Raw genomic sequence first — 72,089 nt, forward strand, 5'->3', positions numbered from 1 at the left:
GCAAGTTCGACAGAATTAATGTCTGCGAGTGGGGACATTTAACTGTTGCAGCGGGGAGACCAGCGGATCATGGGGATATATTTTATTTAAATAATTAATAAATGAAAATGAACACACTGCCACATTTGGCTAATATATCTTCGGACAGAATGCTGCCCTCTGGTTTTACACTGAGTAGCATAATAACTTTGGATTTCAAGCATATGCTACTTAATGTAAAACCAACAGAGGGCAGCATTGTGTCCGAAGTTATAGTAAGTTATTTATGCTAAGTTAAATGTCCGTACCGGCGACTTTGTTGGTCGCTGGTACTGACATTTAACTGACACAGCGGGGAGACCACTGGTGTCCCTGCTGTGTCAGTTAAATATCCGTACCAGCGACTTTCTTGGTCGCTGGCACGGACTTTTAACTGTTGCAGCAGGGTCCCAGGTTGATTTTTTTTCTTCTGCCTAGCAACTAGTGGTAAGGGGCCGTGCGAGTGAGCCTATTGGTCGCTTGCACAGCCCTTTACCCTACGGATTTCTGCTCCCGTTATCCAACGATGATCGCAGGGGTTAACGGGAGCGGAAATCTGGAGTTAAAAAGGCCGTGCGAATGAGCCCTATTGGTCACCTGCAGGGTCTTCCTCTGGCATCAACCAATTGGTTGAAGCCAGAGGAAGACCCTGCACGTGACCAATAGGCTCACTCACACTGCCCTGTAACCCCTGACGACGAACCTGCGGATTTCCACTTCAGTCAACTCCCGCAATGCTGTGAAGAAAAGGTAAGTTAGATGGGGAAGGGACCGGGGAGAATAGTAGACGAAGGCGAAGATTCTTCGTGTGTGAGTCTTCGACTACGTTTTACCGGCACTGTCTTCTCTTCTTCATGTCTTCGGAACGAACACGAAAACGCACTCTTCGTGTTCGTTTTCATGTTCGTCCGAAGACGAACGCACAAGTCTAGCTCTAACACTTGTCCTCATAGAAACCTGCTTGAATGCAGGAAACTCAACTAGTGCATCTTTAAATAATGACAACTCAAGGTTTCTATGGGGACCGGTATTAGAGTCGTTTGGTTAATACATTTGGCGAGTCACTCCATATAACGCGCTTTTAAAGAGTTAATATTCCAAGAGTCTCAGGGTCGGCTCTTTTAGAAAGTTCCCGGGTATGGTATGGTTATTTACCACTAATTCATCACTGTATAGGAAATTGTATTTAAGGTACAGACTGCTTATCAAGTCATGGCAGATTTGATCCTGACAGGATATGCATTTGAATAAGAGAGACATTGTGCAGACTCAGCTTCTTCCTAACGACTCGATCACGTGACCTGCAGTCATATGACTGACTCAGCCCAGATCCTGTGCAGATGCAAAACAAGGCAAGTTTCTCCAGAGATCTGGTGAGTATTTGCGCAGGGGGATCCGAGTGTATACTTAGAGTGTGTGGAGTGGTATTACTCTCTAAGCTGCAGGCATATTTTCATGGAGGGATATGGTTATAGGGATATATATATATATATATATATTAGAATGAATGTTGATGATATAGTTTATATAGGTGTATTTTACTGTACAGAGTTAGCAGCTGCATTCTGTACCCCTGGTGGCTACATCTAGAGCTTGGAGGTGTTATGATCAGAAAAAGATGGGTGCTTTGCATTGAAAGGTTGAACCGTGGACTGCAAACTCTTTACAGCACTCATATAGTTAAGATTTTTTTTTGGTATTTAAAGGTTTTAGCTACTAATTCAGCTATAGTCAGATGTTGAAATCATTGGTGTGTTGGAAGTGTTGTATGTGCACTATGTTTCTATTCTTGCATAATTGGTTTTTTTTGTTGCTTGCTACATATACAATTGGTATGTCTTTGTAACCCTGCCTGTAATTTGGAAAATGATTTCCTACCTCTGGCACCCACAAGGTGAAAGGGTATTCCTACAGTTTCCTGTAGCTGGCTTCCTTTTCTAACTTCCTGTTAAAGCCATTCTAACGGGATGCGAGGTGGCTCGAGCTTTTTGAGGTTTAAGGGGTTCCATCTGTAATGCAGATGATGATGATGTGTAGAGAGCAATTTTTTTTTTTTTTTGGAAGCCCGAGGTGCGTGCTCCTTTGGGTGCCGCATTCTGTGCACAAGACAGCAGAAGCCAGACTACAATACCGAGTTCCCTCACGGAGAACTCGGACAAATTCCGACCCCCCCCCCATGGGAGGGTCGGATCTTGAGTCTCACCCCAAAGAGTGAGACTCCTTGCTGGTTTTGTGAAGAGAGGAAGGGGCCAGAAGGCTCCCAATCCTCCTCCAGCAAAGTCCAGGCTTCACTGCCTCTTAAAAAGAAAACAGTGTCCAAAACGTGAGTACAAAATCGTGTGCCATGTAGAGAGCAATACAATAGCCAAAAGTGTGTTTTAAAAAGATACATTATCATGATATAATTTATTGGGGAAACTCACCCAACTCACCCATCAGTCTTAGTATGAGAGAGGCTCTAGACCAGCGAACCAATGGTACGTGCCGGTTATTGATCTGCCAAGCTGTGTGATGTATGTGAGTGTATGCGTGCAAGTGAGTGTGAGTACATGCTTGTGTGTGGTTTTTTTTCCCTGGAAGGTGAAAACAACACTGCACTACACCAGGGACCAAGTTGGCACTTTGAGGTCTTCAACTTGGTTTAAAAACGTTCGCCATCACTGCTATAGACTGATGTGGGCCATAGGCAACTGTTTAATGGTATATGCAAGTCAACCCCTTAGTGGGAGAACTTAATCCTTTTTGTGTTGGGATTGCGAAGTATTGGTAAACCTGTCCTGTTTGTATACTGTACTGATGCTGATCCTGGCTTAATTAAATCTGAAAATCACGGTCTTATGTTTGTTTAACAGAGAAAATGAAGCTCATCATCCTAGATGATTATGACCAGGCCAGCGAGTGGGCAGCAAAGTACATAAGAAATCGCATTATACATTTTAACCCAAGTTCTGATAAATACTTTACATTGGGTCTACCAACAGGTAACTTATCTATTTTATACCCACTTGGGGTTTATTCTTTACTGATAGGATGGTAGATAAATGGATCAGTGGTAGATTTTAACATGGTAACACATGTGAGATGGGCATACAGCTATCCTGAATCTAAGATGAGACCATTAAGGTAGGAAGAATGGGCAGACAAGATGGGCCGAATGGTTCTTATCGGCCATCTATTCCTAGCAGTGCTTTCAGGAACCCTATAATGAAGCTACTGTATGATGTTTGGATGATGATATGAAGAGAAGCTTCATGTAAATGTCTTCTATTTGACATTTTGCCCCCTCTAGAATATAAAAATCTCATTGGCTGTCATGATCTAATATTTAAAGGTACTGTTCCATTCGTAGTCAAATGCCCAAACCTATTTTTCAGAATGTATTCTTTAATCATGGTCTCATTTGTAATTTTTACCAGGAATACAAAAACAGGCACAGAAGCTGATTTAAAAAAAAAAAAAGTTTAACAACTTAAATCAAGACCCTTTATTCTGTCGTAAAAAACAAAGCAGGTGACAGGGTTGAAGCCTTTTCTCATTCACCTACGTCTTTTGTAAGGCATGGTGCAAGTCTCTACACTGCCCCTGTGGGATAATGAATTATTGGAAGCGTCCGGTTTACTTTACGATGCTCATACGATGATGTTTATCGCTTGCATTTTGTTTCACACGTACAGGAAGCACACCGTTGGGATGTTATAAAAAACTGATCGAGTACCATAAGAATGGAGACCTCTCTTTCAAATACGTGAAAACATTCAATATGGATGAGTATGTGGGTACGTTTGAATAAGAGTATAGTATATTATATAAGACAGGCGTAATAGAAGATTGGCTACTGAAACTTTGGGGGATCTCGTATGGGGAGAAAAAAAACCAGACTTAAATCAGTCTTTTCATAATACATAGTCAATGCCGTGTCATATCTCACTACTACGTGAATAAACCCCTTTGAATTCTGAGTGTAATTCTTTGGGGGTCTATTCACTGAAGAAAAAGTTGACAGGATAGTTATAGTCACAATTCATTATTATGGGTCAACCCCAATGGGCTTCTGCATCAAAATCACTTTTGTTTTTATTTTGTTTATGTTTTTATTTTGGGTTTGGAAACCCTGTATAACTAAGCAGCTCCAGAAGTTGTGATCCCGGATTTATCCTTTTATTTCAGATGTGGCTCACATTTTAACCTTTTTGTTTTGAATAGGATAAGTTTTTTTTTTTTTTTTTAAATCCTTTTGGGTACAGTGGTACTATATAGTGGGATACAGGGATTCAGACAGGTAAGGTCCTTTAGAAGGAACTATGCAATAATCAAGAAAACAAGGTTTCTATTTACTTTTTGCATTGCACTAAATGAGAAAATCCTAAGAGAGAGAGAGTGAGACACTTTGTTAAGTTTGTCATTGTTTTTTACGGAGATCTGCTCATGTCCACGAAGGGCGTTTGTATATAGAGATTTGGCAGGTGTGGACTATTTTCTGTAATCCATTGTTTGTTGAGTTTGTTTGCCTGGTGCCAAATAACTGTTTGATTGCATAAAAAAAAAAGATATTGCATCACAATAAATCCATAGTTCATAGTACCAGTGTTCACTGTAGCCGAAGAATACATTAGTTTTTGTCTTGTAAGTTCATAGTACATCTTGCTCATGTTTTTCAGACTTATCTGGACTGTGGATAAATTACCATATCTTGTTTAATGTAGAACGTACAACATGAGGCAATTTTTATTTATTTATTTATATATAATTTTTTTATCGTAGTTTAAATGTTTTGCAGTGCATACAGGTTCTAATTTCTAAATGGGAAGGTAATGCTAGTTTTAGAGTCACTTTAGAGAACAAAATATACAAATCTAAGCAAGATTTGTGAGTTTCTATAATTTGCAATGTGCTGGAATGGCACTATGTACATCTGCATTGTAATAATTTCCATTTACTGTCCCAATAACACATTTTCAGTCCTAGTACTTAATCACTCCCGTTGTGTAAATTCAATAAAATAATATAAGCTGTCCAGGCTACATATTAAAAGTCAGAAAACGATGCTTGTACCAATATAGTGTTGGATATTTTATTTATAATTCTCTCTTACAGGTCTTCCCAGAGATCACCCGGAGAGCTACCATTCATTCATGTGGAACAACTTCTTCAAGCACATTGACATCTACCCGGAGAATGCACACATCTTGGATGGAAATGCTCCTAACCTCCAGGTTGAGTGCGAACTGTTTGAAAACAAAATTCGAGAGGCTGGGGGGATTGAACTGTTTGTTGGAGGTGAGTTAATATACTCTTGAACACATCGTTAGAAGTATGGAGGTATTTTTTTTTGTTTTGTTTTTTACTTTTTTATCATTTTTTTTTCTTTTGCTTGGTTCGTTATATCCTTGTCCATCAAGATGCCCCTGACGGTGATTAAAAGTTTAACTCGTCAGGTATAATGATGAAATATACCTTCTCCAAATGAAATATTTTTATATCTTTATTTTTTAATGACTAGATTTTGGTCTTCTACGCTTCTGGTAATAATTGCAGACTCCTATTGTTACAATTCCTATGCTCTCTTTTTTCCCACAAGGTATCGGGCCTGATGGTCACATAGCCTTTAATGAGCCAGGGTCGAGTTTAGTATCTAGAACCAGAGTGAAGACATTAGCCATGGACACTATATTGGCCAATGCACGCTTCTTTGATGGGGACCTCTCTAAAGTACCAACCATGGCACTGACAGTTGGTGTTGGAACAGTTATGGACTCAAAAGAGGTTTGCACATCCTTCTTCCAGCTTTCTCAATCTGACCTTGTCATCTAAACTTCATGTGTAATAATTCAGCCAAACATAAATTTCATTAGCAGAATTGATATCCATTTGACCATTTGAATCTTAACGTGTTTGCTAATGGAAAATGTGAACATTGATTAAAAAGAATGGCTTCTAATATATTGTAATACAAATTTCACAAAAGCTTTTACGTATTTTATTACTACTCAGTTTGATACTTGCCTGTGATTTTTATCAGCAATATAGAAAAATAACTACACTAATTTCTTATATTTTTACACAGTGAAACTGCAAGTTACCAAAAAAATTAGTCCTATTTTTTGTGGTCAAACAAGCAAATATGATACATAAACGTTTGGGAGCTCCGACATTTCTTCAGACTGACTGACTAAAGTCAATTGTGGTCAAAGCTTGCAACAAGTGTAGTTTGGAATTCCAAATGCAACACCTTTTATAATTGTAATGTGAACAGAGGGCAATTTTATATGTCTAAAATATTGCAGACTCGGCATAGAATGTTAGTAGCCTTGTACCTTCATGCAATGGCATGGAGCACCTCGGCTAAAGCAAAGGTAGTCTAGAATGCTAGGACCTGGCTACATACTGAAGGTGTTGGAGATCTTTACCTATGTGGCCCCTCATCTATGTCTTGATATATATCCATGAATTGTTAAATTAGAACTATATATAACTTTTTTATTGGTATTATTAATTATAATGTTCCATTTTTTATGATTCATATTTCCTATATTTCCCAAAGGCATGGATATGCCATTTAATACAGTTGCTCTTTAATTTGCCATAGTCCCTCAGTGAAGATTGCATTTATATTGGAAACATGGTTGGGACTGGATATGTAATGTGTATGCATTTTCTCACAATGCTGTCATGTAATCACCTCTGTGGGGTGATATTTAACGTGCCGTTGGTATTGAGTGCACTTTGCCATGTTTTGTTTTTGTTTATGGGTGCCACTTTATCTAAGACTGGGAGCATGATTTACTTATACAATGTCTTACATTTTTTTAGGTTATGATTCTCATTACTGGGGCTCATAAGGCATTTGCCCTGTACAAAGCCATTGAGGAGGGTGTAAACCACATGTGGACTGTGTCTGCCTTCCAGCAACACCCAAGTACTGTATTTGTCTGCGATGAGGATGCAACATTGGAGCTCAGAGTGAAAACTGTGAAATACTTTAAAGGTATGATGTGGCAAATGTACAGATGAACGGCCATGCTGGTTTTGGCATAGAGATTTTTGTAAATATATACTGAGATCAAGTACAAATTTAGAACTCTTATTGCTTGGTACGTTATGGCCAGATTGAAGTTTTGCCATCATTTATTAGCTATACCCAAAGTGTATTATCAGTGTCCTGTTAATGTGAGGCTAGGTGGAACCATGTGATGGCATCCCATGTGAGTGTCCCATCAAAGGGACACTAAAGGTTCCTAAGGAAAAATAACAAAGTGCGTATTTGAAAGCAAGCATGCCTTAAAAAACACAGCACTAAGTACAGTATGTCTAAATAACACTGTTAATCTATGCTATAAGTGAAACGTAACCGATAAAATGTCTGGCTGCTTGGTATTTCTTAGTGTTAGTTTAGGGTATATCGGTTACTCTAAAGCCAGCACCACTAGCAGGAGTGGGCTGGCACCTTCTTAGGGGACAGGTAAAGCCAAGCGGCCCCTTGTGTAGCTCACGTATGCACTGGCACACACGCTCCCACATACACGTTCATGCTAACACATACACGTTCATGCTAACACATACACGTTCATGCTAACACATACACGTTCATGCTAACACATACACTCTCACTCTGCATACATACTCCATCGTCACCTCTGTTACCCTCTTACTCACTCCTTCTTTTTCTGGCTGGCTGCATACTGTGCGAGCAGCCTCACCTTTACCGCGGGAGCATGTGACTGCTGCCTCCATGACTGTCCCGGCCTAGGTCAGACTTGCTCTTTGTAAAGAATTTTGCCCCTCTGCCCCTTGGGGCAGCCCACCCTTATCCACTAGCTCCCAAATGCTGTCTCTTTCTTGGAGGTTTGAGGGGTTTTTAGTAAATTATCATTATAAACAAAAAAACCTTTAGCCTCTCTTTAATAGGTGTATGTTGCTTATTTTAATCTGCATTAAGTTAATTAATTTAACTAAAAAAGTAGGATCTGGGTATCAATTGATTTTGTCTTTTTTATTTTTGCGTTTTTCTTTTTTGTAGGCCTGATGCACGTTCATAACAAACTGATTGATCCCCTGTACAGCATGAAGGAAAAAGGGACTGAAGCAGAAAAGACTCCTAAGAAGCCATACAGTGACTAAACTATATGAAAAATAATAGTGTCTCTTGTGCCAAAATGTGATCCATTTCTGAAGTAGCAGAATGGCATGTATTTAGACATGCTATACCAATCGTAGGGAGTACCTTACCTCTAGAATAAGTGATGTTTTAGGCTTCTGCTGCTGGACAGGTTAACCATGAAAACGCAACACTCGCTGTGGACATCTGTATTACATTTCAATCTAACAGAGTCATTCAAAAAAGTTTTTTTACAGAAAAATGTTAGTAAACTTCATATTTGAGGTGGCCCATAGTTACAAAAACAAAATGTGGCTCAACAACCTACCAATACTGACTATGGCAATACCAATACTGACATTTCGCCACCCTGCTCCTTGGCTTACATGAGATGCATTCGGCAAAAGTTTACACAACCACAAAGTTATACATTGGAGGAAAGAATAATTGGGGGTTTTTCTCTCTCTAATGTTAGAAGATTGCAACAAAGTTACCTCACCTAAACTGTTGGAAAGGCAAAGGTGCTTCCAGTGACGTTAATTTTCTATCCTACAATGCCTTTGATGTCTTCTACAATGTCTACTACCACCAGCATTTGTATAAAAAAGTAATAAATATGTAACGTATTTTGGGAGTCCCATATCTCTTTTAATACAGCAAAATAATTATTTTAGATAGTAGGTTACCTTGAAGTATTAAAGTAAAATAAAACAGACATCTTCAAAATGATCACAGAGCTGATCTGCTGGGTTGCACATGCATCGTACAATAGTCTTTTGCTTCTTTTCATTTAAGCTTGTAGGGTTTAATGTCTCTTTAAGACAGCCTTATGCAGCTCATTCTTGTGCCATCAAGGAAATTCTATCAAGTAAATAACCATTGTGGTATGAAGTATATTCTTTTTCCACATGAGGCAGAGTTGCAAGTGAGTAAGTATTTGGGTGTAATTTATTTTTTATGGCTATATTGCTTATTAAGGAGCTGAATCAGTGTATTATGACATAAAGCTGATCTCATCTGGAAATTAAGAGCAAGTTTAGATCTCAGTACAAGTGCATAATAGGCACAATACCCAAAACTAAACTTCTGGCATAATAATGTGTATTAATAGAATTACCCACAGGCAACCTAGAGTGCAGAACTCTCTGGGGGTATGGGGTGGGCAGTGAGCAGTATGGGGAGTAGGCATGTAATACCGCTTGGAAAAGGAGCAAAGTGACCATGAGATCCAAGGAAGAGACTCTGGGTCTAACCCGGAGAGTTCCCAAGTATGTCCAGCCACCCCTGCAGCTTACATGATATACCCTGGTGCTCTGCCTCTTAAGGACACACTGCATTGGGTAACAATACTACAAAGTTTGTGCCATCTGGGCAAAGATCTCCATAGTGTAGCTGGGCCAGTGACAACAGAGCACTGGGGAATCTCTGTATTCACAAATATTTATGTATGGAGAACCCCACATTTTATGGTGTTGTATTGAGTAATTGCACACCTTTATGTTTACAGATTTACCTTGAGTGACCCTGCTATTTAAAGGTGACTGTTTTCCTACAGTTGAAGAACGCATATTAAAGTACTTACAAAGTACTTAGCAATGCATTCTTGGTTGGTGAGACTGCAAGGGACGGTAAATTGTACCTAGAACTGACACAAGCACAACGGGCAGATATCTTCCATATTAGAATGACTCAATATAAAATCACATGACTAGTAATCCAAAGTCTAATCTTAGAAGAATGTTGCTGATACAGAACATTTTATGCTAACGCTGGACATATTCCACCTACAACTCCACACGATTGCACAGCTGTTCTGCAACCAATGCTTTTCACCTAACAGTAATCAAAGAAAAGCTATATTGTGTTGTATATTGTTTGTGCGCTTGTGTCGATCTCCACATTGCTGTGTACACACTGTGCATTTTTTGTCCCATTGTTAAGCTATTCTCTCCACTGCTGTATGATCCGTGTGCCGTTCTCTCTATGGTGTGTACACGCTGTGCCATTTCCCTCACAGTCTGCCCATTGCATTGTATTGTGTGCCATTCTCCCTGTTGCAGTGTACTCTGTATTCTGTCATTCTCGCCATTGCAGTATATAACTTATTGTGTGCCATTATTCCCATTGCAGTGTACACTGTAGTTTGTGCCTTTTTTATTATTATATTTTATTTATAGGGTGCTAACAGTCTAGGAAGTGATTCTCAAAGGGCATACAATCAAAGGGTCTGTAAATACAAGACTAAGACACGCATAAACATTAGGTAAAAAGGGCCTGGCAACCTTACAATCTAGAGGGAATGGGGTGAGGAGAAACATACGGTATAGAGAACGGGGAGAGACACTGCACTAGATGAATGAGTATGGAGAACGGGGAGAGACACTGCACTAGATGAATGAGTATGGAGAACGGGGAGAGACACTGCACTAGATGAATGAGTATGGAGAACGGGGAGAGACACTGCACTAGATGAGTGAGTATGGAGAATGGGGAGAGACACTTCACTAGATGAGTGAGGGAGTTGTATAAGTGACAGATACATTCTAGCTGAAAAGGTTGTATGCTTCTCTGAAGATTTTTCTTGAATATCATGAGTGTGAAAGCTGGGGGGTTAGGCGGGAGTGAGTTCTAGAGGTACGCGGTCTTGTAAGCGTACAAAGGAAGAGTTGATAAGGGAGGAGGAAAGTAAGAACATAAAGATCATGTAGGTGGAGTATTTTATTATCAATGCAGAAATGACACCAGCCTCTCCATTGCAGTGTGGACTGTATTGTCTGCCCTTATCCTCATTGCAGTGTATACACTAAATTGTGTGTCATCCCCCATTGCACACTGCATTGTGTGCCATACTTAATGGACTGTACACTGTATAGGGCCTTATCCACTCTATTGCAGTGTACACTGTATTGGGCCTTATCCACTCCATTCCAGTGTACACTGTATTCGGCCTTATCCACTCCATTGCAGTGTACACTGTATTGCATACCTCCCAACATTTCAAAATGCGAAAGAGGGACACTTTTTTTCGCCACTTAAAGCATGCTTTGTTTTTGTCAGCACAGTCATGCATATTAAAAATAACCAACACATTGAATTGAATTCCCATGAGGCTCAGCCAGACAAACTACTTATACACATGCACTGCCCTTACACACACACATATACACGTACACTGCCCTCACACACACATATACACGTACACTGCCCTTACACACACACACACACATGCATGTACACTGCCCGTACACACATACATGTACACTGCTCTTACACACACATGTACACTGCCCTCACACACACACATATACACTGCCCTTACACACACATATACATTAAACACACACATATACACTGCCCTTATACACACATATATTTTCATATACATACACTGTCCTTACACACCACCTAACAAATACCTATACTGCTCTTACACACACCGGCACATACACACACACAAGTTTACAAACACATACAGACTCAAACCGGGTCTGCAACCAGTTCAGTCGAGGAGCACAGCTCTGTCGCTCCTAGAGTTGTGAATGCAGGGGAGCTGGCAAGAGGCACCTGTCCCACTAACCAGTCCTAGGGTGCACTTGAAGACTGGGGAGTTCGAGTCATAGGTGAGGACAACAGTCCCATTCACCAGGGCAAGGAGACAGGGTCCGTAATCTGTGGGTAGCAGGCTTGCTTTCAGTCCTCTCCAGGGGCCCCAGTGACAGTTCCGTCACACACTCCATCACATATCTCCTTTTTGGGGGGGAGACTGGCAGCGGAGAAGACCCCAGACGGTTTGACTCCAAAGTCAGTCTGTAGATCTGGACCACCACTCCCAGCCACAAATTGGTACTCCCCAAAACAATTTTTCAACAAAAAACAGTACTCACCCAGCGGCACTCTGCTTCTCCCAAATAATGTAAGTGCAGCTGGGAAGAAGGGCCAAATGTGCCTTCTCTCTGGAGTCCTCTCAGCTGCTGGGGAGAAGGCAGAGAGGCTTGGGTCCCTTCCATATTTCCATATGGCTGCCCGGCACCTCTGGGGAACGCAGGTGGCGACTGTAGTCCAATCCACCTGCATAGTACAAAGTACTCCATCTGCTGGTGAGAGATATCGACCTGCTTCTCTCCCACTTCTGCTGGGCTTACAGGATCCATATAAATCACTGCCTCTAGGCAACATTGCACAATTACACATCCATGCTCACATACATACATATATACAAACACATATACATATATCCCACCTCCTGCCCGCCCCCGCTTACCTCTCATCCCTACCACAGCTTTCTCTCTGGCTGCTAGTGCACAGTGTGCGAGCAGCCTCGGTTGCACCTCGGGGTCACGTGACCTAATGCGACCCAATATGTTCTCGTCTCCCTGTGTCGGTTTAAAATAGTTTAGAAAGGGCCCTCCCGACCGCGCCGTCCCTGATCTGAATGGCCCTTTCTAAACTATTTTGAACCGGTACAAGGAGACAGGAATAAGGGGTCGCAAGAGTCATGCTGGGCCCCGTCGCAGCTGCGACCACTGTAGTTACACCAGTGATCCTCACCTTTGTAGCGGATATTTTATTCATGTGCCATTCATCAACTGCAGTGTACACTGTATAGTGTGCCATCCTCGCCATTGCAGTACACTGTATTGTGTACCATGCTGCCCACTGCAGTGTACACTGTATAGTGTGCCATCCTCGCCATTGCAGTACACTGTATTGTGTGCCATGCTCCCCACTGCAGTGTACACTTTATTGGGTGCCATCCCCTGCACTGCCGTGTACACGGTATTGGTTTCCATCTTGCACATGGCAGAGTACACTGCATTATATATCATCATCCCTATTGCGGTGCGCAAACTGTATTGTGTGCCATCTTTCCCAGTACAGTATAGAATGTATTGTGTGCCATCCTCTCTATTGCAGTGTGCACCATCTACCCTATTGCAGTGTATAGAGTAGTGTCTCATCCTCTCTATTGCAGTGTATAGTGTAGTGTGTGTGCCATCCTCTCTATTGCAGTGTATAGTGTAGTGTGTGCCATCCTCTCTATTGCAGTGTATAGTGTAGTATAGTGTGTGTGTGCCATCCTCTCTATTGCAGTGTATAGTGTAGTGTGTGCCATCCTCTCTATTGCAGTGTGCAGTGTAGTGTGTGCCATCCTCTCTATTGCAGTGTATAGTGTAGTGTGTGCCATCCTCTCTATTGCAGTGTATAGTGTAGTGTGTGTGCCATCCTCTCTATTGCAGTGTATAGTGTAGTGTGTGCCATCCTCTCTATTGCAGTGTATAGTGTAGTGTGTGCCATCCTCTCTATTGCAGTGTGCAGTGTAGTGTGTGTGCCATCCTCTCTATTGCAGTGTGCAGTGTAGTGTGTGTGCCATCCTCTTTATTGCAGTGTGCAGTGTAGCGTGTGCCATCCTCTCTATTGCAGTGTGCAGTGTAGTGTGTGTGCCATCCTCTCTATTGCAGTGTGCAGTGTAGTGTGTGTGCCATCCTCTCTATTGCAGTGTGCAGTGTAGTGTGTGTGCCATCCTCTCTATTGCAGTGTGCAGTGTAGTGTGTGTGCCATCCTCTTTATTGCAGTGTGCAGTGTAGCGTGTGCCATCCTCTCTATTGCAGTGTGCAGTGTAGTGTGTGTGCCATCCTCTCTATTGCAGTGTGCAGTGTAGTGTGTGTGCCATCCTCTCTATTGCAGTGTGCAGTGTAGTGTGTGTGCCATCCTCTCTATTGCAGTGTGCAGTGTAGTGTGTGCCATCCTCTCTATTGCAGTGTGCAGTGTGCCATCCTCTCTATTACAGTGTGCAGTGTAGTGTGTGTGCCATCCTCTCTATTGCAGTGTGCAGTGTAGTGTGTGCCATCCTCTCTATTGCAGTGTGCAGTGTAGTGTGTGTGTGTGCCATCCTCTCTATTGCAGTGTGCAGTGTGGTGTGTCAGCCCCCTCCTTGCTGTTCTCTCTCCTCCCTCCATAGGGCAGTATTAGCCGTTTCTCCATATCATTCACAGGATCTGCTTCCCGCAGCCGCCACCTTGTTGTCAGCCTTTCTCGGAGTCCGCACTCCACTCTCCCCTCCGGGTCGCCTCCGGTAGTCATGTCTGAACAGGGCAGCAGTAGCAGCAGCCGATACCAGCAGGTAAGCGGACAGGGCAGCGCCTTGGGCTGGGGCGGCGCTACGCGAGCTCCGGGGATGAGCTCACACTAGGCCGCACTGTTGATCTCCGTCAGGCCGTGAGAGGCGAGCGGTATCTCTATATATGTATATATATATACAAACATCTGATCCTAGTGATACACGTTTGCATATAGGGCTGTGTGTTCTCAATGTATATATATATATATATATATATATATATATATATATATATACACACCAGACAAGCCTAAACCTTACATGATTATTACCGCTTTTACTAATAGAATGTAAAGATGTAGGCTATTGCTGCCTGTGTATCGATCTTATGCCATTGTACAGCGCTGTGGAATATGATGGCGCTATATAAAACACTAAATAATAATTTTCCGTTGATTATGGCTGGAAGATCCTGCCCCAGTCTTCCCGCACCGGTCTTAAGATTGTGTACACGCTTTTTTTTTTTTTTTTACTTGCTGCCATTAGCCGGCTCATCCCAATATCCTTCAAGCCATTGCTTTTATTTCGTAATGTAGTCATCCAGAACATTTCATTATTTTAAATTGTTTTCTTAATGGAATAGTCATGACATCACTCTGTTATTATTTATTGTTTTATGTGGCGCCATCAAATTCCGTAGCGCTGTGCAATGGGCAAGGTAATCCTGTTCAAGCTGTATCTAAGTAGGCTGGAATATACATTATATATGAATATACCGCGTTACAGATAAGATACTTAGATAAGATTCCGGGTGTTAGATAAAATACAATGTGCGTTACACACAAATATATTTCAATTGTGCATTAGCTTGGTGTGTCGGTATATTTTTTCCTGTCTTAGCGAGACGTGTACACATCTTGCAGTAAGGAGGTATTGATTGTTACGGAGGCTTTATTCTCCCTTGTAAATATGTCTGCGTTCTGCGCTCTTCTAGTCATAGGAGGAATACTTTGTTACTGAAACGACAGCTCTTTGCATAAGTGTTTCTTAAAGTTGCTCTGATGGTAACGTCTTCCTGTGAATGTAAAAAAAGATTTCATTAAAATGTGAGAATGGAGAAGCATTTCTTCTCTAACCCATAGATGTTAATCCTTGTTAATGTTCTTGTGCAGTTATCTCTCCTAGCTATAGAAAATATCTGTGAACTCCTCAGTAATGAGCTCATGTTATTATCTTTATGGAAGGCCTTAGGGAGTTCTGTATGGAACATTATACCATTAGCATTATGTAGTTACAGGGATGGATAGTGTAGCCTGGCTGGACCTATATTGATGCTAACTCGGCCAAACGTACTAGAAAGTAGGCTGCACATGCGTAGTAGTATGAACTAACATACCACAATAAGATACACACGTTAACATACCTAGACACACTAACATATCCAGACAGTCACCACATTAACATACCAAGACAGGCACACACATAGACACACACTTACATACTCACTTACCATGCAGAAGACTCGGCCTACTGCTCTACTACCACAAGGTCATTACATGACCCCGCTGAACCCTGCCTGCGCCTTGAAATTAGAGGGATACAGACTTACTCTGGAATTACCTCTTTATGCCTCCAACTGGAGCATGCTGCCACCTATCTCAATGGAGAATTACCCTTTTCCCCCATGAATCTGCCCATGCACCCAAAAAGAACATGCCTTGGGCTAGCAAAGTGCCACCAGGGTCTTATGGGCCCACTGGTACATATTTGAGGGCCAGATCTGGTTGCAGATTGTGTTCCACATGGACAGACATGTTAATCAGACTCTCTAGCACGTTGAGCAAATAAACCTTAGATGATTTGTCACAGTAATTTTAGAGAAACTTCTGTTTCTATAGCAACAACATATCAGTGGCATGACAATTTAATGTTGCCAGCAGAACTTCTGAGTGAGGCAACATTTTCCATTAATGAAGTCTTTCTCCTTAACTATGGGCATTCAGCAACACTATAAATGATGTTTCTCAAGTTGGATTTTATGAAATTCAGTAGGGTAGGTAGACAGGAGGTACCAACAAACAATCATTTAACGAAGGTAAGACCACCTGAGGAAGTAGAGGCCGCATTGTCTATTATGGAGTTTAATCTGAAATGTGAAACATAGGCAGTTATACGAACCCGTGTCTAATTGCAAGGTGCAGTGACATTTATAATAAGCTATTGATTTGTCAACTAGGAATGAATTAATGGAGCCAAACTTGCATCACCCCCAGCTTTTAGGGCAGGAACTTGGATACATAATTCTGTAAGTTTTACTTTATGCCACACATCACAGGCTCAACAAAAAGTCCTATACTGTTAAACTAAATATCTCAACACCCATCAACAGAAAGAAAAAGCACAAACTATGTGTACCGTAGTTTTAGTAAACTAAATAAAGTTCTGGTGGAAGCTTTAATGGGATGATTCCTCTACAAGGCATTTCAACAATTGTCAACACCCCATGATTGATTAACCCCTTAAGGACCGGGCTCATTTTTCGTTTTGTACCCTGTGGGACCGAGGCTGTTTTGACACTTTTGTGGTGCTTGTGTTCAGCTGTAATTTTCTCCTCACCCATTTAGTGTACCCACATAAGTTATATATTGTTTTTTTCAGGACAAGATGGGCTTTCTTCAGATACCATTATTTTGATCGTATCATCTTATTTACTATAAAAAAAATTAAAAAAACATGGTGAAAAATTGAAAAAAAAACACATTTTATGACTTTTATTTGAAAAATCTTTTACTCACCTAAAAAAGCAAGTAAAAAAACTAGCTAAATAGATTCTACTACTTGTCCTGAGTTTAGAAATACCCAATGTTTTTATGTTTTTTTGCTGTTTTTTGTAAGTTATAGGGCAATAAGTACAAGCAGCGTTTTATGATTTCCAAATCTTTTTTAACAAATATGGTCAGTCTGCCTCCATCTCCTCTTTGGAACATCTTTGAAGCCGGTTAACTCAATTTAACCCATCCAAACCATATATTTTTGAAAACTAGACACCCCAGGGTATTCCAAATGCTGTTATTTTAACCCTTTCCATGCACCAATTATACAACTACACTTTGTCAAACTTTGTAATAGTAATTTTTTTTATTTTTTTTTCCACACAAATTGTACTTTAGTTATAGATATACAGGTGCTGGTATATGTCACTGTCAAACAACACCCCAATATGTGTTCAGCAACATCTCCTGAGTACAGCGATACCCCACATGCATGGGTTTGTCAGATTGTTTGGCTGGTAAAAGGCTACTTTTGGGGCATGTGTAATTCAGGTGGTCATTTGGTCATTGTGCCTCCCTCTCCTCTTTGGAATATCTTTGAAGCCGGTTAACTCAATTTAACCCATTCAAACCATATATTTTTGAAAACTAGACACCCCAGGGTATTCCAAATGCTGTTATTTTAACCCTTTCCATGCACCAATTATAGAACTACACTTTGTCAAACTTTGTAATAGTAATTTTTTTTTTTTTTTTTCACACAAATTGTACTTTAGTTATAGATATACAGGTCCTGGTATATGCCACTGTCAAACAACACGCCAATGTGTGTTCAGGAACATCTCCTGAGTACAGTGATACCCGACATGCATGGGTTTGTCGGGTTGTTTCAGATTTAAAATGCCACATTTGGGAAGTGCGCTTTTTTTCTCCATTTTGGTCAGTCTGTACCTATGCCCTATCTTTGAGCTAGGCCACTCCAATTTACCCCATCAGCCATTTTTTTTATATATTAGACACCCCTTGGGTATTTGAAGTGCTTTTATTTTAACTCTTTGTTGAGATTTTTGAGAAATTTTAGCACTTGCTCAAAATAATAAACTTTATTTTTTAATTTTATTTTTTTAATACTTTTTTTATATTTTTTTTTACACATTTTGCTGGTACTGGATGGTTCATCTAGTGACATCACTGCATAATTATTTTTAAATGTTAGCACATTTTTTTTACATTTTTTTTTCCGTTTTTTATTTATTTTAATTTTTTTTGAATATTTTACTAATCACATAGTGATTAGAAAGCTGGGCTCCATTGACTTGCATGGTTGAATGCAGTACCTGTATTCAACCAGCAAGTGGAGCCAGTTCTCTAGAGGGTCTGGAGACCCTCTAGCGAACTTTTTCGTCTTTATTGTTTTATTTCCCGGGCCGCCGCCATCTTGCTTGATGGCGAAGATCACCGGCAGCGGCGGCTGTGACCACTCTCCGGAGCGGTCACAGCCCACCCAGAGGTAAGTGTTTGGTGTCGCTGGATGCCTCCTGATCGAGGCATTCCAGCGACACCATTTAAGTTTAGGAGGCGATCGTTGATCGCCTCCTAAACGCTTTTAAAACGGGCGTCCGCCGCCATACAATGTATGGCGGCTGTTGACGCCCCGGGGAGGGGCCAGACATGGCCCCCGATGCCGATCTCGGTCTTGCTGAATGCCTCGACATCGAGGCATTGCAGCAAGGCCGTTTAAGCGAAGAAAGTGATCCTTGATCACTTTCTAAGCTTATTTAATTTTTTGACGGTTCAGGACCGTCAAAGGTCATTTAGTGACCTTCTTGTTATGACGGTCCTGAACCGGCAAAGGTCGCGAAGAGGTTAATTGATTTACCGCCATGAATATGTTTGTTTACAGCGATAGCAAGATGAGAAAAGAAATTGAGAGCTGGCGTGAGAATAGCTTATCTTCATCTGCCGATATGTAATTGTATCTGAAAACACTGGGTCTGATCATCTGCCGTTGTTGACTCTTAATAATGCCAGAGGTCTATCCAGGGCACTTTGAGTGATTATTCTTTTTCCATTAAACTATTTACAGGCTTTTTGTCATAACCACGAAAATATTGCTGCTTCAGTATTCAGTATTTTGTGCATGCGTCAGACAACCTCATCTGGAAAAAAATAGTCATGTGCTGATAGTTGGAAAAAAGTTCTCTTACTAAACAGGAAGAAGGTATCAAACCATCAAGTGTTCTTCGGACATGACCTAGAACATGTGAGAATCATATTCATCTGGAGAGTTTGTGTTCTTCACCTAGAACACGTAGGAGTCTTATTCATCTGGAGAGTTCCTTTGTTTTATTTGGTTTTGTAAAGGGAAGAAAAGCTCAAAACACATGCTATAGGAGTATTAAACACATGGATGCTACAGTGTGAAAAGTGTATGTTGTGCCCATACTGGAGTAGGTTTATTTTGTCATGCGTTGGTATGGGGCTCTAGTTTTTTTTTTGCGTAGTAACACAATGTATAAAGTGTTAATTCCTGTGAATCTGTGAATTCATTGTATACTGGAGAAATATTTATGAACACATGTTTGTAAAGGGAGTTTTTTTGTGCAATTCAAAGCCTGGGGTCAACATCACTATGAAATATCATTACATAAGTTGTGGTGGGTAAAAGGTAACAGAAACCCTTCCACTTAAATTTAAGGGGCAGTAGAAGTATTGTTAAACACTCATCTACACACACCAGACAAGCCAGAAGGCTTGCTTTTCCCTCAGATATCTCATGGTGCTTTCACGACCACAAGGGATTCTGGGTAGGCACATGCAAACAAGGTTAACAATTATCACCTTTGCCTCTATATCCACTTTATACATGGATTCCTTGAAAGTAATTGCCCGCTGTACAAGACAGCCTTTAGACAAAACTCAGGAAGAGGTACAATAGCCAGATCACCACTCATGGACAGCTGTTTCGTCCTTCATGGGACTCGTCAGCATGAGGTTGTGATACTGGCTTAATAGTATGAGGCTTGGGGTAACTAAGAAATATCATTACATAAGTTGTGGTGGGTAAAAGGTAACAGAAACCCTTCCACTTAAATTTAAGGGGCAGTAGAAGTATTGTTAAACACTCATCTACACACACCAGACAAGCCAGAAGGCTTGCTTTTCCCTCAGATATCTCATGGTGCTTTCACGACCACAAGGGATTCTGGGTCCATGAAGGACGAAACAGCTGTCCATGAGTGGTGATCTGGCTATTGTACCTCTTCCTGAGTTTTGTCTAAAGGCTGTCTTGTACAGCGGGCAATTACTTTCAAGGAATCCATGTATAAAGTGGATATAGAGGCAAAGGTGATAATTGTTAACCTTGTTTGCATGTGCCTACCCAGAATCCCTTGTGGTCGTGAAGTGCCTTATTTCCACAGAAATACACAGAATTATTGGCCAATATTTGACTCTCGAGACTTGGTGTTGAGAACCACAGTTTAACCCTTACATTATACTTTTACTGATGGCCCAAAGCTGTCATTTGTGTGCCTCTATGTGTTGACCTGATCCTTTAACGGGGACTATATTTGGCTCACTGTACATTGCAGATGTCAAAATGAGCACTCAGCGGAGGCAGATATGGAATTCCATATGTTGGAGAACAAGCAATTGAACTAGATGGGAAATCCAAAAATCTTGACATGTTTACAGCCCCCGAGGCCTGGCGTTCTTCACTTCTGTTGTAGACATGGCGTTCTGGGAGGGCTCGGAACTGTTGTGATTGAGGTGTAGTATTACAGATACATAACCAAAAGCTGAAACTTGTATTTTAGACATGAATCTGAATCATTGTGGATGTACTTGGCTTACTACATGCCCAAGAGGAGTGGTTTGAATTTATTAGTTATTGTGCTTTTTGGAGATACTTTCTGTGCTGTGTTAGAACATTTTCTTCCCCTTCAAAGATCTGAACTTTTTATTTGTTTATACCGAATGCTTAGTACTTCGAGATGATTGAATGGACACTCTAGCCATCAGATGCACATTAATGCATGTGATAGCTGTGGCCCCTTTAAATTAACACTCCCCCCCCCTTGTAGAATACATTTTATTTGTGAGCATTGTTTCCCTGCCCTTCAAGCTGAACACATCTCCTTGTCATCGCACATGCACTCTACAGCACTGGTTCATTTTAGGGGGGTCTGACAAAGCTCCCCCATACACGCATGCCCTTAAGGTAAATACTTTTATTTTCCCCTAAGAAACTACAGAATGCATAATTAAGGCTCTTACATTACAAGTATTGCATAATGGGCCTTTATGGGGCAGTATACTGTCCTTTTAACAGTTGTACTCATGGCCAAAAGTTTGTTTACTGAGATCATTGAGTCAAACAACTTTTTTTCTTCCTTGGTCATATTTCACTGCTGTGCCCTGAAGAGGGTCAGGGTGTGTGTGTGTGCGCGCGCGCATGTGCACTGATATGATAGGCCTCTGTTTTCAACAGGAAAATTTATTATTTACAGCATGTTTTGTAAACCTAATTATAACCTGCGTGATAAATTTTGCAATCCAAAGATTTGGGGGTAGTCATGGTATACGGGATTGTAGAGATTTTATGTAATTATTTAACTTAAATGTATCATTTCCTTACTAAAAATTCCTATCCAAACAGCTTTGTGCAACAGCTTGGTTAATTGCCTCTTATCTCGTGCTGGTGCCAACTGTACGTTCTTCTTTTTCTCATTCGCGTATGTTGTTGACCCTTATCACATCTACATGACATTTTTGCTGTAAAACCTTCTCCAAGGCAAAGGATTCTGCAACTTTCAGCTTTCCAAGGTATGGCATACACTTTCGTCATTACAAGGAAATTACAAGGAAAGGACACAGTTCTCCATCAGGCCCTCCTTTGCATACATAAACCCCCTCCCAAAATTCAGCTACCCCAAGTCTGTGTCCGAGCTCCATAGCCTTTAGTTTTTCTGGGGTAATTGGGGAAACGTGGCACTCTGTACAAGGTGGAAGAAGTAGCCTCAACTAACCCCCTGTGCCCACCTCTTCCCAGGCCAGGGCCCATAGCCTGTAGGGAGGAGGCTGGCCCCTCCAGGAGCCCAGGACACAGAGGGTTCTGTGATACTTGCATTTTGAAATGCAGCATGCCAACATCTTTAGACTGTATGACCAAAAGTATGTGGACACCCCTCTTAATTATTGCGTTTAGGTGTTTCAGTCACACCCTTTTCTAACAGGTATATCAAAATCAAACACATAGGCAGCGATCTCCATAAACAAACATTGGTGGTAGAATGGGTCGTACTGAAGAGCTCGGTGACACCTAAACATGGCATTGTCATAGGATTCCACCTGTGCCCCACACGCTCACAGAGTGGGGCCTTTGAGTGCTGAAGTGCGTAGAGCATGAAAAAAACGCCCTGACCACAGAGTTCCAAAATGCCTCTGCAAGCAATATCAGCACAAAAACTGCACGTCGGGAGCTTCATGAAATGGGTATCCATCCCCGAGCAGCTACACACAAGCCAAAGATCACTATGCATGGTGCAGATGTGATGAATCCCGCTTCACGGTCTGGAACGAATCTGAGCTTGGGGAACACTGCTGTAAAGTTTGGTGGAGGAGGGGTAATGGTCTAGGCTGCGCTTTCCTGTTCTGGCATGACTGCCCCTATGCACAAGGCAAGGTGCAAAACAACATAGTGTGATGAGTTTGGTGTGGAGGAGCTCGAGAACCCTGACCCTAACCCCACCAAACACCTTTGAGACGAATTGAAACGCTAATTGTGAACCAGGCCTTTTAATTCCACATCAGATCCTGACCTCACAAATGCTCTTTTGGCAAAAGCCAAAACAGGAGGCACAATTCTGTATTAATGCCCATGGTTTTGGAATGGGATATCCAACAAGCTTATATGTGTGGTGGTGAGGTGTCTGCATACTTTTTGTCCTATATGGTATAGTAGCTGCATGGTCCCTAAATTTCTGCAGTCTTTCATACGCATTTGCCCCTTCCCCTACCCATCTTTTTTCTGTGCAGGAGATGTTCTGCAAATTCTGCGTAGGTTAATCTAAGTATATGGTTTTGTTTCCTAATAGATCTTAGTCTGTAAACTTTCACTATATCTATAACGTTCCTCAGCGTACTTCACACCTCTGCTTTTTCATGAAATTCCCATATCAGGTTTAGGGTCGACTTGCTTAAAAATAGCAAGTCTTTATGACTTTGCTGCAAACAATCATTCTCTATATCTCCATTGACTTTTATATTCGTTAATCATCAACCTGCTCTTTGTTAAAGACACCCTCATTACTCAACCATCATGTAGTGTACAGAGAGTTAATTGCGTGATCATTTTGAGCCGCGGCAATTAATGTTCAAACCCTCGCTGCAAGAAAAGCCACAGTGTGGAGGCAGTGTTCTTTCCGGCCCTCAAAGTGAATTCCCCGTCTCGTGAGGATGCATACTGCTGCCATTTGCACAAGACAGGTGTTGAGAAGTCCGTGTAGCAGTTTGCAGCTAGGTAGAAAATCCCTAGACTTGACAAAGGCTGTGCCATCAGTAAGTGCCGCACAACTAGAAGATGGGGGATAAAAGAGGGGCACAGACAGCGACTGTGGCTCAACCCTTATTTTGGTGCTTTTAGGAAGCTTGCCTGCCTGCTCTGCCCGGCCAGGCCAATCCAGTTCTTCTCACGGCAGATCCGCTGTTTGTGTTCCTGAGGTTTCTTTGCCTTAAGGCCACCAACAGACCAATGCGTGGAGAAGACCCAGCTTGAGCGCTATAAAAGAGTTGTTTGTGATCAAGCAAGGATGTCCAAAATGCTTTATTTTGTAGCCCTTGAGGCCAGTGTCCCTGTTCTATTGGACCATAAGATCTTTTTTAAAATGTCCTTTTTTTCACTTTTCCATTATTGCCCACGGCACTGTAGCACATCCGTATAATCATTTATTTCTTACACCTTTCTTCGTTTCTGCGTTTCCATTGCATGGTTGCGCTACAACAGATCGCTGTCAGAATCTTACCAAATGAATGTGTGGCCGAGACAAGTGAACGCTGGTCTTGTTACCGGGTTTGTAGCGTGATCAGGGCTGTTTTTACTAAACAGTGCGGTATAAGAGAGCTTTTCATCTGAGAGCACCTTATTGTGAATTAATCATATAAAAACCCTTAATACTAGGAGTGCATTTAACTCCATTGTATTGGAGTATCTAGATGTGTAAAGGACAGTTTACTTCATATTAAGTTACAAAGCTGTGAGTGGGAAAGGGACAGATGTATATGGGGGGGTCTACTTGTTGAGTCGGTGGGATGAATTGTTTTCATGCATTGTGCAGGGAGTTTCTCCTGGTAGGAAGTACAAGTTGGAGCTACACAATTCCTTGTTATAGTGGTTTATTACAGAGGGCCAACCTTACTATAGGAAATCCTACTTATTCTTCAATCTGTATATATTTATTATGCTTTTTTTCACTTTATTTCAAGCATCAGAATATACAGCATTCTTTTTCTTGCGCTGTGTGCGAGAGCTGTCGTTGTGTAGTTACATGTTTGTTCTGCTAATAAAGTGTACAGTAGGTGTATGTACTCCACCTACAAGAATCACACTCTATGACAAGGGTGTCCAAGTTTTTTCTGCAGTGGGCCACTTCATCAGAATTGTATACGTGCGCGGGCCGCACTCATTTTTCACTGAGAGAAAATATGGCCTTTGATAAGAAATGCAGATTAAAATAAAGTAAATTACACAAAACCTTTACTTTTCCTCTCACTGTTTTCTGGGATTTCTGGGCCTACAAATTCAGGATTCTGGATAAGTAAAAATAAAATAGTTCTATTTATTTTAGGGATGCACTAAAATGAAAATTCAGGGTTCACTGAGCCGAAACTGAAAGTGACCCCCCCCACACACACTTTTAATAAAAGTAAGTTACACACCAAAATTGTACAAAAAAATTATATATAAATTTAAAGGCACCTCGTACCTATCAATAAGCATTAAAGTGCATATGATGGATGCTAAAATATATTTCAGCAGACAGAAACATTTATATGACAGATGCCTCCTCACAGTAAAACATACATTTTATAAAAACCTATATTTTTAATAACTATATATATATATTTTTAAATGGCACCTGAGAACGTTTGGGCCACAGGGGTCATCAGAGCTCTAACCCATACAGCAGGTACACCGGAGTTATAAGAAGGGTAGAGTTATTGGTAAAGGTGCCTAGATTACATTTCGTTGATATAGTTATGACATATAAACACCCATTTTATGTGTGCCTACCCCGTGATATTGTACTGTCACCTACATGGGCTTTATTAGCAATCTTAATGTATGTACATCCACATGGATATGGGTAGTATTGCTGTTTTGTATTGTGATTCACAGTTTGCCTTAACCTAGACATTTATGAATGGTAATTCTACTAAAAATATACCGTATTTGTATAAATGCTCTGAAAAATACCCCTCGTCTTATAATCGAGGTCGTCTTCTAATCGGACTTCAAATAGAGGTCTGACTTGGAGACTAAGATCCAGATCCCGCTGCAGGGGACCTGGATCCTTCTGTCTGGTAACCTCAGCTGCTGCTGGCAATTCCACCGGGGCGCACCTTCCCCGGCTGCCAGAGAGGAGAATTCCCTGCAGCACTGCAGGAAATTCTCTTCTCTGGCAGCCGGCGAACGTCTGCTTGATGGACGCAGACAACCCCCCTGCTGGCACTTCCGCCGGGGCTTCTATGACCTTCCGGTGCTCGGTCATAGAAGCACCAGCGGAACTAATGCCGGCCTCCACCCACTGCCACCACAAGAAACCAGGGAGTCAGAAGCACTGGGGGGGGTGTTATATGGGGAGGGATGCATAAGGCTTTTCTGGAGGCAGCGTGCCCCTTGAGATGCCTTTTAACCCCCTTTATGCCACTCTACCTCCAGAAATGCATTTTAACCCCATATAGAAGGGTATAAAGCATATCAGGGATGCAGAGTGGCACATAGGGGGGTATAAGGCATTTCTGGGGCTGAGTGGCAAGCCTGGGGGCAGGTGTGCATAACTGATGGGGCAGGTTAGCACATAAAATGAAATAAAAAGAAAAAAAAAATCTCCATCATCTAAATATGAAAAACTATTTTACATAAATTTACTAGTAAAGTTTTTTTCCTATAGAGTCATCTTATAGTCAGGCTTTTTCTTTTGTTTCCTAAATTAATATTCAGATTTATAATCGAGCAAATACGGTATATGCGAATTTAAGCTGTAAATAAGGATTTTTTTCCCCTTAAGTTTTAATAAATATTTTCCTCTAGGGCAGGGGTGGGCAATTAATTTTCCCATGGGGCCACATGAGAAATTGGAATGGTTTTAGAGGGCCAGACCTCTACAAACTACAAACTCCGAAGCCTTGTCCATTTTGTTAACTTATGTGCTGTTTAATAAAGTTATTCAAGCCTACGTCATTGGTAGAGGTGCTTGAATAAGTAAGGCCTGAATAACTATTAGCACAGCACAGAAGTGAACAAAATGAACAAGGCTTCGGAGTGCATACCGTATTTTTCGCTCTATAAGACGCACCTGCTGATAAGACGCACCTAGATTTTAGAGGAGAAAAAAAAGGAAAAAATATTTTGAGCTAAAAAATGGGCTAAAATATTTATTACAATAACTGAATAAGCTATGAACACAGTAAGACACACGCAGTAAGACACACACAGACACAGTGAGACACACACAGACACAGTGAGACACACACAGACACAGTGAGACACACACAGACACAGTAAGACACACACAGACACAGTAAGACACACACAGACACAGTGAGACACACACAGACACAGTAAGACACACACAGACACAGTAAGACACACACAGACACAGTGAGACACACACAGACACAGTAAGACACACACAGACACAGTAAGACACACACAGACACAGTGAGACACACACAGACACAGTAAGACACACACAGACACAGTAAGACACACACAGACACAGTGAGACACACACAGACACAGTGAGACACACACAGACACAGTAAGACACACACAGACACAGTGAGACACACACAGACACAGTGAGACACACACAGACACAGTGAGACACACACAGACACAGTAAGACACACACAGACACAGTAAGACACACACAGACACAGTGAGACACACACACAAACACAGTAAGACACACACACATAGTAAGACCTCCCTCCCTAACCCCCCTTCTCAGTATCTCCCCTCTAACTCCCTAACCCCCCCTTCTCAGTATCTCCCCTCTAACTCCCTAACCCCCCCTTCTCAGGATCTCCCCGCCCCGGTCACTTACCTTAAACTCCTGTGTTGGAAGCGTGAGGCGTTTGTCTCGGGTGCCGGCGCTTCACTGCTGATCGCCGGCGTCTGACGTCATATGCCGGCGCCCAGCGTAAAGCGCCGGCACCCGAGACAAACGCTTCCAACACAGGAGTTTAAGGTAAGTGACCGGGGCGGGGGGGGACACCGGACTCATTGGTGAGTCACCAGGACACTCTTTGCGGGCCGGTCCGAGCTATTCAGCGGGCCGGATGTGGCCCGCGGGCCGTGCTTTGCCCAGGTCTGCTCTAGGGGTACCAGGTCAATTTTATCTGCCATCCCCTGACACTCTGCCTCATGTCTGTGTGAATTGCTATGTGTACGTGTGTTTAAGTTAAGTCTATGTAAGTATTTTTTAAGTATGTGTACTGTGTCTGTCTGTGTAAGTATATTAGTGTTTGTGTGCATGTTTGTTAGGATGTCACTGTGTGTGTGTAAGAAAGGCTTGGGGGCCCCCACCCTACGTCTCGCAGAGTGTCCCCAGCTTTTGTTGTTGCTCCACTGGTAGAAACAATCATTTCTGATAACATAATGAATTGTTCCAATCATGGCTGTCCCTGACGCCTCTCTATTTCTTTTTCAAAGGTGGTTTCACAGCACAATCACATACAAACCGCTCATGCTTTGTTACCACGGTAACATTGTGCGAGACATACCGAGATCTCGTATACAAAAGAAGAGAAAAAAAGGGGGACACCGACTGCATTGAAGTTGGGCTTCAGCAATAGATGTAGGCAGGCTTCCTAGAGCATTGGTCAATGTAAAGTCACTAATAAATGTAGGATGGTGGATCCTTTTCACACAAGACATTACCACACAGTGCTGTGGCATCCCTGAGTGTTAACAAAGCCCACCTCTTATAATTGTATGTTAGAAACTACTGCAGTTATTGTTTTCTCCACGTCTTGTCATTAAATCGACAGGGGTGCAAGGGTTTTATCAACTTGTTAAGCAATAATCTGTGTATCACACCCGTATTATATAAGTACCCCTCTTCGCTGGCAGATATGGATAGATACAGTGACCACTGAATTGGAGATTGCCATGGGAGTGATGTCCTATTGTTCCCAGTGGGAATGTTTTGCTAGTCACAAACGTTTTCGGCATTAAGGAGAAGTACAACACTTTTAAATTCTCACAGGTCTCTTCTTGACGCATGCATAAATTACCACGCTACTGAGAAATACATAAGGGAAAACCAGCTGAGAACTTGAGACCAGATAAGAACCTTTTTGGGGCATTCTAGTCTGACTTGTTTTCTGCCTGCCTATCCAAAGCTTCAAGGTTACTTGTGTATAAGGTTACCTATCTGCAGATAGTTGAATATCGCTATATATTGGTATTCACCTCTAGCACCCCCTCAGGGGATTGTGACATAAAAGCAGGCACTGATAGGTTGTTGCCATTGAAACAAAAAAACTTAACAGTTTTGGCGTAACTAAACCTTCAGAGGAAAGAATAAAATGACAGATCTGTTAAGGCTTATTATGCAGTCAGTGTTTTGTCTTAGTGGAACAGCACATTAATCCTCTTCTTACCTCCAATGCATCTGGGTTAGGCTAGGTTTCCACTTGGGTTTTTTTTTAAGCAATAACGCCAATTCAGCCACACGGCGTTTGATTAGTGAAAAAAACGCTGTGGCCAGATGTTAGCTGTTCTTCAATAGGAAATCGCACAATGCCATATCCACTCGGCGTTTTTCTGTTTGGCGTTTTACTGCTTTTTGGGGCTCTGTGGCAGTTTTTCAAAATCGCAGCATGTTGACACTCTGGCGTTTTTTGCAAGGAAATCTTGGCGTTTTTCTCCAATAGGAGTCTATGGGAGCGAAAAAAGGCCATGAAAAAGCCATGTGGGTTTTGCCATGGCGTTTTTTTCCACAGTTACAATGCAGAGGATGGACCCATTATCTGTGTGTCCTACGAGAAAAAGGGTGGAAACAAACAGTTTCACACAAAACAAAGTTCATAATGAACTTTACACCATTTGGAACAAACATGCCATTACAAACAAACATACCCAACTGGATCCTGCGTGCCAAAAGCAACAGCAAACAATTTGCACCATCATTTGGGGCCAATCTTCCTAGAGGAGCAGACATTCGGAATAAAGCATGCCTTACAAACCACAGAAAAGAGACAAAAGGGTCCGCCGGTGCGTGTTTAAGTAGAACTCTACCAAGGAAATGACATCAGGAGGGGGCAGATACTTGCCATTTATCCTAATCCCTTTTAGCTGGGTGAAAGTTCTAACGTGTAAAGGCTGGAAAAACTGCCTAAGGTCAAAAAAGCAATTTCCACAGAAAGGCTAAAACGCCAGAAAAAAACTCCAGAAAAAAACGCCAAAATGCAGTGGCAGTTTTCTTGGCGTTTTTCATCAAGAAAATAACGCAGGACAAAAACCCAAGTGGAAACCTAGCCTTAAACCTGCACCATGTTCCTTATTTTCCTGAGGATGGTAAATGTTAGATGGAAACTCCTGGTGCAGAGGTTGTTTCCAGAATCAATTTAATCTAGGGATGCAGCGAAATATTGGTGACCAAAACATATCAGCCGAAAATGGCGTCGGCAAAATGCCGAAATATAAAAAAAAAAAACTGCCATAAATAATCTACCTCCATCCAGGGGCGGGCTGGGCAGGGCAGGGCAGGGGGACATTTGCTGATGCTTACCTGTAGTGTGCGTGGAACGTCCAGGGGAAGCAGGAACCCAGCGGAGTCACGTGAATGTAAATGTACCTCACGTCACACGATTCTGCTTTGTTCCTGCTTCCCCTGGGCGGGAGAAGAGAAGTTGTTTGAGTGCGAGCAACGCAGAGGGAAGCAGCGGCACAGGGAAATCTGCAGTTCAGGTAAGGGAGTGACAGAGGGTTATGAACGAGTATGCGCAATTGAGGGAATGAATGAGTATCTGTGAATGATTAGTATCTGTGAATGAGTATATGAATGAGTGAATGAATGTTTGTGTGAGTAAATTAATGAATATGTGTGTGATAGCATGGATGTGTAAGTGGGGGTGGGGCATGGCACAGGGAGGCTGTAAGTGATGTGCAGACCCCATCCTGCAAGGGAGCATCAAAACACAAGGGGGGGGGCTGCTTGTGCATGATGGGAGTGTGATTGCTATATTAAATATATATGATTGCTAACAGCAATCACACTCCTATCATGCCCAGGCATACCCAGATTCCACCATGTACTGGTTGCCTGGGCATGATAGGATTGTGTGTGTGTGTGTGTGTGTATATATATAATTTCATATACATGGTGTCATTTTTTAAAAGGTGGGGTGGGGGTCAGTTTCAGACAAGCGCATCCTGAATTTTCGGTTTTGGTCCAGAATTTTCATTTTGGTGCATCCCTACTAATCTGGATTTATACGTATGATTGTACATATTATATTAATTTAATTTATCTGTAACATTTCCTACGTGAGGAAGGCAGAAACAAGTCAAAGACAAACGAGTTCAGGAGCTAGTGGATCTTTGCCAGCTCCAGCCAGGTCTTTTCTTTCTAACAGATTTAAAGGGGATATCTTATTGCTCAGAGATTAGCATGTCCTGCTATTTATAGGCAGGCTTTTCTATTTCCCTGCTTTTGTTGCAACGCTACGCTGATCCAGTTTGCGTGCTTCTCGGCTTTCATTTGCATAAGCCTCTCTTAAATCGGACAAGCTGTTTCCCTTATGGCTACGCCTTACAGTCATTACAGAATTTCTTGGGGGTTTGTATCATTTGATTTTCACAATATGCCTACCACTTTGAAGATGCAAAATATATTTGAAACAAATGAGAATTAAAACAAAAAAACCCCAGAAAACTTGTGTCCATAACTATTCACCCGGCCCACCGTCAGTACTTTGTACAGCCACCTTTTGCAGCAATCAATCCCACTAGGAGTTTTGCCCATTCTTCGAGGAAAAACTACTCCAGCTCTTACAAGTCATACCATAGATTCTCCATTGGATTGAGAAGATGAACCTTTGTCTCAAATTTTGGAAGACTGAAACAGCTTTCCCTCAAGAATTTTCCTTTATTTAGCGCCATCCACCATTCCTTCAATCCTGACCAGTTTCCCAATCCCTGTCCATGAAAGACATCCCAACAGCATGATGCTGCTTCACTGTGGGATGGTGTTCTTGGGTTGATGAGAGGTGTTGGGTTCGGGCCAGGCATAGCATTTTCCTTGATGGACAAAAAGCTGAATTTTAATCTCATCTCACCAGAGTACCTTCTTCCATATGTTTGGGGAGTCTCCCACATGCCTTTTGGTGAACAGCTCCTGTCACAGGAACAGGAAAGACTAAGGGATCTCGATATGTACAGCTTGGAGGAAAGAAGAGTGAGGTGATGTGGGCAATGCCAACATTGGATAGGCATCAAATGAGACCAAGGACTGATCATGGTCTAAGTTTTAACATCAGGACAAAGCGCAGACTAGATGGGTTGATTGTTTCTTATCTGCCATCAAAAGGTTTCTATGTTTCTCCAAGCACTGCTTTTTATAAAACATCCATAGCTCTTAGAGCCAGTCAGCCATAAAATGTATAGTGGTGTCTTTGATTTGGACCATTGATGCTTATTCTGCTGGAACAAGTCTTGAGGCTAATTAAAGTTTTATGTTTCATTGAATGAAAAGTGTAGTCCCTGTTAGTGTTCACATATAAACAACTTGATAATAAAAACACATGGATGCCTAAGGCAAGGCGGAACAGGAGCCAGGAAGCCATGGCTCCTAAAATTTTACCTCTGGTGCCTCATTTTTCACACAATTTTTATGGCCGCTATAATTCTGTGCCTGGCTCTTAAATTTGAGCTCTTGTCTAAGGTTTATATAATTATTAAGAAAAGTAGTGTATGTCATAACAATGTGCACATTTTTGTCCTCTTTTCCACATTTCAGCAGCTCATCGTGTCCATTGCTGGTTGCGGTGGGCAGGACTTAATGTGGAGTGCACATGCATTCTGATTGGACTTTCACCTTAGGCCCTTCCCAGTGTGACCAACAGTTTCAACATTGATGGGGCTTTTGTGTGTATGTAAATATAGATATATCTTGTTGTCTTCCTTAATATCTATTGGGCTCCCAGTGTTTTCCTCTCTCAAAAGCATGAGAGGGCTGGCACCTTCTGGTCAAGATGGGGGGGGGCAGGAAAGCCCATCGGCCCCTTGTGCCCCCTCCTCGGTAATTCACATACGCACTGACACGCATTTATATGTACATGCTTACACACACATACTTACACTAACACACATTTACAGGTGCTAACACACACTCCCTCTCCCTCCCTCCAGACACACAGTATGACACACATTCATGTACTCTTACTTACTTACATACATACTCACTCCCTCCTTTACCCTCACTTCATCACACTCATACCTCAGCTTACCTTTACGACCCTGCTGCATTCTAGCCTCTCCATACTGGTCCAAAATACCATACTAGCTGAAATAAAAATAGAAATATCCCCTACTTTTACCCTGCTGCTTTTCAACATACTTGCATGCTTGTGGCTCTCCAGTGGTGCTACTTGTATCATGGGCAACCTGCAGTAGTACCCAATGGGTACATTTCTGTACAGTGTCCTGTCTGATGGAAGGTAGGCAGTGAAATATGACCCCCCCCTACTGACTGGCAACCTTAGTCTCACTTGCTTGAACACTTTACACGTTTACATGTATGCATACATATACACATACATACATATACACACACACACCCCTCCCCCTCTCCAAGGCGCCACTAATGATAGGTTCACCCCAGGCACTCGCTAACATAGTCTACCCCCATATGCCTACATATACACACTCACTCTATCCATAAACATAAATACACAAACACCATCTTCTCTCCCCGCCATCTTCAATGTAGAGAGAGCCCTGTCTTCGGTGCAGCTCACACTGTCTGTTCGAGTTGCCATTCAGCTTCTCTAGTGATTACCGAGGGAACGTGGAGCCCAGAAAGGGTAACTAGTATACATCAGTCTTGGCGTCCATATTTGAGGTTGCCCTTGGAGGCTGCAACCCCCTTAGCCCATCCTCGGCAACGTCCCAAAGATCACGATATTTTGGTTTCTAAATTATTCACTTGTCACATCCTGGTTTAACATGTAAACAAGTTGATAAATGTTATCGTCTAAAACCAAAAGACAGGAAGTGTAACCACTGAAGTTTTGTTTTTTATTTGATCAGAACAGGATTTTTGTCATGAGTTTTGCTTCTATTTCCTCATGAGTGACTTGCAGAGAAACAAATAAATTGAGTTCTGTGCGTAACGTTAGAATGTGAAGGGCAACATATTACCTTATGTTAAAGTGTATCAAACAGAATGTTTGTCCTTAAATCTATATTATTCCTCTGAGACCACCTACTTTCTGTCTGTCATTGCATTGTATAACTTCCTCTAGGTAACATATGCCTGTAATCTGAGGTACTAGAGATACATTTTAAGGACGGGAAAAATTCAAGGTTAACATAACATAACTCTTAAATCAGGCCTTTAACTCTTAATCTGATCTTTAAAATATGATATCTAGAGGCCAGAGCACTAAAAGTTTCCTTCTGCTGGTTTTAGGGCTATGGGGTTCATTCGTTGAAGTGTTGGGTCGAGGTGGACACCTTGGCTGGACCCGCATAATTACGATAAATTATTGATATTTCTTGAAAGTCTCTGCTTCTGTTGAATTATGCATTACCATGGGCCAGTTTAGCCCTTTATGCTGGAGAAACTTGTTGGTGTGAGACCCTCATAATGAATCCTAAATTGAGAGAATTAAAACCATACTCTCCCTTTAGTGGCTTTTGAAGGGCCTCCTCAGGTGAGTTTGTTCTGAGAGAACCCCTGAGATACATTAAATCTTCAAAGCATTATGTAATGCTAACAGCGTTGCTATACACTTCATTATGTCCTGTTTACCCATTGTACAGCCTGAGGAATATAAACTAATAATCAGAATCCCCTGTACCTATATTAATATCATATTGATGTGTTTAGTGTACTCAACTTGAGAATGACCAGTAGGAACAGGTCCTCTTTGTGGGTTGATGTTCAATCCTAGCTTTGCCTGTACTAACAGGAATGTAATACTTTTTATTGTCTTTATGCGCTAGTGCAGTTTTGTTATTTCTGGTACTTTTTAATAATAGCTCGCCCAGAAGATGATAAAATGCCTTCGGAGATCACTACCTTCTTTGTGACTCCTAGATGTCATTAGACACCTTGGGAGTTTAGAAAAGGTTTCAGTGCAATACCTTTTGCCGAACTTTTGTTTCCTGGTCTCTTGTTTGCCTTGCCTTAAAATATTTTCTCGACCGAATGTACGGGATAAAGCAAACAAATGATTGATTGTCAGTTTGTGGCTAAGTGCTTTCAGTTCAAATGGTGGAGCTGCTGCATAATAGATGAGACATTGGTGCAGAACAGAGGAGAGGCGCAATCCGGGATCTCTTCGGTCCCGCGGCTTCAAAAGTGTTCACTTACAATTAACCTTTTCTCTTCCTGCCATGGTGTAAAAAAAAAAAGTGTATAAAGTAACCGGACCAGTGTAGTGACAATTAGAGTACTGAGAGAGATTTACGGTAAAGTGATAAGCGACTGGAGAGTGAAAATTGTATGTTATATGTGTATATATATATATATATATATATACACCAATATATAGACTTCAATGCTAAGACTTGTTATATGTCTTTCTATTGTGTTGTAGTAGGATGTTCGCATATCATATCAATGTGGGACATTTTAGCTGATACATTTTATCAATAATAATGTTGTGAAAAGGCAGTTGAATATGCTGATTTTGATTGCCAGTGCATCCATTGGCATCTTGAACCCCTCGCATGTTGTACCTACGGAACTTTTGTAAGTCTATTGGAAAAATGAACGGAAAGATTAAGATTTAAGATGTATAAGCCGTATACATTGGTCTGATTTTTCTAATGTTGCTATGTTGGTTGTGACATGTCAGCAAGTCACGTGTAGTTTGCAGTTGTGAATCCAGTGCTGTCATTTCCTCCTTGTTAATATCTCCTTTAAATTATGTGTAGAAATATTTTCCATGGGCAAATAAACTGGTATAAAGATTTGACAGACATGGGAACCATGACCAATGCAAAGAGGCAAATAAGTTTTTGTTCACTAGACTGTATGTTCCATCTGCCATAAACCCAAGGTTACCTCTCTCCAGACATGCAAAACATTTTAAAAGCATGTATGGGGGAGCTTGGTAGATTCACCATTCATTCAGCAGCTCTTGGCTTCTGAGTTGCTGTCAGTTAAGTAACTATAAACTATAAGTGCACCTTTCTCAACTTGTGCTGCAGTGGGACCTGCTGTGGTCTGAGAAAGGAAAAGGCCCTGCCTGAGTGTCTGTGTTGCTCTTCTGATGCTTTAATGATGCGTTAATGATTACTAAGTCTGCTACTAAGTCTGCTTCCAAGACTGCTTTTCCCTACCTTCAATCATACTCAGCTGGTTAAGTCTATCTTACTTTTTCCTTCAGCTACAGAATGAAGAAGAGCCTGTAGAAAATCCCCAGGCAGGAACAGACGCTCCTCCTCCATATAGCAGCATTGCTGGTGAGAATGGAGGTGAGTTAGGTGCTAATGGGCCATTTCTATTGCCGGTACAGGGATTGTGAAGCCTAATCCTACAAAAGAAAACTTGACTTCTGATGTGTTTTTATCTAACAAGTTAGTCATATCCCGTGCTTTCTTAATGCTACCCAAATATAAATGTAAGCTGAACTCGGTCTCACTGCTATACTTTGGTGCTCAGAATCCAGGAACCATGGCTGTGGTTGGAACAGTGATTTCAATAATACATGTTAAAAAATAAAGAGAGAAGGATGCCACATTTTTCTTCGCAAAGCCTTTTGAATTTAAAATTTGCTTTAAAATGAAATATTTTAAACTTAATCAGTACAATACAGTGGTACTCTTCAGTATTTTGTACAGAATCCTCTTAACTTTGCTTCCTTCTTCCTCAAGCATTCTTTGATTACAAAGATGAACCTGGTTTTCCAAAGCCACCGTCTTACAATGTGGCCACCACGCTTCCCAGTTACGATGAAGCAGAGAGGACCAAAACAGAGGCCACAATACCTCTGGTACCTGGAAGAGTGAGTATTCCAAGATTTTGTAGTTTATTACCCAGAGTCTTTTTCTACGTAAGCATGTTAATAATAATATGTACATGGTAATGCTAATAAACCATTAATTTAATAAGTCAACTTATCATTGTTTTTTTTTTTTTTTTTTAAATGTTGGTATGTAGTTTCTATTAGATTCATCATGCCCGTGTGTTTTTTCTCCTCTGATCTCAAGTGATCCATGGCCCCTCAATATCTGCAGAACCCTTTGCTTAAAAATCCCAAATCATGAGGTCCTGCATACTGTGGCTAGCCTTGTCCGTTAACGTTAAACAAATATGCACTTCCAATGACTTATACACTTAAAAACAGGACAGGCTTATGTTAAAGATACGTTGTGCTTTTTTGTTGTATTCTTTTCGGATATGATCTGGACTCACACAGCACAGAGAGACACTGGATACCTTTGGTGATTTCTTCCCCATTTCATTGGAGGTATGGAAAATGTTCCAGACGCTCCCTAGAGACAGAGATTCCTTTCATAGATATGAGCTACGTGTCCTTTATTAGGTACCATAGATTAGATTACTGCCATAGAAGAGCACCTTGTATAGAACGTAGACATGGAATTTAGATCATGATTATCTGGAGAAAAACTCAACTCCTTGTTTTTCTGTTTCACGTGTATTTGTGTCCAACCACATGTGGTTTTACCAACAGCGCAAACCCCTTCTGCAGTCTTCTACAAGACGTTAAGATGCTTTAAACCAGTACCCGCCTGGAAAACCAAGCTGCTTAGTAACCAAGCAAAATGTTTGTCTTTCTTCTAATGCAAACCGCTTGTCATGAAGTGCATTAGGAGATTGCAAATTTAATGACATAGTTTTGTTTTACTGTCCTTGAAGATAACAGAGCCTTTTAATTAACACTTTACATTTCAGAGGGGGAACGTTGAACTGTGAAATGCGTAAAAGACAAAAGAAGCATTGTTCCCAATGTCACCATGGTGTTTACTACATTAATAGAGCGTTTGTTATATCAAAATAAAGTATTAATTAGCTTGGTTCTTTTGGAAAGGATGACTATTAAGTAATCTGTTTTTGTTCAGTGCCAGGATGACGATTTTGTGGCAAGAGATGATTTTGATGATGCTGACCAGCTAAGGATAGGAAATGATGGCATTTTTATGCTCACATTTTTCAGTAAGTAGCACTACGTATAATATTAGTGGCTGAAATGCAGAAATTGAGTTGGCAAACAAACCACTTTGTAAAGTAATTTTGTACCCTGCTGTCTGAGGCAAATATGTTTGTTGCACATGAGCGTGCATGCACAGAAGAACTGAAGTCTGGAACCTCAGAAATGAGTGAGCAGTTTGCTTCACTAATGCCGGGAGAATAAAATCTGGGCATGACTGTCCTCGTCAGTGCTAGAAATATACGGTATATGTCAGTGCAGAGCAATACAAAATAGCCTAAACGTTAGGGATGGGCGGCAATAAAACCATAGTCTTTTGGCTCCTGGAATTCATCCTGACCTAGCAGGGAACTCACTTGGGTTTATTTAGTGAAGCAGGAGCTGGCAGGAGATTTTGTGAATTGTGCATAGTGCAGTCAGTGAGGTGGCTTTTATATGCTTTATACAGGGCCATCCATATAATATAAAGCATATAACTTAAAGCAAAGTCAGTGACACCAAACTAAGTAAACACAGCTGTGAGTATTTCTTGCTGATTGTGTAATGCGTACCAGGATGCTAGGCTTATTTTGGGGGTATTAAAGTGTACCGGCATTTCTACCCAAAGACACCATCTGGACACATCCATTGCCCTTCCGATATCCTCTACCGTCCAATTACTGCCTTTCATCCACACTTTAGACGCTCTCTCCACTTTCCTCTGCTTTTGTCTTCTTTCCTCACTCTCGTCATTAAACTTCAGTATATAATTGTGTTTTTATCTTTCTTTTCCAGTGGCATTCCTCTTTAACTGGATTGGATTTTTCCTCTCGTTTTGCCTGACCACTTCAGCTGCTGGCAGATATGGAGCCATTTCTGGGTTTGGCCTCTCGTTGATTAAGTGGATTCTAATTGTCCGAGTAAGTTGTTTGGAACTTTCTACTATAGATGAGCTACTGAGATGCCTATTGTTGACCGTTCTCTGCACGTTAGCATTGCTTTCTGTGTAACTTTGCATTTGTTTGTAACTATTGAAGTTTTCATTAGCAGTAATTGTCACAGGAACGTAAGATTGAAAAATCACTCAAAACAAGAGTTCAATCTGGAAAGACAGGTCTGGTGTTTAGAGTTCTACTCACAGTTACAGAATGTACACAGAGAACGATGGGTGGAGATGTTTTATTCAAATACGGATCTTAAAAACGGTGGCAAGTCCTTACTTCATTTGTCTGGTAGTAAAACAACTTTACTAGACTTGGTAAGCATCAAAAAACCTCCATAAAGGAAGAATTCTTTCTATGTAGGTGGAGAAACGCACCCAAGTCTTACACTATGAGTTGACCATAGGAGTTGTAAGTGAACCTCAGTGAGAGCCTCTCACATGTGAGAAAGTGGCCCCAGAGTTGAATATTTGAACTCACTGACTCCACTGGGTGTTGTATAAGGTCCGCTGTAGTATTCTCTCAATACTACAGTAATTTAATATGCAATTTGTGTACTAGTGGATCATTGCCATCCGCAGTGAGCTTCTGCTGCAGGAAGAGCTTGGCTGGACTAGTACGATGTATAATTACCGTATTTGCTCGATTATAAGACGACCCTGATTATAAGACGACCCCCCAAAATCTGAATATTAACTTAGGAAAAAAAGAAAAAGCCTGAATATAAGACGACCCTAAAGGAAAAAAGTTTTACCAGTAAATGTTAATTCATGTAAACTATTTTTTTTAATAAAAGCTATGATTGAGAAAAATATTTTTTTTGTTTTTATTTCTTGTATTTTCCAACCTGTCCCCCAGTTACGCACATCTGCCCCCAGGCTTGCCACTCCAATATGGCACTGTGGCCCATGATATGCCTTTTAACCCTCTATATGCCACTGTGCCCCATGGTATGCCTTTTGACCCCCTATGTGCCACTCTGCCTCCAGAAATGCCTTATACCCCTATATGCCACTCTGCCTCCAGAAATGCCTTATACCCCTATATCCCATTCTGGCATTTAGGGGGTTAAAATGCATATTATGGGGCAGAGTGGCATATAGGGAGGTATAAGGCATTTCAGGAGGCAGAGTGGCATTAAGGGAGTTAAAAGGCATTGTATAGAGCACTCTGCCTCCAGAAATGCCTTATACCCCTATATGCCACTCTGGCATTTAGGGGGTTAAAATGCATATTATGGGGCAGAGTGGCATATAGGTGTATAAGGCATTTCAGGAGGCAGAGTGCTCTATTAAATGCCCCCTTAACGCCACTCCAGAAATGCCCTATGCCCCCATTTAACACACACACACACACACACACACACACACACACACACACACACACACACACACACACACACACACACACACACACACACACACACACACACACACACACACACACACACACACACACACACCCTATACCCCCATTTAACTAACACACACACACACACTCTCCCCTCCCCTCCCCTCTCAGCCCTCTCTTACCGGTGCTTCCAGCCGGGGCAGCGGGTTGACGTCGCCTTCTGCTGCAGCCGGAAGGAGGTGGAGTTGGCAGCGGGGGTTTGTCTGCGTCCGTCGCGTATACTTTCCCCGGCTGTCAGAGATCAGAGTTCCCCGCACCGGTGCGGGGAACTCTGATCTCTGACAGTTGGGGAAGGTTTGCGCGACGGACGCAGACAACCCCCGCTGCTAGCCACACCTCCTTCCGGCTGCAGCGGACGTTGTCTACGCGGATCGCGTAGACGTCAACCCGCTGCCCCGGCAATACAGCAGGAAGCACCGGTAAGTGTGTGTATGATGGGGGGGGGGGGTGAGACAGGAGGATCCAGGTCCCCTGCAGCGGTGCGGGGGATCTGGATCTTAGTCTCCTAATCAGACTCTATTTGAGGTCTGATTAGAAGACGACCCCGATTAGAAGACGAGGGGTATTTTTCAGAGCATTTGCTCTGAAAAAAACCTCGTCTTATAATCGAGCAAATACGGTAATTGAGTTTTATTCGGTTTCCTCACCCCTTAAATGATGCATTTTACAAGGCCAACTCAGCCTTTCTTAAATGATAAACTTCACAGTGGTGGCCCCTCTTAATCAATACTGAAGCTTGGGATTTAAAAAGCACACGTCTCCTGCTGACTCTCCCCTTTAGTGAATAGACCCCTCTAACGCAAAAGGAGGTTTGGTGGCTCTGTAATAGGAAAAGCACCTCTTGTACAAGTGCTGAGCCATGTATCTGTTTAGCTTTTTGAAGTTGAGATTCAGAGAGATGCATCAGTTTTTTCCCCCCCGACATCTTTAAGGCAATTCCATTCTCTATGAAAAGCCAAACTTTCTCTAACATAAACTGATAAATAATTGGCATATTTTTAAGCCTTTTATGTTGAATATGATAAATAAACACTACTTTCAAGAAAAACAAATAGAGCTTTATTATGCTGATCAATAAATGTTAGCAGATCTGTCATATAGCCACAACCTGTATTTTATTAATATTTATTTGTTGCTTTAGGGATCAGTGAAGCAAACTCTTGTGTTATATTATTAAAGGATCTAGAGTTTCCTTCCTAAAAAGTTCAGCTGGCCCCAGGTTCTTTTCACACAAATTCCTGTGCCGTAGCAGTGGCAAAAAATAGTTTGACCCAAGGTGAACAGGTCACATGCTTCTCATTTTTCAAGTAACATTATGAGCAATGTATATGTTAACTACTTTGACCTTTATATTCTTTTTATGTTCCGTGCAGTTCTCCACCTATTTCCCTGGATATTTTGATGGCCAGTACTGGTTGTGGTGGGTGTTTCTGGTTCTGGGTAAGTACATATCAGATGTCAACCAGTTTTCCCATTTACATGTAAAGGAGCATTTTATGCTTCAGAAAGCTGTTGCTCATAGCATTGGTGGGTATCCCTCTTATTTACAGCCAGTGGCACACAGGCAATCGCACTTACCACAATAATGATCATGGCAATACAAAGGTCTGTAGGTGTAAGAGTAAATGGCACAGGGCTTCATAAATCTTGGGTCTAATGGGTTAATGGAGTTATTTGTTTGCCCAGTAACAGCTTTTCAGTTTCTCAGAATCTTAAGGTCTTTCTTGAAGGACGGGACAACGTTCTTTTGGGGAGAATGTGTAACAGTAAAGTAATTTTGGTATGAAAGTAGGCACCAGTACTCAGTTTGTATTGAACCAAGTTGTCAGTGCTAAAACGCAAACAATTGTTAAAAAAAAAAAAAAGTTCTGACACATTTTTCATGGCTTGAGAAAGATCCCATAGTGGGATTGAAACATTGCCACTGTTAGTGAAATAAATACCATTTTCAAAGAGTGCTTAGCTTCGTTGTTTTTTTGTGTTTTATTACATTTGGATTGGGTGGAGTCCAGCTTTGGCACCTGAATTTTGAGTGCTGCTAAAAACGAGTGTTGTTCCAAAGTTGACAGTGCTGTCTTACTCGCCTAATGTTTGTGATGCGTTCTATGTATATGTTGTAATGCAATGCAAACATGTATCATTTGTTCACGTGGCTTTCAACCGCATTATTAGAAAACTTACATTTTACACAATGTTGCCCTCTAGTGGAGAAATCAAGTTTATATTTCCTTTAAAGGGTTTAAAAAGCAGCCTGTAAACCATGTTACTATTGTATGTAGAAACCTATGCACAATCCTCTTTCCTGCCTCCTAAAAGATCACTGGGCTCATACCAATTATAATTATAATTGCCTCCAGCCAATTAGTCAAGTACTTATCTTGGCATATACACATAGAGAATATGCTGTGTTGATTCAATTTGTAATGCTCTGAGATGATAAAAGAAATGGCGCAAGTGTATGTTTGTATGATGTACATTTAAACATTGAAAATGCTAATTAACATCTTTATAGCATGATGAAGTACCTTACCATGACCCATTGATGGGAGAATAATGTAGGTCAGCACATAATAGCATAATTTAATTCTTTGTTTCTATACCATTTACAGGATTCCTCCTATTTCTTAGAGGGTTCATAAATTATGCTAAGGTTCGGAAGATGCCTGATAACTTCTCTACTCTCCCCAGGACCCGAGTGCTCTTTATTTATTAAAGGTACAGTTCTCTATTCCCTCCCACAAAGTATGTAAACCCCACCATTGCCAGAGGTGCTGATTGCCTGCCCTGTGTTAATTGTGTTTAACAGAAATTAAGTTTGTATTACATCTTATTACTAATACTCTGTGGATTTTAAACATTCAAGAGAAGCATTGTTTTACTTGTGAGTATAGCGTACAAAAGAGCTTCGGTTGTTACCTTAACCCCTTGATGACAATAGACGTGCCAGGCACATCACAGAAATGCATCCCCTTAAAATGACAGTTGCCGTGCCTGGCACATCATGGGGTTAAGCAAGTTTAGAGTATCATTCCTAAAAAATGTATGATTTGATGGGGTAATTTGAATTGGCCAAGTTCAAAAGTGGACATTGTGGCGGAATGACCACATATTAAAATTTGAAAAACTGAATTGTTCATCTCCTGAATGTGGCCTTTTAACCTCAAACAACCTGACAAACACATGCATGGGTGGTATTACTGTACTCAGGAGATATGGCTAAGCACATATTGGGGTGTTGTTTGGCAGTGACATGCACCACGAGCTGTAAATTTATAACTAAATGTGTGTGGAAAACACAAACAAAAATTACTACCACAAACTTTGAGAAAAACTGGTAGTAGAATAACTGCATCAAAATATATAAAATACTAGGATATGAGATACCCTGGAGTGTAATAGAGTAAATTGTGCAGACTGGCTTTAAAAATGTCCCAAATAAGACATGTGGGTAAAATGACCAGATTTTTAAAAGATGGTTTTGAAATGGCAATATGCTACTTGTACTCATTGCCATATAATTTGCAAAAAAACCCAAAAAACACAAAAACATTGGGTAAAAAAATAAAAAGTCCGAAAAGGTCCATTTTCAATTTTTCACCATATATTTTTTTAATGGTAAATTAGATGATATGATCAAAATAATGGCATCTAAAGAAATCCAATATATACCGTGCCCTCCACTAATATTGACACCTGTTGTAAATATTAGAAGGAATGCTGTGAAAAATTGTTTTTACTGTTTAACGTTTTGATCTTTTATTCAAATAATACACAAAAATACTCTGCTCTCGTTGATGTTAAACAATTGCAAACACAACACTGGTTTATACAAAATGTCTCCTATAATGCCTGATGAGGTTGGAGAATACATGGCAAGGGATCTGAAACTATTCTTCCAAACAGAATATCTCCAGATCCTTCAAATTTCGAGGCTGATGCTGGTGGACTCTCCAGTTCAGTATAGCCCACAGTTTTCTAAAGTGTTCAAGACAGGGGACTGGGATGGCCACGGTAGAACCTTTATTTTGTGGTCAGTAAACCATTTTTATGTTTTGATGTATGTTTTGGATCATTGCTCTGCTGAAAGATCCAACCACAGCCCATTTTAAACTTTTTGGCAGAGGCACACAGGTGTTCATTTAACCCCTAGGCAACAATTGACGTGCCTGGAGTGTTATGACTTTAAACAATCAGTTTCCTCTCCCAAATAGTGTTGCTGTAATGTAGTGTTTCTTATTCTGAAAAAGAAAAGCAATATATAACTTGTGTGGGTACAGGAGATGAGAAAGAAGAAAGTTACAGCAAGCATGCACACCACAGAAATGTGAAGACCAAAGCCATTGTCATAAAGGGTGCTGTATTTTGGTGTCATCTGACCGTAGGACCGTAGTACATAAGGTTGAAAAAAGACCTAAATCCATCTTTTCAACCCTTCTACCTACCTTCCTACACTTAATCCAAAATAAGGCAAATCAAACCCTAATTAAGCTACTTTGAATTCTGCCATCAGAGGGAAAAATGCCTTCTTGACTCCAAAGACAGGTGTCCTCTTCCAGGTAGATGAATGAAAGAGAATTTGACCTATGTGTTGCATAATATTTATACTCCTATGAAACAGAAAGTCATGATTGAGCAATTTCCTGGTCCTAGTCACCCAAGTGTCTAAAAATGTAAAATATCATATATATCACTTAAAAAATATTTTTCTTATTAGTTCATAGGGGTGGCAATAATTGTTCAACACATAAACCCATCTGCCATAATATTATTACCACCTACTTAATATTGGGAAGGTCCTCTTTTGCTGCCAAAACAGCCCTGACTTTTTCTGCAATTTCTGCCACAGTAGCTCATCTGTTGGATTTGACAACACTGGCCTTCTTTCACCCCCCATGTGCATCAATAAGCCTTGGCCACCCATGACCCTGTTTTGTGGGTTCACTGCTTTTCCTTCCTTGGACCACTGCAGACTGGGACCACCTCACAAGAGCTGCAGTTTTGGAGATGCTCTGACCCAGTCATCTAGCCATCAAAATGTGGCCCTTGTCAAAGTCCCTCAGATTCTTACGCTTGCCCATTTTTCCTGCGTCTAACACATCAACTTTGAGGATGAAATGTTTACTTGCTACCTAATATATCCCACCCACTGACAGGTGCCATGATAACAAGACTATCAGTGTTCTTCACTTCACCTCTCAGTGGTCATAATGTAATGGCTGATAGGTGTAAATTTTACTTTTTTGGGGGTAGTAAACCTATGTTGTGTTTCCAATTGTTTGATATGCATGAGAGCAGATTATTTTTTGCAGAAAAGATCAAAGGACTAAACAATATACATTTTTTTTCCACAGCATTCTTAGCTCAGATTTACCAAGGATGTCAATATTAGTGGAGGGCACTGTAATTTGTTTGGGTACACTAAATGGGAAAGAAGACAATTACAGCTAAACAGCAGCACAACAAAAACAGCTCTGTCCTTAGGGGGTTAATGAAGCACGTTTAAAGAAAAAGTGACCATAGGTAGTCTATAAGCAGTTGAAATCTTTATTAAAAATAAAAATATACCCGTGTGCTTAATGCACTCCTTATAGTAGCTGGTATTTATGTAACAAAATTATAAATGTTTGTGGAGATGCATAGACGCCGTAAAGCTTCAAGCTTGAGCTAGTTATAGGCCGAGTACTGCTGCATTTGACATCAGAAACTGCTGGAACCGTCTCCTAATTATGTTAATGTATGTGGGTTTGTTGCAATGCTCACCTCCAGTAGGAGTTAAAGTGCCACTGGATCTTTAATCAAGAAATCTTAGAAAGGTTAGGGTTCTGGTCCCAGGTTTTTTCTTTTGTTTTTGTTTTTTGGTAAAATTGGTGCATGATTTGGTGTCAACGGTTTTGGCAGGCACAAATATTTTCATCGAAAGGGACCTTTCAGATACTATGTGCAGTTTAATGCATACGATAGCTGACTATCCAGAATTCCATGGGAATGCACATTTTTTGCATATTAAAGTACAGTACTTTAGGCATTCTCCATTGGTGGAGCTGTATGGGACTGTCTTCAACACAGACTTAAACAGACATGCTGTTTACGTACTGGCTGTGACACATTGGCTATAATGAGCTGCTGCTGTGGCAATGACATGCACTTCAGTTAGTACGTTAGTTTCCCTTTGACCTAATTAGAGACGCAAGTGTTAGGATACATGCTGGGCTGTGCATATGAGGTACCCTCACTAAACTTGGCTGTGTGCATTAAGGCAGTTAGTCTTTTGATTTTGATGTACAATCATTATTTCATAAATTGTAGATGTCATTATATTTAGCACCATGTATCTTGGTGGATTGTGTAATATTACTCACGTTATCTGTAACATCGGCTGACATGCACATCCATAACCTTTGCCATTCTTACAGAAAAAAAATACTTTCTTTGTAGTCACTTTCTTTTTCCTTATTATTTACAGATGTGTTTTGGCACCATCCTTCCTGCCATTTCATGAGTACCCTATCTCAAAACACCAAGAAGATCTACAGGAAAGGGCAAGAAGCATTGACCGAAACAAAAAAGCACCTGTTTCATTTAGAAATTCAAATTATAAAGTAAAAAAAAAAACAGAGATAAAAGTACTGTTGAAGATAAAGAAGAAAATAAGCATTTTTGTTTGTAGATGTAAAACTTAATAGTTCTTTGCAAATTATTATGTTATTAGGAAATCATTAGTGGCTATTGTTTAAAATCAACGCTCTAGCAATCAAGTTTCTGACATACTAATAAAGCCTTATTATATATTGTTTGTAAAAAGTTCCATAGCATTGATTGCTCTCCTTCTGCCAGTAGGAGGCAGTCTTGCTTTATCTCATAATTTGACTGCCGCAGTTGTTTAGTGTACTCTATTGTGTTTTGCTTTGTGTGCAAACATGATCAAGGACTGAAACATTAAGAAGTTTCCAAAGCCCAGACACCTATAATACACTGTGTGGTCTCCAATATATCTGAGATTACTAAGATATACATTCATTTTCTTGTGTAGGTATCGACAAGGATTTGCTAATGTAGATTTGGATACTACCTGCAAACACACAGTTTTTGATAAAACCACATACTGTGTTTCTAAGTGGAATTTTTTCTTTTTATGGTATTTGCATCTGGCCCGTGTTGCATCAAAGGGAAATACAGTGACAGTGGTGTAAACTGTGGCAAACTGTACGTTTGCGTAGGTAAATGTATTGAGTGTTGTTTTGAACAGCTAGACTAACATCTTTGAAGTTTATCTTGTTTTGTTATTTCTACAGAAAAAAAAGAAAAATCAGAGCTTTTAGAAAGCTGAAAAGTATCTGTGCCAGGGAGGGGGATAAATCCAAATCAGGTTTTTCTAAGAAGGTATTAACTCTTGTACAACAGCAAACCCCTTGTAGAAGAACACAATGAATGCTGATAAGGATGCCTGATTAATGTGATCCTGTATTGCTAACTGGAACAATTATATGAATATTGTGTAATACACCTTTACAAGAAATAAATTGAATCTCTAATTTAAATTGGTTAATTTTAATGAATCCATAGTAATTATATTTATACATTAATGTAACCAAGTTTTTGGGTATATCATGTGACCACGCCATCTACAGCAAATAAATACATGCTTGACCTGTCCGGTGATGAATGGGATTATTCAATATTGTTAGTGTGTACCAGTGGTGTTCTGATTAATGCTATGTGCCCAGATGCCTCCATATTACACCAGAAGACTGCCACTCACAAAGCTATACCTCACCATATATCATAGTTTACTCCCTTGGGAATAGCTTTAACCTGCATATTGTGACTTGCGGAGGTCCTGACACTTTCTATTAAACACTATCTAAATGTCCTGCTTTTTTTAGTAGGGGGTGGGCTATCTTGTCTAGGTGTTTTAGGGACGAGCCATGATGTTCGTACATACCTGTACTTTTCTTGTGCTTTTAAAGTATATATGCAAATCTTTGCATTTTGTGTAGACTGATATGCACCTTTTTTTGCCAAATGGCAACTCACTTAAGCGTTTTACTATGTTAAAAATGTAAATATAGCTGAACATTAATAAATGTCACTTATGTAGCAATTTTGCGAGTACATTCATTGATGTGAGTTGAGGCGCTAACAACAACAAATAATCATGAAGACATGGGCTGGATAAGACTGGTTTGTGAATGTAAACTATAGAGGGACAGTGCCACCGATGATGCATGCATATTAAAATTTTAAAAACCCACTTACTCAAGAGCTGCAGCAATGACCCCTCTGCTGTCAATGTTTCACATCGGTTTTGGCTGCTTAAAGCTGCTCATCACTGGCAGGAAAGTGCTTCCATTGAGATCATTGAGAATAATTTCTACACCTCTGTGTAGAGGTCTTGTTAGACCTCTTGGAGCTCTTTTGCAAAGTAGAGCTGGCAGGCGATAAGTATCCCCATGCATGCACACTGCTGATTCTTTAAATTCACCCTCTTTTTCTAAGGAAGTGATCTGATAGGAATTAAGGGCAGCCTCAAAAGATGAACCCGGTTCTTCCTCTAAGAGAACAGCATGAGGTGTATGAGAAGCAGGTGGCACAGGATCCCTAGATATGGATACTGGACTTAGAGGTTGAAACAAACTTCTGAACCATTCAAAGGTGGCTTGAAGTTCCTCCCACAGCTAGACGGGAGATTACGTTGTTTTGTGGTGCTGACAGTCAGGAAAGGACAAATTTTTTAAATGTTTGAAGTGGCAAGATTTAGAGAGTGATTTGATGTGAGGGATTAAGATAGGTTAGAGTCTAGGGTCACTCCGAGGCAGCGGACATGTGGTGATGGAGAGATAGTGGCACCGTTAACAGTGATAGAAAGGTCAGAGAGGGGAATAGAGTTAGAGGGAGGGATTGGAAGTAGCTCTGTCTTAGACATGTTTATCTTCAGGTGGTGAGAGGCCATCCAGGAAGAGATGCCAGATAGGCAGCTGCTGATCTGAGAGAGGACAGATGCAGAGAGATTGGGGGTGGAGAGATAGATTTGTGTGTCGTCTGCATAGAGGTGGTATTTGAATCCAAAGCTGTAGATGAGTTTTCCAAGTGGGGAAGTATAGATAGAGACCCAGAGGTACTCCAACAGACAGAGGCATTGAGGAGGAGAAGTCGCCAGCAAAAGACACAGAGAAGGATCTGTTGGAAAGATATGAGTTAATCCAGGAGAGAGCAGTGTCACGGACACCAAGAGAGCTGAGAGTCTGTAGGAGGAGGGGGTGGTCGACTGTGTCGAAGGCAGCGGAGAGGTAATCTGTATATATATGATCAAATATAAGATTTATTATGAACAGAAAAGTTTTCTCATGGTTAGGTACACGCCAGTCTTCATATGCAGTCTTAATGCATTTTTGGGGACATTCATTCAAGTCAGTGCTTTCAATTTTGAGCACTACCCTTCGGTATTTCATCTGCACCACAAATCTTCACAAAGATTAATTCTGTAGTCATTGCGCATCTAAAACTGGAGAGCATCAGAATGATCCCATATCTAGATGACTGTCCTATTGCTGTTTCCTCGACAGAAGTCCTTCACCATCACTTATTCATAACTGAATTTCTCAAAGAACTGCGTTGGATTGTAAATCTGGAGAGGTATTGGCTGGTCCCGGAGAGACAAAGACTCTTTCTGGGTTTGTTCCTGGACATTTCTGTGACAAAACCTTCCCAATGAGAAGTTCATAAAGCTTTGAAGTCTTCATTATTAAGGTGCAGCGAAATCCTGTGGTTTCCATCAGCGGCATCATATCCTTTCTTGCCCTTATGACTGCTTGTCGTTTCACTGTATCTTGGGCTCTGGCTAACATTAGGCCACTCCAGAGTTTTCTCCTCAGCTATTTGGAACAGATCGCTCTTGAGTCTCCATAATAATGCCTCACACCAGAAGTCTTCCTCTCTCTAAGATGGTGGATGCAGGAAGAATCGTCTTCGCTGGGGCCCCGGAAGCAAGCGCAGGTTTTTCTGTGGAAGGAAGTAAAACTTCCCACGCAAAAGCAAAAAACAAAACTTTTTTCTCTTTCCCCTGGCTGCTACCATCTCGGGTTAGAACCCCTCACACAGGACTGGAAATTTTAAAGAAGAGAAAGCGGCAGTTATTCTGGTGTTACCTTTCTGGCCAAAGAGGAAATGGCTCCCAGAACTTCTACATCTACTACTATTTAACAGGGACCCACCTATCATCCTTAACCAAACACCTGGCACCTGTCGGCCTGGCTTCTTAGAGTAAAAAATTAGCGAGTAAAGGTCTACCTGCTGTCATTAACACTCTTCTGGCCAGCAGGAAACCAGTGACCTCGGTCAGATAGAACAAGATTTGGAAAGTTTTTTTTTTTACTGGTGGTGTGAGTCCTGTCTCATTTCTCAACCATCTATCTTTCAGATCTTAGACTTCAGAAGGGATTTGATTATGTCCTTAGACTATTTAAGTCCTAAGTGCTGCCCTAGTTTTCAGATTGGCTGATCACCCTTGGGTGATGGCTCTTTTGATGACCGTTACATCAGTCAGAAGGGTATGTGAGCTACAGTCCCTACCCACCCTAGAGCCGTTCCTAAGTATTTTTGTAGAATGGTTCTCCATCTACCTCCCGAATTTGTTCCTAAAGTAGTCTCTGATTTTCTACATATCTCAGGACCAGGGGCGTACCTAGAGTATTTGGCACCTAGGGCAGATCCTGTATGTGGCCCCCCCACAAACTTTAAAACGTAACATCATTATATACTGAAGCAGACATTGACGGGGGTACAGCATAACACCTATCATTATATACTGAGGCAGACATTGACGGTGGTACAGCATAACTGCTATTATATACTGAGGCAAACATTAACAGTGGTACAGCATAACTGTTATTATATACTGAGGCAAACATTGACGGTGGTACAGGATAACTACTATCATTATATACTGAGGCAAACATTGACGGTGGTAATTCATAACTGTTATTATATACTGAGACAAACATTGACAATGGTACAGGATAACTACTATCATTATATACTGAGGCAAACATTGATGGGGGTACAGCATAACACCTATCACTATATACTGAGGCAAACATTGACGGGGCTAAAGCATAACACCTATCACTATATACTGAGCCACACATTAACGGTGGTGCAGTGTAATTCCTATCCCTATCACTATACATTGAGTCAGACATTGACAATAATGCAGCATAACCCCTATCACTAAACATGTAACTGTGTTCTACAAGAATGAAAAATAATATAAAAAAACAGGGTACTTAGCTTTTTAACCCTTCTATTCATTCATCGGAACACATATGTGGTAGCTTCCCCAAGGACTCCTTCAAAAAGCCCCTTACAACAGATATATGGAAAAACAGAACAAATTCTGGGGATACACCTTGAAAAATCTTGGAGGTTTGCTGGAACTTTTAAAACCACCTTAAAGTTTTAAAAAACGGTCATCTACTGGATACAAACGAATGGCAGGCAGGGTATCTTCCAGAAGCTCTTTATTTGCAATAGCCAATTCAAAACACTTTATGCTTTAATAAAAACTAAGTTCATCGCGTTTCGTCATATACTGACTTCATCAGGGACTAGTTATACTACATCAAGAAACATAAGCTAGCAAAAAATAAAATTTGTTCTGTTTTTCCATATAACCCCTATCATGGTGTAGGCCTACCACTTCAGTGTCTGGCCTAGTGTATAGTAGGGGTTCACCGAAATGAAAATTCAGCATTCACTTGGTCAAAACCGAAAATGACCCCCCACACCTTTAAAGAAAAACAAAACACTTTTATTAAAAGTAACACACCAAAACTGGACCAAAAAAATCAACAACAATATATATATATATATATATATATATATATTAGGGCTGCAACTAACGATTATTTTCATAATCGATTAGTTGGCCGATTATTTTGTCGATTAATCGATTAATCGGATAAAAAAAATGAATGTAAATTTTTCATTTATTTAAAATAATGTAATAAACAAATTATATTAAATACAAACAGCATAATAAAAAAACTTTGATAAAATGCATTTCTTGCCTTTATTTCGCAACCAGCCCCCCCCAATTTATGCACGTTTGAGCCCAGGCTTGCCACGCTGCCTCCCAGACATGCCACGCTGCCTCCCACATATACCACTCCATGCTGCCCCCCACATATACCACTCCACGCTGCCCCCCACATATGCCACTCCACGCTGCCCCCACATATGCCACTCTGCCTCCCACATATACCACTCCACGCTGCCCCCCACATATACCACTCCACGCTGCCCCCCACATATGCCACTCCACTCTGCCTCCCACATATGCCACTCCACGCTGCCTCCCACATATGCCACTCCACGCTGCCTCCCACATATGCCACTCCACTCTGCCTCCCACATATGCCACTCCACGCTGCCTCCCACATATGCCACTCCACGCTGCCTCCCACATATGCCACTCCACCCTGCCTCCCACATATGCCACTCCACTCTGCCTCCCACATATACCACTCTGCCTCCCACATATACCACTCTGCCTCCCACATATACCACTCCACTCTGCCTCCCACATATGCCACTCCACGCTGCCTCCCACATATGCCACTCCACGCTGCCTCCCACATATGCCACTCCACGCTGCCTCCCACATATGCCACTCCACGCTGCCTCCCACATATGCCACTCCACGCTGCCTCCCACATATGCCACACTGCCTCCCACATATACCACTCTGCGTCCCACATATACCACTCCACTCTGCCTCCCACATATGCCACTCCACGCTGCCTCCCACATATGCCACTCCACGCTGCCTCCCACATATGCCACTCCACGCTGCCTCCCACATATGCCACTCCACGTTGCCTCCCACATATGTCACTCCACGCTGCCTCCCACATATACCACTCCACTCTACCCCCACATATGCCACTGTGCCTGATACACCTTATACCCCGATACACTACTCCATCCTCCCCAGACATGCCACACTGCCCTCCCCACATATGCCACTCCACTCTACCCCCAGATAAGCCACTCCACTCTACCCCCAGATATGCCACTGTGGCCCCAGATCTGCCTTATACACCCTGATACACCACTCTGTCCTCCCCAGACATGCCACACTGCCCTCCCCACATATGCCTTATATACCCTATATGCCTTATACCCCCAGATATGTCACTCCGTCCTCCCCAGATATGCCTTATACCCCCCAGATATCTCATAGTCCCCTCATAGAGTCACAGACCATACTTTTATAAATAAGTACTGGGTTAATCTTCACTGCCCCCAGGATTTAGATTCCCCTTAGTTTGCCCCCCTTTATCTCTAATTGCACCTTAAGTTAACTTTAATAAATTAATAAAATTAACCCTCAGTCCTCATCATTAAATTAACCCTAAACACCCCATTAACCATAACTGCCCCTAAATTAACCCTAAAGACCCCATCAACCACAGCATCCCCTAAATTAACCCTAAAGACCCCATGAACCACAACAGCCCCTAAATTAACCCTAAACATACCATTAACCAAAACTGCCTCAAATTAACCCTAAACACCCCATTAACCACAGCTGCTCCTAAATTAACCCTAAACACCCTATTAACCATAGCTGCCCCTAAATTAACCCTAAACACCCTATTAACCATAACTGTCCCTAAATTAACCCTAAATACCCCATTAACCATAACTGCCCCTAAATTAACCCTAAACACCCCATTAACCATAACTGCCCCTAAATTAACTCCCACCTCCCCTAACTTTCAGTAGCCCAAATATTAATGTTATACTTACAGTTAGATGAGTGTCACAGCCATGTGGTTCTGGCCTTCTGGGAGAAGGAAGGGGCGGGGCCAGTTGTCACAGTGATTACAGGGAGGGACTGGTAAGTAGGAGCTGCTGCTGTGAGTCACTAAAACGGATTATATAATGAGGGGTAGTTTTCAGAGCGTTTGCTTTGAAAAAACCCTAATTTTATAATCGATAAAAATCGATTCAACTAATCGATAATGAAATTCGTTGGCAACCATTTTCATTATCGATTATTATCGATTTTATCGATTAGTTGTTGCAGCCCTAATATATATATATATATATATATATATATATATAATTAACAACAATCACAATCATATAATGCCCAGGACTACACAGATTCCAGCATGTACTGGCTGAATTAGCATGATAGGAGTGTGACTGATTGCTAACAGCAATCACACTCCTATCATGCCAAGGTTCTAGCATGTACTGGCTACTTGGGAATGATAGAAGTATGATTGCTGTTAGCAATTATATATATATATATATATATATATATATATATATATATTAATATTGTTATTTCATTTTTCTGTCCAGTGTGGTTGGACCAAAAAATCAACAACAAAAAAAATCAACAATACTATATATATATATATATATATATATATAATTGCTAACAGCAATCACACTCCTATCATGCCCAGGCAAACAGTACATGCGGGAACCTGGGCATGATAGGAATGTGATTACAGCCTCCCTATGCCATGCTACCCCCCACACACACTTACACATCCATGCTATCACACACTCATTCACAAACATTCAGCATAAACTCCAGCATTATACCCATCACTCTCACACACTAATCGAGTCTCACTGAATGTTTTCCTACCTTTTCTCTGTCACTGTCACTTTCCCTCCTCCTCTTTGTTCTTCCTCTTGGCTCTTCTTCCCCTTCTTCTGTGTCCTGTGCTTCCGGTGTAATGAGCGCAGAAGGCGGTAGGCGCGGCTTTAGTGTTGTGCGCCGGGATATGACATGAAATCCTGGCTCACCACATCAGTTGCCACGCACGTCGCAAGGGAGCAGGATCAAAGGTCTGCATTAACAGACCTCCCGCTCCCTTGATTGTCTTTAAACCGGTTAGAGTGAGATCCTTGATCTCCCCAACTGAGCCTGCTCCTCTAGAGACGGACAGAGGGGAGCTGACATGGTGGCACCCCCCTGATGAGCGGCACCCAGTGCTGGGCTTGGCGAAGGCAGGAGTACGTAACCTGCCTGTATTGCACCATCTATAAATTTTGGTGAAGTAGGGATATGGGGCTTTTTTTGCAGGGGTTGGGCCACTTACTTCCAGTAAAGGCAAATCTTAATGTATAAGTGTACCAAAACATTTTGGGGAAGGCCCTTTTCTATTCCAGCATGACTGCCCCAGTGAACAAAGCAAGGTCCATAATAATATAGTTGGATGAGTTTGGTGTGGAGGAACTTGACTGGTCCGCGCAGAGCCCTGACTTCAACCCTATCGAACACATTTGGGATGAACTGGAACTGAGATTGAAAACCAGGTCAACATCAGTGCCTGACCTCACAAACGCTCTGCTGGATGAATGGGCAAAAATTCCCACAGAAACACTCCAACCTGTGGAAACCCTTCCCAGAAGAGTGGAAACTGTTATAGCTGCAAAGAGGGGACCAGCTAAATATTAATGTCTATGTATTTAAAATGCAATGTCATCAAAGTCCCTGTTGGTGTAATGGTCAGGTGTCCCAACACACTAGATGAGTGTTAACTATTTATTTATTTCCTTTGCAGTTTATCTCCCTGTTTTCACTACAAATTATGAAAGGCCAACCTCAGTGAGCATCTAATGCAATAATTATACATGGCCATGTATCAAAATATTTAATCTCTTGAAATTCACCTTGCTGATTGAACAATGCATTATGATGGGCCAATACCGCATGTGAGAATTGAAACTCGTCTACCAACTCCAAGTTAAGTGAATAAACCATATTGTTTATCTCATCCCGTTTTTGTGATGTTTTCACCACTCACATTTTCCTATGATCATGTGATCTAAAAATTTAATTTAACTTTAATAAACAGCGAGAGGGCACAGATTAGACACAATTGATCTACTAGATTATAGTACGGCATACCACTGAGCTTCTGGTTGTATCTTTTTGTAAAATTTCTGTTTAGGTTACTGTAGACTAGTTACCATCATCCTAGTGATTCACTAAGGGCAGGAACTATATAACTAGTACTTTTAGATTGGAAGCTCATTTGATCAGGGTGCTACACCTTTGTTTCTGTAAGCCTTACCGTACCCACTGTACAGTGCTGTGGAATAGGATTGTCCTGTAGAAATATTAATAATTAGGGAATAACATAACAATTTTTGTTTGCAATCACAAATGTTGGAATATTTGCAAGCTATGCTACAACTCTATGTTGAGCACTCAACAGGAGTAAGGCATAACCTTATGCTATACACAACTGATATTTTATTTATAAGTGTTGATTTTATTTTAACATTTTAGCCTTTTCTAAACGGTCTCTAGGGGGCTACCTTAACCTACGCCATTTCCCAAATAAAACATACTAAAAAAAATGGAATGCCTACGTTAAGCTTTAACTATCCTGTTGAACTTCATTATGTTTCACAATCATGTTTTACTGTTTTACTTCATTGGGTATAGTTTACTTTCTGTAAATCAATAAAAACATTGAACTCTGTTGAACTTAAAAAAAAAATGGGCTTGCAGTGACCTTTCCTGTTTTTTCCATTTAATTTTGAATTTAATTCAATTATGTGATAATATATAGCCATCATTGATAACAACTGCTGCTCTTTAATTTGAACCTGGTGACCTGTTGTAGTGGTTTCATTTAGTATGATGCATGCACTACCTAACCTGTGTATGTTCTGCAAGTTTGTAGTTAAAATTTTAATCTACTGTGCATTACACATGTATTACCACATAAAAAACCTACTACTCTTATTTAATCCTGCTTAGTATATAGTTTAACTTTGCAGGTTTTCCAAATGATTATATAAACGTTACATGACACTAGATTGTTTTTGTTACAGTGTTGGATGACCAGCCTGGTCTAGCTTGACCCTTACAGGTACCCATAGGCAAGTTTCTTCTTGGCTGTACAGTTTTGGGGTTAGATTTATTCAGAACAAAGAAAATGAATATAGTTTAGGATTATACTTCAAACATACCTGGACAGACATGGTTAATAACATACTCTACCCTTTCCAACTAATGATATCGACCCAGTCCGTTAGCAGACACACCTTCCTTTGTGCTATTTAGTTTGTTATGCCATGCAGAAAATTGTGATGTGTAGTTGTGTAAAACTAACAATGCCTTCCTAGCCAAGGCTTGTTGGTAGGATGTATGAACTCTGGCATAAACTTCTTCTCTAACAATATAGTACGGAAAACAATTTGATTTCTTTGTTGCTCCCCGGACGTGTTTTGCGCACCCCGCCTAGTGAGAATCTGTTGTCTTGGTTTGCTTAGCCAAGGTATCATTTACACCTGGAGGCTATGTTTGCCTCCAAAAGCCATAAAAAAGGTCAAACAGGTTGTCGTACCAACAAGATTCCTACGGGAATCATTCAAGAGAGTCAATGCTATGTTTTCTTAAGTGTATTTGTCTTCCTGCTTTATTTGTGACTTCTGTGTTTTTGGTATCTCGACTGAGTGAGTTCAGGAAACCGCACCTTATTATGATTTCCGGATGTGTTGTTCAACCTTGGCTTTGACAGAGAAGATGATGTCACGCAGGACATGCTCTCCAGCCTGGTTGGCATATCACCTTGTTTTTACCATACCTTTCTACCAACTGAAATCCATTGTTGTTTTATTTATTTTTCCTTCCAGTTCTAAATCCGTCTCACCTTTACATAGTTGAAGGAAAGGTATCGTTACACAACTAGGACATATAGAACTATACTTGGAACTGTGTTGTTGATGAAGGCACTTCCATCTTACATTAATATTAAATTTATAATATTTACATGCTACGTGTTTTGGTTTTTTTTAAAACCACACAAAATGTACAATCTGTATCGGCAGACCGGTGAGACTCGGGTCACATGGCCAAGATCTTAAATTGTCCATGTTAATGAATATTGCTGCACATATTAAGAAAATCAGCTTTAGGTCATGTACAAAATGTAATATGTTTTACTAATTTCCATTTTAGTTACATAGGTGTCTTCTCTAGTCTTCTTGTTTGTGGATAAACAAAGTCATGCACTCGTTATATAGACTTTGTAGTTAAGTTCTTGATAACATCAAACAAGCCTTATTAGTTTAAAGGGATTTAAGCCACAGGCCTCTCCTAATTTCTCAGGCTACGCCCTGTCCCTTTGGTCGTGAAAGGCAAAATTGTCAGGAGAAAATTCTTTGATGTCCGTCTATGGGTTGCCATTCTAGTTGCGGTGAGATTGGCTAAGCATTCTGAGAGTTATAGTTAATGGCAGTTGGAATGCAGTTGGATGTCTGTTACTGTATGGGAAAGAAAAAAAAAAACACATCCCAGTTATATTTTCCCACCGCAATCAAATTGGATTTGGGTTCTCAGTAGAGTCTAAATTGGTAGCACACCAAGGATCCTGACTCATTGTAAGAAATGTCAAAGCGCTGCTCTTGTAGGTGCAAGATAAAGCTGTTTTTAACAACTTTACTCTTTTAATCCTTGTGTTGAAACAGCTTTGAAATGGCTAAGTCAAGCATGCCGTCCTTGGAGTAATGGGTTTAAGGGGAACTTCACAGGGTTCCTGTTCCTGGAGTCACTATGAGTTATTCTGGGTTGTTTGCCTAAGAGTGGATGCATGTTGTAGTTGCACAGTCTTTACTGAAAGGCCCTGAATGAATATTGTTCATTTCCCTGTTTTACTTCCATTTGCATGTTGCTGGCAAGTCAAGGAAAATTACTGTTTGGGGGAATGCACGTGTTCATTCTCTAGGTTATGAATAACTTCACTATTATATAATACTTATATAAAAAGATGATTATTAACAAATACGTGTAGTACAGTGTGGCTGCACTTAAATCACTGCCAGAGTGTATTTAATTATATTTATTTAAAACAAAAAAGATATTTTAACATTTTACATAAATGTATTATTTTAAAGTTAGGTTTTCCAGCATTCACTATATTTGTTTCTATGAAGGGCATGGCAGGACATTTCATGCAAATGTTCCAACATTTTCTATGACCCATTAAAGAACACTGCATTGCAATACTCCCAAACAGGAATCACATGACCATATTAAGATGGAGATTCCATCTTATTGGTGTATTTTGACATGTGATTTTATTGAAAGATGGAGATTTCATCTTATTGGTGTATTTTGGTCATGTGACCATATTATGCTGGCGATTCCATTTTATTGGTGATTTTGGTCATGAGACCATATTAAGATGGAGATTCCATGTTATTGGTGTATTTTGGTCATGTGACCATTTTAAGGGGAGGGGACTATCATTTATAAGGAAGTGTATGGACACTTCAAAATTGAACCACTCTGGATTTGTTGAGCTGCAAGGAAGGTGGTCTACATTATATCTTCAGGCAAGCTGCAAAAGAAAATCCTGATTCATCTCCTGAGGAAGCCGCTTGTCTGGTGAAACGCGTTGAGAGAGGGATATATTGGGAAGCTCTTGCTGCTGGACAGTGGACTTTCCTGTGCCTGGTTTTATGCTGATTACTTTGTGCACGCTTTTGTACATTTCATCTGTTGTAAGTGCAATAATTTACCTTATCCACTTAACCGAATGATACTGTGCCATTGCTGCTGTGTTTTTATATTTTTTAGCTATGAAGAATTAAAGAATATTTTATGATGAGCTAATTTACGTCATTGGAAATGTGAGTGCATTACTTACCTGCAATACTGCTAAGCCCCTATTTGCATACGGAATTACACTATTTTTTGTCAAATATCTCTTTTCCCTTTGTGGATGTGCGCCCCATTTGGAAAATTTATACAGATTATTAAGGAATGCTTATTTGGGTGCTGCTGCCTAATTAGGGAAAGTATAATTTATTCATTTACACCAGTGGTGTGTGTTTGCTTTTCTTGTGTTTTCAGTAGCAGCCACAGACTGATGAGAGTTGGAGTGTGAGACAGTGTCAGACACCACTGGGTATCTGTATTACATTAGGGGGAGGAGCCCGATATGCAGGATGACCGGAGGGAATGGTGAATCAGAACAGGCAGAGTTCCAAATAGCGTAATCAGGAAACAGTCCAGGGTCAGGTACAGGCAGCAAGACAAAGTAGCATGGTCAAGGTACAAGCCAAGATCAGGTTCAGGCAGCAATCTAAAGTAGCGTGGTCAAGGTACAAGCCAAGGTCAGGTTCAGAATAAGGACAGGAGCACAGCACTGGGAATGCTATGTAACACACAGAGCATTTCAGAATATCTGAGCGCTGCCATAAGGGAGCTTGGTGGTTTTATGGGAATCACAGGTGTGACGTATGACGTCACGACCGTAGATCCAACCTTCGTGCCACCCCTCACACTGTCTCTAGAGGGAGATGGTGTTGGAAGCGCCGCCCCTCTAGAAATACCTTCTCCTGTCACGCCTCCATTCTCTTCCTGCACACAGAAGGTTGCATTAGAAGGTTTTATTTTCACTTTTTTATGTAATAATGGATTTTTTTGGGGGGGGGCTGCTTTTCAATTTAAAAATAAGTTTAGGAACCAATTCATTAAATATAGCTCGCTTTTCTTATTAAGTGGTGCTTTAGTAATACACTTATAAACTTAAAATTTTTGGACAACACAAAACAATGAACCATTAATGTTGGTGACAAATAGACTTATGCATTCAGATTTGCATGAAGTTGGCAGATTGGGGGGCTTTGTACAAAGCCCATTTAGGTGGAAGATAAAATATAGAAGAGAGAAGCTGACAGAGAGAAGATAGAAGATGCAGAAGTGAACGGCAGTGAAGTTCATGAAACAGAAAGAGCGTGAAAAATAGAGTAAATGAGAGTGTGGGTGAATGTGGGCACCGGGCAATGACTTGCATTCTCGAATTAATGGGAAGGGAACACAATTTGTTGCCCGAAAAATCAGTAAGAATTTATTTTGGTCCAAAGCAAAGGACAGTGTGAAATGCACGTAGTGTGTTTTTGTTCTTGAAATACTGTTCCTGAATCCTGAATTGGGTTTAACACAGTTGCACATTGACACAAGCGGCAAAACCTCTAGTTTGTATACAACAAAAAACAATACATCATTAATATTGGTGACAAATTAGGCAGTTGAAATTTGGTTTAAGTTGCACGTTTACACTACCAGAAAAACCTTTTAATTTTGGACAGCGCAAATAATAAATCAGGGAAAATGAGGCAGGGCATGGCACTGTGAGGAGTGTGTTTTAAGTTCTTATAATGCTGTTCCTGAATTGGGTTTAAGACAGTTGCACATTTATTGTACCAGCAAAACCTCTACCACTTCTAATGGAAGTTTCATTTCTCTACCACCCTCTAGGTAAAGACACATAATTTGTCTCAATTCTAATCAATGTTTCATTAACAAGTCCTTTTTTTCCTTTTTAAGACCTGCAAGAGAAAGCATTGGAAGCAGACAACACAGTGTCCAGAGCTCCCACCTCAGCTGACACCTATGAATTATACACTACAGATGAATCCTGTCCGTCAGTATGCAGAATTCATACACTGCATCCAATGTGTGTGAAGGATTTACATTTTACATACTACTGAGCAGCCCCTATATGAATGAGTTCACAAATTTACTTATTTCTCAAATGCCTAAATGCACAGATGTCACTGCCTGCCAGGAACTGCTGCCACCTGGAGGCCAGTACAGTAAGGTGCTTTATAATTTTGCATTTGGATTTGTAGAGAAAAAACACACCAGAAGCTCCACGTGAAATACGATGATCAGCACGGACTCGATGATAGGCAAGTCCCAGGAGCAGCCAGCAAAACAGTAATTCAATGAAGCAAAAAGTAAAGGACAGCAGGCTCACCGGATAGCAGTAAAAAGGCATCCTAAAATCGCTCAATCGACAGTACAGACATGTACACAGCTTGGTACCCGGTAGCCAGCTAATGCTCACCCTAGATTGTGAGCTCCTTTGAGCAGGGCCCTCCTTACCAGTTGTCCCATATTGCTTCTGCTGCCACTCTATCGCCTTCCTTACGCTGAGGTATCAATTCATATGGCGAATTGTCTAATTTCTGGAGACATTTGTTCTTATACCGTGTGGCTGTATGTGTGTCTACCTGTGCCATACTGCTGCTGCCGCTTTATCACAGTCCTTACTCTAAAGGATACATTCATCAAAATTGTCTAATTTTTATGGAAATTTAATCCCATACCATGTGGCTGGATTAGGGTGACCACATTTTATTTCTGCCATTTAAGGACACACTATGAAGCGCATGAGATCACACCCACAGGTGTGTATATATATATATTTGTGTTAGACATGCATTTTTAACTATATAATATGTACTTATCTCTTTGAAGTAAAGACTATGATTGAAATATGATTTCAAAATAACAGCTGAACTAGCAGTTTCTTTAATATTAGCCCCTGCTGCCGATTTACAGTATCTCACAAAAGTAAGTACACCCTTCACATTTTTTGTAAATATTTGTTATATCTTTTCATGTGACAACACTGAAGAAATGACACTCTGCTACAATGTAAAGTAGTGAGTGCACAGCCTGTATAACAGTGTAAATTTGCTGTTCACTTAATTATAACTCAACACAGCCATTAATGTCTAAACCTTGGCAACAAAAGTGAGTACACCCCTAAGTGGAAATGTCCAGATTGGGCCCAGTGTCAATATTTTGTGTGGCCACCATTATTTTCCAGCACTGCCTTAACCCTCTTGGGCACGGAGTTCACCAGAGCTTCACAGGTTGCCACTGGAGTCCTCTTCCATTTCTCCATGACGAAACCACGGAGCTGGTGGATGTTAGAGACCTTGTGCTCCCCACCTTCCAATTGAGGATGCCCCACAGATGCTCAATAGGGTTTAGGTCTGGAGACATGCTTGGCCAGGCAATCACCTTTACCCTCAGCTTCTTTAGCAAGACAGTGGTCATCTTGGAGGTGTGTTTGGGGTTGTTATCATGTTAGAATACTGCCCTGTGACCCAGTCTCTGAAGGGAGGGGATCATGCTCTGCTTCAGTATGTCACAGTACATGTTGGCATTCATGGTTCCCTCAATGAACTGTAGCTCCCCAGTGCCGGCAGCACTCATGCAGGCCCAGACCATGACACTCTCACCACCATTCTTGACTGTAGGCAAGACACACTTGTCTTTGTACTCCTCACCTGGTTGCCGCGACACTGTCATGATCCTACCCAGGCTGCGGAGCTGCATATCTCACTCTTGTTTCAGTTTCCCCGTTTTGCTTCGATCCATTCCTGGATTTCCTTTTGCTTTGTTCTGATCTTCCATTCATTGCTTCTGCTTCAGCTCTTTGCTTCAGCTCTGTTTCCTTTATAAGGTGTGCCCCACCTGTGTGTTCTGTTTGTCTCAGTCTTCAGTCTAAGGTATGTCTCAGTGCTATGTGTTTGGTTTACATGTTTGGTTTGTTTTGTACCACTGTCAGCAGGGATTAGCGTTAGGACCCACCGTCATTGGAGTACTTTGGCGTAGTGGTGGGCTAAGCATACTATGGCCATAACATGTGACGGAATCTCCAATTGTTATCAAACAGTCTTAGGCTAGTTTCTGTATTCATGTTTGTTTGTCTCTAATGTACCTTTGCCCTTCTTCCTTGTATCATCTGAGGATTCTGGTTCCTCTCTCCTCTCCCTTTGTCCTAGTTTATATGGCCTATCCTTCTTTAAAGGAGAAGCGTCCGAGGATTCCGGCTCCTCACTCCTTCCCCTGTGTTCCTTGCCTTGTTCCCTGTCCTTTGTTGTGCCCTGTAATCATGTATATCTTGTCTAGTAATGTTTATTCCTTGTCTGGTTCACTGTCGTGCCCTGTAACATGTATGTCTTGTCTGGTTATGTTTCGTGCCTGGTCTCCCTCTCCCTTGCTTGTTATGTTTCTGCTATACCCTTTGCTTAGCTTCCATACTCCCAGCCTGCAGCATCCTGCACGTGATTCTAATGATATGCTTCATGCCTGCTCCAGGGTGCCTGCAGGATACCACTTCACTTCATTCTGGACTGCATCCACTGCTATATCTTGGTCTCATCTAACCACATGACGTGGTTCCAGTAATCCATGTCCTTAGTCTGCTTGTCTTCAGCAAACTGTTTGCGGGCTTTCTTTCGCATCATCCTTAGAAGAGGCTTCCTTCTGGGACGAAAGCCATGCAAACCAATTTGATACAGTGTGCAGCAATGCTGGCAGCACTCATACGTGGGGTGTACTTACTTTTGTTGCCAAGGTTTAGACATTAATGGCTGTGTGTTCCCGCACCAAAAAATAGGTATAGATCAAATAAACACATAAAACAGCACTTGCATGTATAGATCCACTGAATAAGACTCATGGAAGAAATATTCATTCTCATTCATTCTCACTCTTTATTTCAATATTCTTACTGCCCCTTTTCTCGCTATCTATCCCCCCTCTCTCCCTTTCTCACTATCTACCCCCTCTCCCTCCCTTCTCACTATCTACCCCTCTCCTCTCACTATCTACCCCCTCTCCCTCTCGTCTCACTATCTATCCCCTCTCCCTCCATTCCCACTATCTACCCCCTCTCCCTCCCTTTTCACTATCTACCCGGGAATATTGCAGGATTGTCCCGGGCAATATGGGACATGTGGTCACCCTAGGATGGATGTGTCTGCCTGCCAATACCTGCCAAGTGCTCTACTGCTGCTCCAACTACATCACCTTACGCTGAGGGATCAATTCATATGAATTGTCTAAGTTTTGTAGAAGTTCAGTCCTATGCCATGTGGCTGGATATGTCTATCTGCCAGAGCCTTCCCACATAAGCAGACGCTATTCTTTTTCTGATTCCCTCTTAACTGTTAGGGATATTAATGAGACAAAATAGGCAAAACCAATATTTTGTCACACACACAAATATTGTAGTACCACATCCACAATATTAATTTAAGGAGATACCCTATATTTTATCTCCGATCCTAAATTCTTTCAGATCGCCGAAAATTATACTTCAAATCAGATATATATCACCAAGATAGTCAATCAAAAATATTTGTTTATTGTGAATACAATTTATAAAATCTATGTATGAGTCACACAGTGCATAATATAAAACACAACGTTCTTAAAACATGTCAAAATTGAATCAATTCAAATACAATATATTATCGATAGTTATCAATATGAATTAGTACTATGAGTCTAACACACAATTAATTTCCAGTCCACTCAGCAACCAAAAATTGATAATAATCAGGGCAGTAATAAATCACTATCTCTCTTATATTAGTTTAACTAATATGACAAATTAAAAAGTAATTTAATAATGTCTACGAGTATTAGTGAAATTCCTAATAGATGCAAATGATGTCAAACTTCATCTATAGGTAAAAATACCTTTTCATTATTGTTATTATCACGGGTTATAAGCTGCAGTCTCACAAGCCGCCATATACAATAATGCAATATATTATTTCCCAGAAACAGGGAATTCTATATGAAGAAGACAAAATTCATCTCTATTCAGAATAATAAAACAATTATATTTACCACCACTTGTTGCTGTTGTCCAACTGGTCCTTGTAGAAATTAATCCAGGTTCAGTGGCAAGAAATTAAGTGGGAAAGAATATAACTTTCTAAAAGTTATATAGGTTAGAACTCAAAGTAACTCCAAGAGTGAAATATGGTGCCAGAATCTTTAGATTCCAATTCTCTGGGGTAAATTTGGTGAATCAGTCCGTCAGGGTCTGTCCATTTCAGGGTGCGATCTTTTTTTTTTTTTTTTTTTATTATCCAAGACATAAGCTTAAAAACAGAGCTTATTATCATAGCCTCCACCTCTTGATTGGAATTCTCCAATCATAACGGTGGGTTTTACCCATTATAATTAGGATTTTTACTCATATTTACACCATTGTAATTTCTTAATTTACCTGTGAGAGACGCTGTGGTCTAAGAATTAACTTAAAACCATTACATATGTGTTTGGAATTTATCCTTGGTCATCCTAATCGCCAGGTGTTACCTCCTAGATAGTAAATCAGGCCTTGGTAGTCTTACCATGTATCCCCCATTCCAAGTTACATTTCTAAAGATATGCAGCGTCTACTCCTTAACTTTCTCATGGAAGATAACATTAATTGTATCATACATACTGAAACATCTATACACATGAATACTTCTTTGTTCTCTATTATAGAGGGAACAAACAAAAAAGAAACCATCACTACATGATTAAGTAAAATAAAATGGCTCTGACTCCATTTTGTGTTCATGTAAAGTACAGAATATATGGAATACATGTTTTCTATGATAAAATATCTGACATAACCACCTAATAGATTGTAAGTTCCCTATAGCAGGGCCTTCTTATATTTCTGTACCAGTATGTTTTAACATGTTTATGCTATTGGGGTATGAAATCTGACTCATGGAAGAAATACATGTAATAAAATAAGTTTAATGTGTTAGGACATTGAGCTACTAGTGACTAGTCACTAACTGTATTGTATGTGCATCTGGCACACCAACCATCTGAAACACTTGAATACAACTTTTAGATGATATATTCTCTTTAATATATAAAAGCTTTATTTTCTGTTTCTTTTCATCAAGTGTTTGTTATATTCATTTGGTTTATAGTTAGCTACACGTGAGGTAGTTTGTATGTTAGGAAAAAGTTGGATGGTTTGATAATGTCCATTGTTCATCAAAGCAGTAAACTCCTCTATTATTTTATATTAAATATAAACAAATATAGTCCGTAGCTACATGATAATCAGACTGCCTGAGTAGGTCCCAATGCAAGAACTACACGTCTCCTGAAAATGGTTGGATAATATTTATGCAAGATTTTATTTTTCTATCAAGAGCCACAAATATTTCAGCATGCCATGTATTTTGGTTCTACGCATCTATATTCAGAAATGGGTTGTCCCTTTAAGGCATATATAAGCTAATGAAAAAGGATGCACAATGCACAAAAGACCTTTGTTTATCAAGGTGTCTATCAGTGTTCAAACATAGCTGGCGGGAAGTATGTGTCTCCATATCACAGTCTTATCTCTTCCTGTATTTATTCACACACATTCATCAGTCACATGAGTTTGCATTACCACATCCAGGCTGGCTTTAAAAGTCCTGTTACTATTGCATTGTGAAGTCATTATTATATTCGCAACTAGGAAAACATCCGATTTGCAATTATGGGATCAAACCATTTATGTAACTAAAGGGTGGAGTATTTTAAGTTAGCTATGTACATATCTAGAGCAAATGAAAATTATAGAAGCATTACTTAGAGTGAAAAAGGAGAACATGAGTAAATATATTGGGTGATACCCATATATTAATGTTAAAGATTTTACATTTAAGGCTTTCACCCTCTTGTCGTAGCGTTCCTCTTTGAGTTTCCATCCCTGCCATACTTTGTTAAAGTGTTGACATTTATAAATGCTTCTATCATTCATTATTATTATGTATTGCTTTACATAGCACCATGATCTTTGGGTCTTCCTTCTCTAATATTTCCTGGGCCCTGCACGGCACCCATTAAAATTTTGAAATTCGTACGTTTCCGCCCTTTCAGCTTTCAATTAATGAATCTATATTTACAATCATGAGGTCGCTAGGAAACTTGAATATCTTATTTGGAGGGTACACACTGCCCATTCCAGGATGCCACTGCCTCCAAGCTGTACATATTGATTTATCCTGTAACCCACAAACTCTTTTAGTAGCCCTTTTTTGAACTAGCACCAGAATACCTTTATCTACCATGCATGCATTTCACACTGCTTTATCACACTGCCTGCTTAATGTTAAGTTAGAAGTAGTACCCTTCACTGATCCTCCCAACCCCCCCCCAAAAAATAAAAAAAATAGAGAAGTATGTAAGGGAGCAAAATCCGTATAAAAATACAAAAACAATTACATGTGGGGTATTGTTCTACTCAGGGGATGTTGCTGAACATAAATGAGGCTTTTTCATATAACCCATAACTATACATACACAATGGTAGCAAATGAAAGGCCTAGCCCTCCAAAAAAACAAACAAAAAAACAATATGTAATTTGTGTGGGCAAATTAAGTATAAAATTAGTGAATCAAGATTAAATATATAGTAAAAGTAAAAACATTAAACACTAAAGTGGGAAATCCCCCGTCATAAAGGGATTAAGTATAGTTGTTTCCACACTCTTCCCATTCTTCTAATATACTCATTTGCAATGTGGGTTGTTACTCTGGGATTTATAGAAACATATATCTCTGAATATTCTTACAAGAAAAAAAAAGGCATATCTATAAGAAGGTTCTTTCTAAGATGACCCCAGTAGAGACATTAAGTGGTTTAAGACATTTACAGGGGGTGTGAAAGGGGGGATAATTGGCTTGATCTGAAGACTTTGAGTCATTATCTGAATTATTTTTGTGGGTTTGTAGTGCATTTGCAAATGTCACCAGCAGGTTACTTAAACTTTGGGAAGTGTTTATACCCTTAGTGAGTCAATTTTGTGTTCCTTCGATGTTCTGTGTAGTCTTTTTTTGGAATGTGTGTGTTGGCCAGGTCTAGCTAGGGTGCCTTGTGAGTGTAGACTGCCAACTGCTAGTCCACTTGATTCAACTTGATTCAGAATGTTGTCAGTCTTCCACTGTGTTATGTGACTTTATTTGCCTGGGTTGAATATTCAATGGCTTTGAGGTCCATGAGAATATTATTAAAACCGAAAAGACAGAGAATGAATGTTGTTAAAGATAGTTTTAGCACTTGTAACTTTTCCACTGAGTCATTGACCAATGGATTTTTCCTTTTCCCACAGTGGAATGAAACTCAAACTTCATCCAAATCCATTTACTTTTTTGTGTTCACAATTTATTGTATGTGCTATATACAGTTATGTCCATCAATAGTTCAAGCTATATAATAAAAAATTGTCTCTCAAATTAAAATGCTGGCCCAGCAATGGGAGATTGAAGAAACTGGGCATTTTATTATATTTATGGTACATGGAGTGCCTGGATATTATGCTAAACTCTTTCTTACTCTATATTAAAGAAGCTATTTTTTTTGTTTTTATACAATGAAAGTTTATCACAGTGGCGGGTCATTAATGCTATAGTGGGTCAAATTATTTCCTAAAATCTTATGTTTTTTTTCTCAAGACCCCCCAGAGGAGTGGGAAAACAGCGAGCATGTAAATCAAGTCATTACATCTAAATAATGATGGTACTTAAGCAGAAATTATCTGTACTTAGTGAAACAGCTTCCTGCAATTTGAAAGTAAACATCCAATAACTGTGCTAACTAGAGTGTTTTCATTAATTTTGGCCCTTTATGGAGGTTTTACATCCTGAATAAACAAAATTACTTTTCAAGACATTCTGCTGCATGGGGGTCTTAATAAGGCATCCATACAACTCATTGAAGAAGAAGGTCTTCCGGGGTAACTGTTAAGACGCCTAACTAAACACTTTGCCATTGATCTAGATCTAAAAAGTTATTCTTCTGGCCAAATTGCTGTGCTCAGGTTTGCTGAGATTGGCTATCTATAATTTTCTTTCTGTTGCCTTCCTTTTGAGTTTACACATTAATATGGATGTCTGGATAGGGATTGCTGTACCATTCCCCATCAAGACATCCATATTAATGTGTAAACTCAAGACGAAGACAATACATTGAGTTAAAATGCTTTATATACAGAACATATTTCCACACGCTAACATACTTACAAACGTGGCTTAGGAGGGGCGATCCACCAACCGGTGACAGCTCTCGCCTGGTGCTCCCTCGTGTTGCCTTACACGCTGCCTCACTGATGTCATATCCTTGCACTCAGGCTTAGTGATGCTGCGGCCATTCGGCCTAGTGGTTTACAAGGCTGGGGGGGTTGCAGTGCTGGCATTGGGGTCCCCTATAGGAGAGACCCTCCTGCAATGTGGGGGCCTCTGTTATGCCAGTGGGGTCAGTGAGGGAAGAGTCTATAATCTCCCTCACTGAGTCTGCCTTGGGTGCAGGCCCTGATGCCTTACACTTGGCTGCACCTCTTGTTGTTCTGCCACTATAAGCAGAGTTTCATCATTACTCTTAGACATTCTTTTATCTTTAGAATTTTTGGGCCCTCATATATATAAATGCTGCATAAATAAATCAACTCTTGGCTAAATGGTTTACTTATTTTTATATCATCTTTTCTGTTGTGTAATTTATGACAAACATCAGTATCAACATTTACAGTATGCTGATGATCTTAAAAACTACAAGCTACCATGCTTAGTCATTGCTTTTTATTACAACATTACCTGATTATTGTAATTGCGCTTACTTCTTCTTCCAGAGAATCTGTATTGTTTATTATACGCCTTGCCCGGTAGCCCGCAAGCTGCCTGTGTTTCTAAAATGCCTATAAAAATGGAGCCATGCATCACTGTGATAAAGTTAATTATTTCCTTCTGTTAACTATCTAGAGGCTTTTTGACCAGGCTCTTATGTTAGACTGTGTTTCTCTTTACTGGGAACTACAGTTTATGGCCATAAAACAGTAGACAGAACAAGTACTATTAACTAATTTTCTGACAATCATCTCTTGCCTTTTAACATTTTGGGTGCTGGGACCCATTTGTAAGCCAATAGCGAGGTTGGAAAAAACATATAAACCATTATTTAATCTTTTAAATATATTCCTAATGGCATCGTTCCAGATAAATGCAAATAACAAAAAGCCTCTTTTTACACTAAAGCCAGAATCTCATTATTCAGACCATTCTTCCAATTTAAATAAGTAATTCTAAAATGACTTTGCATTCTGATCTTAGGTCACAACAGAGAAATTGGAATTAACACTGGGATACCCAGGAGAGGGTTGGCACCTTTTGGTCCAGGGGGCAGGCAAAGCTAACAGCCACTAACACATACACTCATACAACCCACATTAACATTAACACAAACATACATACTCACTCTAACACACACAGACTTAAAATAAAACATACCCAGTCCATCACACCTCACACGGGTCACACCTAACACCTCACTCCATTACAGGAGCCTTGCCTTATGGCTGCTCAGACATTGTCATGTGCCTATCCCTTGGTGATACCCTCTATTTAGGTGAAACAATTGCAGAGAAAGTTCCATTTATGACAATTCCTGCTCCCTATCAATTTTATGCCCTGGGGACTGCCCCTTATTTAAAAATATAAGCCACCCATGAGATGTTCAAGTCCTCTACAAATCAGTTGACAAAATCTATTCATCAAAATATAATTAGCGCCTTCTCTAGGTACTGTAGTCCTTTGGTAACCTCGGATTCATTAATTAAATAAGCTCTTACCTGTAGTACATTCTATAGGATATAAATGTGCATACATGTATATTTCTTATAAAAAAACAGCCCAGTCCCCCAACTTCCCTTCCACTCCCAACCCATTTACTATTTGAGTCTATCCCCACCCCATTGGGCCATTTTGGTTATTACTTACCTTGTACCACTTGATGGGGACAATTATGTATTTATAGAAAATGGCACATTGCCTGAGGCAGGCGCTTACATCATCAGGAGGCCACTGTCCTTAAAGTGCTAGGCCCACCCAGTACCGGGGCCGTCGCGTCATCGCCACAGTTTGTGCTTAAGATGTATGGATCTTGGTCAAATTTTTATGTTGGCCTAAATTGCAAGAACTTTAGCTTGATCTTAATTTAGTTTTATCTAGTTTTAAGAGTGTTTTATTTTATAGATTTTTCAATATTTTGTAGGGAATTAAAAATGTAATATCCTCTATACCTACCAAGTATCCTACAACAGTCACGAGTACACATGTGCTGGTACAGAACCACAACTAGGGGTCTTGGCACTGTGACAGTGTACACCCCAGGGAGATGCTTAGTGTGGCATTTGGGTACAGGTGCTATCCATATCGTAAATATGGGTCCCTGGGGTGGAGCAATTGGAGAGGAGGGTGGGTCAATGCTCCGTTTCCCCATTCTGTGGAAATTCCATGCCAGGTTTTCCAGGAGGCAAGAAATCTGCAGAATCCGGTCCGGGATTCCTATGGGGCCGGCATCAGACACAGGTGCTGGGCATTAAAAACCCCTGGAGCTTGATACTCAGGTAGACTGTTGGGGGAAGAGGAAGTTCCCTGTGCTCCCAGGGCAAGGACAGGCCCTGAACAAGAAGACCATCCCTGAGTCAAGTGAGGCAATACCTGCCTGGACATTTTGTGTGTTGTCTGGGGGAGGTTT

The 72,089-nt window shown here is 40.7% G+C and overlaps 2 protein-coding genes across 3 annotated transcripts; both read left to right on the top strand.

Annotated features, from left to right (window-relative positions):
- Positions 1 to 2,875: 2,875 nt before the first annotated feature.
- On the top strand, positions 2,876 to 8,136 carry LOC149297886 (glucosamine-6-phosphate deaminase 1-like). Of its 2 annotated transcripts, XM_089488048.1 has the most exons (6): positions 2,876 to 2,999; positions 3,693 to 3,794; positions 5,113 to 5,295; positions 5,597 to 5,781; positions 6,829 to 7,003; positions 8,036 to 8,136. In XM_089488048.1, exons 1-6 carry the CDS (start codon positions 2,876 to 2,878, stop codon positions 8,134 to 8,136), a joined length of 870 nt encoding a protein of 289 aa, XP_089344174.1. The 2 variants fall into 2 exon arrangements, with proteins under 2 accessions (XP_089344174.1, XP_089344175.1); XM_089488049.1 differs by lacking the exon at positions 3,693 to 3,794.
- Positions 8,137 to 14,192: 6,056 nt separating this feature from the next.
- Positions 14,193 to 42,622, top strand: LOC149297887 (NEDD4 family-interacting protein 1). The gene is made up of 7 exons (XM_089488080.1): positions 14,193 to 14,234; positions 35,795 to 35,882; positions 36,282 to 36,412; positions 37,497 to 37,584; positions 38,354 to 38,478; positions 41,283 to 41,349; positions 42,519 to 42,622. The coding sequence occupies exons 1-7, from the start codon at positions 14,193 to 14,195 to the stop codon at positions 42,620 to 42,622; spliced, it is 645 nt and encodes a 214-aa protein (XP_089344206.1).
- Positions 42,623 to 72,089: the final 29,467 nt, after the last annotated feature.

The sequence above is a fragment of the Sceloporus occidentalis genome, unplaced genomic scaffold (genome assembly GCF_023333645.1).
Source record: "Sceloporus occidentalis isolate IW3139 unplaced genomic scaffold, rSceOcc1.0.p SCAF_36, whole genome shotgun sequence".
NCBI classification, from domain to species: domain Eukaryota; kingdom Metazoa; phylum Chordata; class Lepidosauria; order Squamata; family Phrynosomatidae; genus Sceloporus; species Sceloporus occidentalis.

Excerpts from the sequence above, each read along its gene's own strand:
- LOC149297886 (XM_089488048.1), top strand. The coding sequence starts at position 2,876 with ATGAAGCTCATCATCCTAGATGATTATGACCAGGCCAGCGAGTGGGCA. Across the intron at positions 3,795-5,112 it reads CAATATGGATGAGTATGTGG|GTCTTCCCAGAGATCACCCG; the intron begins GTACGTTTGAAT and ends TCTCTCTTACAG. Across the intron at positions 5,296-5,596 it reads GATTGAACTGTTTGTTGGAG|GTATCGGGCCTGATGGTCAC; the intron begins GTGAGTTAATAT and ends TTTTCCCACAAG.
- LOC149297887 (XM_089488080.1), top strand. The coding sequence starts at position 14,193 with ATGTCTGAACAGGGCAGCAGTAGCAGCAGCCGATACCAGCAG. Across the intron at positions 38,479-41,282 it reads AGTGGATTCTAATTGTCCGA|TTCTCCACCTATTTCCCTGG; the intron begins GTAAGTTGTTTG and ends TGTTCCGTGCAG. Across the intron at positions 41,350-42,518 it reads GTGGGTGTTTCTGGTTCTGG|GATTCCTCCTATTTCTTAGA; the intron begins GTAAGTACATAT and ends TACCATTTACAG.